The 71,128-nt window shown below is 42.2% G+C and overlaps 4 protein-coding genes across 7 annotated transcripts in view; all 4 read left to right on the forward strand.

Annotated features, from left to right (window-relative positions):
• The first annotated feature begins 176 nt into the window (after positions 1–176).
• On the forward strand, positions 177–15,699 carry MS4A14 (membrane spanning 4-domains A14). 3 transcript variants are annotated; one of them, XM_084772279.1, is made up of 6 exons: positions 177–451; positions 2,395–2,523; positions 4,409–4,462; positions 7,455–7,604; positions 9,608–9,706; positions 12,837–15,699. In XM_084772279.1, exons 1-6 carry the CDS (start codon positions 314–316, stop codon positions 15,450–15,452), a joined length of 3,186 nt encoding a protein of 1,061 aa, XP_084628405.1. In that variant the 5' UTR covers positions 177–313; the 3' UTR covers positions 15,453–15,699. The 3 variants fall into 3 exon arrangements, with proteins under 3 accessions (XP_084628405.1, XP_084628406.1, XP_084628407.1); XM_084772280.1 differs by lacking the exons at positions 177–451; positions 2,395–2,523 and having other exon boundaries at positions 9,608–9,717; XM_084772281.1 differs by lacking the exons at positions 177–451; positions 2,395–2,523; positions 4,409–4,462; positions 7,455–7,604 and adding an exon at positions 9,855–9,948.
• A 6,853-nt stretch (positions 15,700–22,552) lies between these two features.
• LOC311592210 (membrane-spanning 4-domains subfamily A member 5-like) lies at positions 22,553–35,595 on the forward strand. Of its 2 annotated transcripts, XM_084772293.1 has the most exons (5): positions 22,553–22,842; positions 26,952–27,080; positions 28,507–28,563; positions 29,533–29,685; positions 34,352–34,563. In XM_084772293.1, the coding sequence occupies exons 1-5, from the start codon at positions 22,684–22,686 to the stop codon at positions 34,454–34,456; spliced, it is 603 nt and encodes a 200-aa protein (XP_084628419.1). In that variant the 5' UTR covers positions 22,553–22,683; the 3' UTR covers positions 34,457–34,563. The 2 variants fall into 2 exon arrangements, with proteins under 2 accessions (XP_084628419.1, XP_084628420.1); XM_084772294.1 differs by lacking the exon at positions 26,952–27,080 and having other exon boundaries at positions 34,352–35,595.
• Positions 35,596–40,403: 4,808 nt separating this feature from the next.
• MS4A1 (membrane spanning 4-domains A1) lies at positions 40,404–55,277 on the forward strand. Its single transcript, XM_084772299.1, has 7 exons — positions 40,404–40,557; positions 45,638–45,811; positions 46,218–46,337; positions 47,790–47,849; positions 49,668–49,904; positions 50,933–51,034; positions 53,353–55,277. The coding sequence occupies exons 2-7, from the start codon at positions 45,653–45,655 to the stop codon at positions 53,569–53,571; spliced, it is 897 nt and encodes a 298-aa protein (XP_084628425.1). The 5' UTR covers positions 40,404–40,557; positions 45,638–45,652; the 3' UTR covers positions 53,572–55,277.
• Positions 55,278–71,023: 15,746 nt separating this feature from the next.
• Positions 71,024–71,128, forward strand: part of LOC311609525 (membrane-spanning 4-domains subfamily A member 12-like) — a gene marked incomplete at both ends in the record, with an annotated part of 7,452 nt that continues 7,347 nt past the window's right edge. The window contains one exon of the mRNA XM_084802700.1: positions 71,024–71,128. This exon is cut by the window's right edge and continues 162 nt beyond it. Within this exon, the coding sequence (XP_084658826.1) occupies positions 71,024–71,128 (105 nt within the window).

Consider the following 71,128-nt stretch of genomic DNA (forward strand, 5'->3'; position numbering starts at 1 on the left):
GGAATATGTTAATACAAGGCCTTGTTCTGCATGTGCCATCTATCTAACTTTGTGTTCGTTATACTCGTTTAAACCAAGCTGATAATAGAATGCGTTTCACAGGTTTCCCCTGTAAGAATCGGGAGGGTTGTTGGCACATTCTAGAATCCTCAGATTCTATGACTCAATGCCTGGGATTCTGTGGTTCTAGTGCTGTGTGATTGCCGTGGGATCATTGAGGGGGACTCCATGTGGCCCTAAGGGAGAAATACATCATGGTTATGGCTGTAATATCTGTTCACCCCTTCTCCTAACAGAGCTCTGCCGCTGAATCATGGAGTCACCATCTGAGGACGAAAAGGGGACCCATGCCATCACCATAGACCCAGATGAAACTGTCTTGACTGCCTTTCCCTACCGACCCCATAACTCTCTGCTGGACTTCCTGAAGGGAGAGCCAAAGGTTTTGGGAGTGAGTTCTGCCTTATCATGGGTCATCCCAGAGGGGAGAGGAAGGAGGTTGTATCTCCATGCTTGTGACAGATGTGGTTTTGTGCAATGATATTCAGGGAATAAGCTGCTCTCCCTTCCTCCCTGGCCTTTCATCTGCCGTGTATCTTACAGTAGAGGAAGCTCAGGAGCCTCCACCCTTCCCTGAGGAGCTATCAACAGCTATGGTTGCCCGGTATAGGGAGGGAAGGGATCAGTAATTATCTTCAGGAGTGTAGCTACTGGTAAGTTTTGCCCGTCTCCAATAATTAACCCTATATCGATGCTTATGTAAGCAGTTCTAATTAAACTCTATGAGTCACCAAACAACGAAGGACTAGTTGGAAAGAAGAAAGGGTCGGGATGAAAGGGGGAGGGACAAAAGAAGGCAATGGGATAAGTACATTGTACGCGTATATGAAGCTTTCAGGAAATAAAGCAGCACATATAAGTCATTTGCTTGTGGAAAAAAAAATAGATCCTACAGAGAAGTGTCATTGTGTGCTGTCTCCCCAGGTGTTGGTTAAGAGAGAGGAACAAAAGATCTCTTTAGAAGTGCAGTGCACAGTTTGCCTTGGATCTGGGTTCTACCTTAGTTCTCAGCTGTCAATGCAGAAATGTGTCTGAGGTGATGGATTAAGTCATTCTCAGGAGTGAGTAGCCTAATGGCTCACCTAACTCCAGGGATGGCCTGGGCGTCCTTCACGAGGAGCTGGTTCTTATTGTTGATTTCCAACACAGGAGAAGCAGGAAACTATGCAATTTGTTCAAATATCTTCTTGAGGGAGTGGCCCCAGGGCGTGGAAGGAGTCCCCCGGTGCAGTCCATGTCTGTAGGATGCATAACCACAGGCTCAACCAACATGGAATGAAAACCTTCCCTGTACTAAACATGTAGTTAGTCTTTTTGTACCCATCCTCTGGACAGTACAAAAACCAGCCACATCCTGTTAAGTGTCTTGTTCACTCCTGGGTAGATTGATGCTTAAAAGTTTCTGGTACTCGTGTGTGTATGGTACATTGTAGACTACCATCCTAGGAGAGATGGTCTAAAGGATACAGGAGGAGTGCAATGTGGTGACACTAGTCTGTCGTCCAGCTTTGGGAGGTGGACGCAGGAAAGTCAGGTGACATAGTGAGTTTGAGGACAGTTTGTAATACAGAAGGCTCTGTCCGGGGAACAACTGCACAAAGTAGAGAATATGTATAGGTTATCTAGAAATATTGTCATATTTTTAATATAAGAGACTTAAGCACCCTTAGAACCTCATCCTAGAACAAAGCCTCCCATCCACTTTCCTATACAGTTAATGTTGAAAATGTGGAGGCTAACCGTGAGGGTAATCATGTCAGTGGGTCAGATGTAGGACAGAAGAGGAAAGAGTATAAAGGGTAGTTTGTGGGGCCTGTGCGCAGGAATTTTACAATCTAGGTTTAATCACACATGAATTCAAGTATTTCTGCTGCAAAATATACTAGTGATTCTGGGAAATGGTAAAGGACAACAGTGAAGAATTAAAATTTGGAGGGACTCAAGCCTGATGGAGACATGGAAGATATTTAGACCGGGGTCCTATGCAGTCAGGGGTGTGTCTGGGGCAGGGGTGTGTCTGGGGCCAGAGGGCTCTCTGGGGCAGGGGTGTGTCTAGGTCAAGGTTGTGTCTGGGTTAGGGATGTGCCTGGGGCAGGAGTGTGTCTGGGGCAGGGGTGTGTCTGGACCAGGGGTGTGTCTGGGCCAGGGGTGTGTCTGGGGCCAGGGGTGTGTCTGGGGCCAGGGGATGTCTGTGGCAAGTGTGTGTCTGGGACCAAGTGTGTGTCTGGGGCAGGGGTGTGTCTGAAGCCAGGGGGGTGTCTGGGGCAAAAGTGTGTCTGGGGCAGCCCACAAGCCTGGGCTCTGGTCACCTCATGTTCATTTTTTTCCTTCCAGGCTATCCAGATTGTTCTTTCTCTGGTCATTGTGGGCCTTGGAATTATATTCGGATTTAATTTCATCTTTTTCTCCAGAAAGCTTCCTCTTGTGGTCCTCACTGGATATCCATACTGGGGAGCATTTATTGTAAGTACCAACTGCCGACGACTTGTCAGCAACTGCTGTAAAGACTGATGTGAACTGGACTCAGCTCTATGACAATATATTTTATAACTGTGTCCCTTGCAGGATACCGAGCAGGCAGACTGCTCCGTAGCAAAAGAAATTGTTCCCCATTATTCCATTGGCCGTTGTCTAACACCCTCATAGCAACAGCCGTGCCTAGGCACATGGCAGTTTCCCAAAGCCCATAGGCACAGTACATCCTGCAGTACTTTAACCTCTGCAGACAAGTCAGTCTGAAAACAGGTGAGGGGGACGCATGCAGATGCCACTCGCGTGAGTAGGAAAATGTTAGGCTCACTGTAGGCCACCACCCGTCTTAGCCCAGAGCGGTTTATGACTGTAACGCGCAGGTGACCACGGAGCCATCAGCATTGTTCTTACTTCCGTCCTAGTTTCCACCGAACCCCACAGCCTGGGTCCCGAATCCTGAACTGAATGTTTAGGAGAAACTCATTAGAACATCTCAAATCAAAGCATACAAGAGGACAAGAATGGCGTCTGTTTTACTTACCTTTGCATTCTCAGGAATTACTCATGCTTGAGAGATGCGATGTGTGACTGAATGCGTGAGTCAGTCAGTCAATAAACAAATAACTGAAATAAGAAATTAATGAGACCACTGTCTCTAGTAAAACCAGTACTGTGCTTTGATAAGCATCCCACACCTTGTCTATACTTTGCATTTTTCAATTGAAATTTTAAGCCAACTGGTAACATTTCCACTTTCCCAACAAAATAATATAATGGTGGTTTCTAATCTACACTCACTCTAAAGAACTAAATGGACCTAGTCCTCACCTCCCCATTCACCAGCTGAATTCCCCCAGGATAATCTGTGAGATCCACAGGTGGAATTTTTAATTAGGTTTGATTTACTGGTTTTTGAAAACCCACTCTTCATGGGAAAGACTCATTGAACACATAACTATATCTTCTTGGTGATGGCCCTGGTCTGTAAGTACTGTTGAACAAAACCCTCTCTGAGAAACGTGAGCGATGCTTTACACTTACACTAAGTGCTCCAAGGAACTGTATGAGGTTTTAGTGGAGGACCCACCTGGCCCCAGGGACAGAGGAGTGCTTCAGACATGAGTTCTAATTAGCTGGAGTAAAAGGAACGTATGCATTCTCAAGGCTGTGACAGAAAGTACAAGCTAAGGGGGTGTCATGGTAAAGACCAACTGAGAAAAGTGCGTGGTTGTGGCATACAATGGAACCACCCATTCACTGTCTGTTAACTAATGGGCATCTAAGCTGATTCTGGTTCCTAACTGTTGTGAAGAGGGTAACAACAATTGTGGACAAGTGTAACTTCAATAGAAGAGCAAGTGGACCCATTGGTGGTTTTTAAGGAAAGTACTTTGTTGGAAGGTGTGTTCTTGCTGGAGGGCATTTTGGGTTTTTTGGTTTTTTTTTTTAATTTTTTTTAGCAGAAAATTAATTCAAGGATGACAGCCGTCCTGGGAAAAATAAACTGGGAAGAAGTTGCAATTACCCAGGTGAGGAAGGTGATACCGTGAGGCTGGGGAAAAGAAACGCTTTGAGACTGATTAGGAGGCCAGGTGAAGTAGAGGAAGGTCCCAGCGGTGACTTCCCAGTCTCTGTTCTGCAGCAGAAGGATTTTTAGACTCTAAGACTCAAATGTCTCAGGGCACCAATACCAACTCCTATAGTTGGAATTAAAACAAGGACCTTCCTCCCTAACACTCAGGTTTGAAAGACTAGATGCTCTGTAGGGTGGAGGTGGGGGGAGGTATTACTGAGAGTTTGAAAACCCAAAGGATAGTGTGTTGTTTTCAGGTTGAATGTACCACCTGTTGACTTTTGCTTCTTGTTTTCTGAACAGTTTTTTCTGACAGGATTTGTCACAATGTTCCATAATAAATCAAGACAAATTCTGGTAAGTCACTTTTTCAAAATTTATTTGCTTTGTTATAGCTTTGGCCTTGAGTTCTAGTGTTTCTCAGGAAGATCTTTATGTATCAAATTTGTGGCTTAAACCCAACCTGTAGATGATTTAGGCCTGCATTCTTTCCCTTGATCCTACTTCCCTGGTCAGGCAAAATGAAAGTTACTCATTGGGAACCATCCTATATTGCTGTAATTAAATGGTTGTTAATTGGGTGTAGATTTTTGCTCCTTCTCTTTCCCCAGGGAAATACTTCATGATATCCAAAGACACTTTTTAATTGTCACAACTAGATAACATGTACTATCTAGCATGGCAGCTACTGGGTAAGAGCCAGGGTTGTCAGTTGTCTGTAAGCATCCATTTTCTTTTTAGATTTATTTTTATTTTTATGTGTAGGAGTGTTTTACCTGTTTTTATGTATGTGTCCAGTGTGTATGCCTGGTGTCCACGGAGGCCAGAAGATGGGATCAGATCCCCTAGAACTCGAGCCACAGTATTTGTGGGCCACCATGTGGAACTGAAACTGGGACCTTTGAAAGAACAGCCAGTGCTATTAACCACTGAGCTACCTCTTCCACCTCCTCTAAACTTTAAAACAAAGGAAGCACAAGAAGGCCTCCTATGACAATAGAAAAGCCATCTGACCTAAATGTCTACAGTCTCAAGGCTGAGAAGCCCTTCCTCAATCAAAACCCATCCACAAGCCCAGTGACCCCCACTCTCTTTCCCCAGCCCCACCCCCAACACCACCAGCAGCTACATTTCCCAGGCCTGTCTGAGGACCAGACAAAAAGTGTGGCATCGATGTCACATGATTGCACCAATGTCACATGGTTGCAGGATCCAGTCAGAGCCGACTAGCTTTTGTTGCTCTGTCAAGCTGAAGGGAGATTACCTATTTTTAAGAGGTGTTTAAGATATTACTTACAGAAGATATGGTCATGTTTAAGTGTTCCTAGTCTCATCTGATCATTGTTGAAAACTCTCGAGCTGTGGACTCCTTCTCAAAGTAACTGGATCTGGTTTTCATGGCCCTCTGTTAGTTTCATCAGCGGGAGTTACAAACCCTAGTGAGGTCCTAGGGAGTGGGATGAATAGCCCCATGTGCCACTCTAGAGAGAAATGCTGACAGTCTCTATATTGTCTTACTCCAGTGCTGAGACACATTCAATGGTCATCCGTGCCTCATGGAGGACTTTACAGTTGACCAAAGGCTTGGCATGACTCACTGGGGTAGGATTGCAGAAGACCTGGTTTCCACCACAGCTTTTCCACCAAACATGGAACGGCTCATGGTCACTTGATTTCTAAATTCTATTCATCTCTAAAAACTGGACAGCAAGTGTCTTACTGACATCACAAGCATGTAATAAGGACCAGGTTAGACTAGGGCAGGGTGTGCTCCTTGTAAGGTACGATCTTCCGTGAGGATGGTATTCCCAAAGACCCTAGTCTGTTAATGCTACCTGTGGATGCCAAAACCAAGACTGGAAAGATCAAAGGGCTTAATATGGAGAGAGCTTGACAGATTTTCATGCCCCCCTTTTTTTTTTCAAAAACAACTTGTTTCAGTAAAGATCTCAGCTTAGGATAAACAGTCAGTGTGGCACCAGGCCACACACAACTCTGGAAAAGATGGGCATGGTTTCGTTTCCAACCTTAGCAGACATAATGCAGCCAACCAAGAAACAATAGTTATACTGCAAATTAATGCTATCTTTTTTTAAAAGTAAGAATAAATATGAAGAAAATAATGACCGCCCCCCCCCCACATGCAAATCTTTCTTATAAGAAACTCAGACACATATACATCTCCCTTCAAATATACTGGGAATGGATTAAAGGAATTAAGTAGAAGCTGCCCAACATCAACTGACACATCTACAATATAACCCTACACTGATGGTTCAGGGAACATCTTGGAAGCTCGGGCAGAAAGACTATAAGAGCCGGACTAGGGCATCTACTGAAAGATTGAAACTTCTACATATGAGAAGGAATCTGTACCCATGATCTCAACAATATGGTTGCCTAAATAAGACCTGAAAAACATGATGTCAACTGACATGCCAACATGAATGAAAAAACTTCAACCCCCGCCCCAATCCCAAGTGTTTAGCACTAAAGAAACATACAAATGGGCAACACTAAATTAACTCAGTAGGTAGTATTTATAAACTTATATGTAAAAAATAATAATTAAATAATAAGAGGCCATGCATTTGAGGAGTGAGAGGGGGAACACAGGAGAAGTTGGGGTGAGGAAGTAAATGGTGTAAACACAATACTCACATAGGAAATTATTTTTTTTTAAGTATTTTTAAAAGTTAAAAGAAATTGAGTGGAGCAATCAACTTTGTTTGCCTCCCATGTGGAAGCACTGAGATTAATGAGGGCATCTCTAACACCTAATCCAAGCATTACCATCTTTACCCATATTGATGATTTTGTTAATCATCATCTGACTCTACCTGGGTTATGATGAGCCCTGTGATGGTGAGCTGTCAGTTCCCGCACGAGGCTTTACATGTCTGGGGCCTAAGGTGGTGATGATACATACTCACTATACAGTAAACCTTTAGGAAATAAATGAACACTACACTAAAGTCTTCATCATTTTTTAAGGTAGAAGTTGAGATTCAGACAAATTAAGTAGTTGGCACACATTCTAATAAAAGCAGGACACAAAGCAAATTCAAGTCTGGTTTCCAATTTGAGATACTGTCCAGCACACTAGATCCTTCCAGGTTATGAAAGATGGTTTAGGGTTGATGTCGGTAGCATTAACTGCGGGCATTGTGGGTCCATTCTACTGTTTGCTTTGCCTTCTGACTTTGACAGGTCAGAACTGAACTTGTCAAGCCTTGCAATTGCATGGGCCTTATGAGGCCTCTAGGACTAGAAGAGTTGAGAGTTTCCTACAAGGCGTTTTTATCATTCATTGATATTTGCTTTATCATGCTTTAAATCTACTTTCCAGAGACATGAAGTCCTGACCATGAATGTTCTCAGCTCCCTGGCTGCCTTGGTTGGGATTGCTTTGATCCTCGTCAGCTTTACACAGATGCACAAATTCTGCCAGATGCCCACCCTTGAAGGAACATGTGCTGTAGGCAGAACACTTCTTCTTGTGAGTGACCTGATTCTGGATTCAGAGCCTGAGTAACCTTAGCCAAGCCGTGTCCATGGCATTCAGTTTTCCTCCCCACATAGCATACTGTGGAATGATAGGGGGATTCTAGGAACATAGCTTGCCAATTTTCAGTCCTACACTCAGCTTCTGGGAGTGTGTGCCCTTGGCCTAACATTATAGGCTCTCCATATCTTGGTTTTCCTCGTGTAAAAATTTAAAATTAATAAAATTGCTGCCTCACTGATCTATGCTAAGGATTACTTCAGATAATACCTGGCAAAGTATAAATATTCAATAGCTTTAGCTATTTCAATAATTATTACATTAATTGTACTAAATTTTACCTTTCTGATGATCAAAAAATTGCTCTATTGGCATGAAACCAAATACAGTGGAATAATATACTTAAGAGCAGTGTTTCTATATTTTAAACACAAACCATTTTTATACAGTTTTAACTCAGTAGGGTAAGTGATATATTCCTTTTCCAAGAAATATAATTTTACATAAAGTTTTTTATTTTATTTGCCTATTTTTATATATGTGGTGTTTTGCCTGAGTGCGGGACTGTGCACCACATGCATGCATGGTGTTATCTGATGCTGTATGATACCAATGAATGCTCTGGGTCTAGAGTTACAGATATTTATGAGCCACCATGTGAGTTCTGGCAGTTGAACCCAGGTCCTCCAGGAGAGAGCCACTGCTCAAAATTGTTGAGTCATTTCTTTTGCTCCTAATTATAGTTTTAAAGAAAGTATTGTACAAGCAATACATGACAATGTAATTATTTTTATTACTTTTCACACTTATTTACTTGAGGAGTGTGTGGTTCACAATGCCATAGCGTACATGTGAACATCAAAGAAAAACTTGCAAGAATTAGTTCTCTTCTTCAGACATGTGGATCCTGGAGCTCAGCCTCGTGCTGGCATGCTTGGGAGTAAATGCTTATACCTGCTGGGTCATTGTGCCATCCCTGACGTCATTTTCAATCATGTCAAAGATTCCAGTGGGCCTTCTCCTTTTCATCCCAAAGCAAACTTTGGACTTTTAATCTATTTCTGATAGTGACATCTTAAAGACTTGGGTCCTAGAATTTTAAATTTTGGACCAATAAGGACAAAAGGGAAGGAGACTCGTGGGAGGCGATTGCCCATGATTCCATTCCTGTAATTACCTCTAGAAGTGATTGAAAGGACCTTCTTGTGTGGCTGAGATGAATTCCAGGACTAGACTTGAGTTCCTGTCAGAAAGTCAGAAAGCAGTGGCAGGGGAATAAAGCTCTGTCTTACTTTGTCCAAGCATCTGATGAGTGTTTCACAAGCACGGAGCCAGTTCTCTCCTGCTGAGAGGCAGAAGCCAGGGAACCTCAGTAGCGTGTGTGTGGATACACATCAGCTTTAGCAACAAGGAAACTTCTACATGTGTCCAGAGGAAACTGAGATTTAGAGCTTTAATCACTTTCCCAGTAAAGGTGTGACCTTGGGCCCAATTGTACCCAGCTTTTACCATCTCCAGTATTTAAATTTTTTTTTTAATACCACACTGTACCATCCTGCCTCTCAATCAGAACTTTACCTTAAAGTAGAGACTGTAAAATGCCATTAGGTTTGTTTTTATTTGACTCACACAGGTGAAGATACTAGCTGAAACCTTCACTTTAAAAATGTGCATATCCAGCTTCGTTAAGGAAGAAAAAGCAGGCATTGGATTACTATATTCCCACACAGAACAATTCGTTGCAATGAAATAGCAGATGCTTATAGAAATGCTATTACTCTCTACTTCCCCCTTTTTGTTTCACTCCAGAGGCTATCTCAGCCCTTCTGACATTGAAGTTTGTTACCCACTTCTTACTAGAAAGATACAAAAATATACAGGTTTAGTAGATGAATATGAGTTTTCACAAACTCAGTCACAGTATATAAAGTGTTCTCAGCTTTAAAGGGATATTGCTTTTGTCCTAAATATGATTTCTTTCTCTTCCTTATTTTCAGGGGATTTTGTCAGTCTTATTAATCATCACCATAGCAGAGTTCAGCATCTCTGTGACTATCGCATCCTTGAGAAGCAGGCGCTGGACCAGTCCAAGAGAGGTACGCCCAAGGTTGTCATGAGAACTGAGTCTGTGTGTCCGTGTTGGGGTTGGGGGGGAGCAGGCATGCTCATGCCACAGGGTCAGTGTGGAGGCCAGAGGACAACCTCAGGTGTTGGTCCTCAGCTTCTACTTTATTTTGAGAAAAGGTCTCTCCTGATGTTCACTACTGCATACTCCAGGCCAGCTTGCCCACAAGCTTCCAGGGATCCTGATTTTCTTGTCTCCTCCCATCACCTGCCTGTAAGTGTACAAGCAGCAGAGGTTGGTACTACTGTGTACACGCTGAGATCATCACTGCACATAGACTTCTATTAGTGTGCAGAAGCAACACACTCAAACTCCTAAATTTAGGAAGGTCAGAAGGGGCTGACCTTAAGGTTGATGCTCACTCTACTCTTTAAGATAACTTACTTTCCTTTCCTGTCCTATCTATTGTCCTCAGTCATCTCTGTTTATATGTAATTCTTTTTTCCCCTTTGTTTTTAAATTTATTTTTTTATTACTTAATTTATTCAGATTACAACTCAATTGTTATCCCATCACTTGTATCCTCCTGTTCCTCCCTCCCTCCCGCTTTCACCCTATTCCCCTCCCCTAGGTCTAAGAACGAGGGGGACCTCCTCCCCCACTATATAGTCATAAGCTATCAAGTCTCATCTTGGTAGCCCGCTTATTCTTTCTTTGAGTGCCATCAGGCCTCCTACCCAAGAGGAGGTGGTCAAATACGGGATTCTTTATCTTCCTTAAAAAGGGGGCGTACAGGACTTTGTGGAAAGCCTATAGTACTGTCACATGAGGAACTCATACCTTTACTGATTGTTTATAATGTTACACATTATTCTAATCACTGGCTATCAACTTAATTAGAACCATGTTAATACTATATCAAGACCCCCTGTTTTTATCCAAATGAACTAAGGCTTAACGGGTCAATTAACATCTCCAGTGGTCACATGACATGGGGATTATGAAGCTCCTGACCTTGCTTTCCAGGTTACAACACCTGGCAGACTGTGCTAGGTGGAGTGTTTGCTTGCTTGCTTCCTAGCTTGCTTTTAACTTTAAACAATCCAATGCACCCATTATAAGTACGTCATGCAAAAAGCCTTGACAAATTATAAACATCTATTTATCTATCATTACAATCAAGACATAGTTCATTCCCATCACCCCAAAGGCCAATTAGCATTTTCCTGATGGTGATGCGCCTATTTGCTGGGATAGATTTTCTTTGAGCAAGAGATTTTCATAGGCCCATGCCTATTTCTCAATTAGGTTGTTCATTTACTGTTGTTTTTGTTCTTGAATTGTAGAGTTTTCATATACACAGTTTGGTGATTTTTTTTTATTAGACATTTGCTCTGACCATTCAGAGTAGTTTTGTTTTATTTTGTTTACATTCTGGGCAGTATCTTCAATGTACAGAAGTCATGATTTTTTTTTTAAATTCAAATCTGATTTATGTGTTGTTTTCTTTCTTTTGTTATTACATGCTACATTATATGTATGATATTGTGTATGTGATCTGTGCACATGTAGGGTATGTTCATGTGTATGTGCATGTGCACATATGTACACCATGTATGCCCAAGGTCAACATAGTGTGTCTTTCCTCAATTGGGACAGTCTTTATTTCTTTTGAGACAGGGTCTCTTATTGATCCTCAGGTTCATGGATCTGGCTATCCCATTTCCATGCTCCCAGGGTTGAGGTAACAAGAATGTGCTTTCATGCTTTGCCTTTTACATGGCTTCTGACCATCTGGCCTCAGGTCCGTGTACTTGTGCAGCAGGTACTTTACCAAATGACCCGTCTCCCCTACCCTCTTTTGTTGTCTTACTCATGAAGTCATCACTAAATCCAACTGTGGCAGTTGATATTGATTGACATGGTGACTGGATTATGAAAGGCCTAGGTGACTAAATTAGGCCTCTGAGTTTGTCTGTGAGGAAATCTCCAGAAAGGAAAGAATAGGTAAGATGTGTCCTGAATGTGAGTAGCGCCATTCCAAGACAATGGAATGGAAGAGGGAAAGGGCCCACACCAAATTGCACACTTTGGGCTTTTAAGTTTGACCCACTGATGTTTGTCTATACTAGGTAAGAGTTCAGTCCATTTTTCCATGTAGCTATCCAGTTTTTCTAGTCCTGTTTAAAAAAAGACTGTTTTTCCCCCACAGAATGGTCCAGACATCGCTTTTGAAACTCAGTGAACTATATAGGTGGCGGTTAGCTTCCTGGCCCTCTCTTCTATCTACCTGTCAATCTTAACACAACTTTATAGAAGTTTCAGAATTGGGGACTATTATTTTGCTAAGTATTATTCTTATGTTTAAGTAATTTTGCCTATTCTGAACCCCTTAATAATTCATATAAACTTGAAATTAGTTTTCTGAGTAACTGAAAAAGGTTATTTGTATTTTGACATAAATAGCATTGAATTCATATACTTTTGCATGGTGTTGATTTTTTTAATGTTTAAGCCTTATTATAAACAAACATGGAGAAAGTCTCCATTTGTCTAGTTCTTCTTATAGATATTCTCAGCAATATTTTGGAGGTTTTAGCAGAGAGGTCTTTAATCTCTTTGGGTAGATATTTTTCTTTGAATATGTCATTCTTTTAAATGATACTGTAAATTAACTTCCTCCTCAGAACCTCATACCTATTTCAATAATAGGCACTGTGCTGTGTGATGTTATCATTATCTACTCATATGTTTATCTGATTATAATTGTGAGCCCAATAAGGGTAAATTCTGTTTATCTTTGATCACCAACATTCAGTTCATCTAGATGATTAGTAAGTCAAATATTAGACTTTTGTGTGAATATTAACTGGATACTTTAAACGTCTTAGAAATTTTAGTGTTATTCAGGATGGGAGAAACACTGAGGCAATTGTGATCAAGTTCCTCTGTTCAGTATTTAGGATATAAGAATAGTGACTCACACAAATTAATGCTGATGGGCAGACGGGAAAGACAGGAGAGCTCTTTGCTGTTTTACTCTTCATCTTCCTTCTACCTACATGTACACACAAGAGAGGAAAGATAATCTGAATACAGTAAGAAAATTACGTGAGACAGTTCTGGCCTATTAATGCTCTCTTTTCCCCTTTATATTATAGGCTGTGTTCTTCTTTCCCTCAGAAGTTGCTCAAAATGCTGAACAGCCTGCCCCAGAAGAAAGCAACACATTACGATTTGAGTTTCAAGAAAAATCTTCTGAAGATAATACGGCTTCAGACATAAAAACTGTTTTCTTAGGAGGTTATGCTTTCTTCAAGCTAAAACTGTCAAGAAATCCTTCAGCTCCCAAAACTATCCCACAGAAAAGTGATAAAGGCACATCTTCTATGTGTGTTCCAGATGGGCAGGAGACTATTATTCCATGCTTTCCAGAGCAAGAAATCAAAGTGAATGTTATACCTCCTCCATTAACACCAAAGTCTTCAGGAAATATTTCTTCTCAGAAAGAGTCTAGAACGGATCATCTGAATGAAGAGGATGTAGCATCTATTATGTATCAAACCTCTGATGTGCAACTCAAATCACTTGCCTATGAAAATTCATCACTTAAAATTCTTAAAACTCCATCTTCACAAAATTTCCTCCGTTTACCAGAGGACAATTTGTCAACCCAAACACTACTTGAAGCTCTCTCAACACAAGATTTACAATCTAAAGCCCCATCAATCCACATTTCAAAGGCTCACGATCTCGGATATGAATATCTGCCCTCTGAAGATGTACATTCTCAAGAAAACCCACCCCAAGTCATGCAATACCAAGATATACTAACACAAGACATACCATCCCAAAAGACTCTGTCTCAACTGATTCCATACCAAGGGACTCCATTCCAAGAACTATCATTCCAAGATATATTAACTAAAAATGCACCATCCCAAGGGCCACCATCCCAAAAAACTCCATCCCAAGGGACTCAATCCCATAAAACTCCATCCCAAGGAACTTCACACCAAGAGCTATCATACCAAGATATACTAACTAAAAATACATCATCCCAAGGGACTCCATCCCAAAAAACTCTATCCCAAGAGCTAGCGTTCCAAGATATACTAACCAAAAATACATCTCCCCAAGAGACTTCATATCCAGATACACCAACCCAGGACATAGCATCACAAGAGACTCCATCCCAAGGGACTTCAAACCAAGATAAACTGACCCAAGACATACCATCCAAAGAGACTCTATCCCAAGAGACTCCATCCCAAGGGACTCCAAACCAAGATAAACTGACACAAGACATACCATCCAAAGAGACTCTATCCCAAGAAACTCCAGACCAATATATACTAACTCAAGACATGCCATTCCAAGAAACCCAATCTAAAGAGACTCCATCACAAGAGATTCCCTCTCAAAATTCTCCATCCCAGAGTGTTCAATACCAAGATACACTATCTCAAGACAAAATATCCCAAAGCACACAAACCCAAGACACAGTACCCCAAGACATGACACTCTCAGATCTTCAAACACTAAACACTCAAGTTCAAATCCAGAAGTATCCAGAAGTATTTTATAGGGACATTCGAACAGAAGTCATGGAGCTGACTCAGGAATGGGAGTATAATACAGGAAAGAAAACTACAAGAAGACTTTCCTTATCCTTGCCAGGAAAACATAGGCAACTCTATCCCAAGAGACATTCCTTGGACCTACAAATGAAAGCGGAGAAGCCAAGAAGACACTCTTTAGACTTACAAAGGAAAACTTCAAGACGGAAATCCATAGATCAGCAAATCAAAGCCTGGCTATCCCCAAAGAAGCATACCAAAGAGAGACACGATGTGTATACTCAAACCTCAGAGCAAGTCCTACATCAGCAATCTGATGACCAGCAGGCCAAAGAGGAGGAGGTCCCACTACAAGAATCCCAAAGTGAGAAAATCAAAGACCAAACATCTGTAGGGGAGCTACTCCCAGAAGAACAGCCTAAAGACAGAGAGAATGAAGATCTGCAGTCTGATAAAGAACAGCACACAGAAGAAGCAGCTCAGGTTCAACCATCTGAAGACCAGCAGCCTCAAGAGCAGCATGCCCCAGAGACCCAGCTCTCAAACTGGCAAGAAAGACCACAACTCCTAGTAAAGAGAGCGCCAAAGCAGTTGTGTGATGACTGGGACTCCCAAAGCTTTCAGTTCACGGAAAAGTCATGTTCATACTGGCCCACTCCATCCTGGCAGACTTTTTGCCGGGGATCCGAAGACTGGAGAAGTCAAGGCTGGAGAAACAAAGATTGGAAAGCACAAGAATGGCAGCATTCTGTAGAATGGGAATCCCAGGAGCTATTAGAGAGGGAATCCTTAAGGCAAAGGGCACTGTACCAACAAATCCAACCCCACAGCACTATAGTCCAACAGACCCCAGATCGCCATTTGCAAGACTTTATATTTCAAGTAGGCCTGTGTCAAGGGAATGACAAACAAGACTCTGAATCCAGTGTTTTAAGAGAAGATATGTACACAGACAACGTACAAGCAAGAGGCAGAGAACCAGAAGACACAGAAGATACATGTCAGAATCCAAAAGGCCAGCAGCCAGAAGACAGGAGGCCAGATAATTATCCTGCTGCTTGTCAAAGCTTGGTTCCATATACATATGTAACCTGTTCACCCAACGTAACTTCAGAGCGAGAGGCGCAGAACGATACACCTTGTCCAAATTCATCCAAAGATCAGAGAGATCAACAGCAATCTGAAGATTCAGCCTAACATGCACATCTAACCAAAAACCACAAGTGCCAAGTGATGGAACCAGCTGAGGAGAAAGCAGTTGACTGTTCCCTACCATGTGTTCTTGCCTGTGTCCACTGTCTAATTTATACACCACAGATGAATGACATGCAGGACCTTTAAAGAACTCGTACCTTATTGAAATAAAATGACAACAAGCTGAATGTTAACACTATCAGAACCTTCTGGGGGGTGAAAAAATAAATCTCATGAAAACTGTAAAATTTTATCACCAATTTTAGTATTTTAATCTGTGATTGTCAGTTCATCTCACAGTTTACTACTGAATGGATCTATTTTCCCATAATGCTACTTTTTTTCTCCCCATATTTGTGTTGAGGATGTGTGCACTGCATTTGTCCAATACTTGGTGAAGTAGGAAATATAGCTATGGACAGAAGAGTAGAAGTCAGAGAAGGGTGGCCATGTGCATGTTATAATAGAAAATATGAGGAACTAGCCTATATTGAAAGGAGTACCAGCTCTCTCTCACACGTGCTTGCACTCACTGCTTTGTCAGTCTTGAGAGCCAAGTTTACCTTCTGTAGTCAGAGGAATTGTGTTAGAAACTGTCTTCCAAGACAACCAGAGTTTTCCAATCCTCTCTATTGTTCATGTGTTTATAAAATTGTGTGTTTCTGTCAGCTCCAAAGCTTTGCATTTATTCTTTTTTTTTTTTTTTTGGTTTTTCGAGACAGGGTCTCTCTGTGTAGCCTTGGCTGTCCTGGACTCAACTTTGTAGACCAGGCTGGCCTCGAACTCACAGCAATCCGCCTGCCTCTGCCTCCCGAGTGCTAGGATTAAAGGCGTGCACCACCACGCCCGGCTTTGCATTTACTCTTCTACAGTGGTTTCTTTGCCCTGGAATTAGGTCTCTTTGCTTTCTTACTTGCTTTTCAACTCCAAACTTCCTACCATTTTCCAAAGTTTGCTCAATGCATCGTTTCCTGTGCTGAGTCCTGTCAATATCTCTCTTTGAGGGAGCCTCTACTGGAGCTGCCAAAGCTCTCAAACTCCATCACTGTCACTCAGCTTCCATCCTGGATCTACTGTCCATCATCCTAAGTGTCCATAGGAGTCACTTCCTGATTTATACTTGTGAGCACAGCACTGCCCTCACAACTGTATCACCGTATGATACAGGTGTGTCCTTGGAATGCCCCATGTTGAGTGAATAGGCCTTGACAAACATGTATCATGTCAAAAGCTTTGAATCCTTCCCTGACATTAAAGCAAGCCAGGTCTGGCTTTTTAATTTACTCACATGAACTATATTTTTTATCTAAATTTCAACAAGTGGGAACTCTTTTTAACTCTTCACGCCATGACATTAAACACCGAATTCCTGCTTGATGAGCCTATATCAATAAATTCACCCAGATCCAACATTTTGTACCTCCAAAGTTACCCCTTGACCTTGATATCTATTTATATGGGTATTCACTAGACTTCTGTATTTACAGATTAAAAGCTCACACAATTTTTATGTGATCTAACAAGTCTCCTGGGTGACATTTTCTATCATAAAGTTGGGGCCTGAAGCCAGTTTAGTCCAGTTATAGTACAGAAACAATGATGGTGGGTAGAGGTATGTCATTAAATGAAACAGTATTATCAGACACAGCAGCTCCTTCAGAGGAGGCCATTGTAGTCTTTTCTGGTAACAGGGATTACTCACAGATAGCCAGGCTGTACTGGAGACAGATCTACCTCTTCTCCTGAGATTAGTAGATTTATCAGAATTCAGGGTGCAATGTTTTTGGATCTGTAAAGTCTTACCATCCTTATCCATTTTAACTTTAGGATCCCATTTGTCCTTACCAATGTTCTGCCTTTAGTAGTGGTGTCCCATGAGGTCGGAAACTTCAGTTTGCATTGTAATCCAGCTGGTTACTAAATGAGATCCTGCACCTGCTGTTTGGCAATGTTATCTCTGCAGCTACAGAAGAGAAGAAGATCCTTCAGAACACATAGCAGTGGGCTTGATCTGGGAATTCAAATCCCTCTCTCTCCTTATTCTGCCCAGAAAAAAAAATAACAGCAATCAACCTTGCTACATTTATGCACTTTGAAAAATGTTTTCAAGTATTATGAGAAATGTCACCCAGTCTATCGTCTATAAATGCTTAATTAGGAGCAGTAGGTGGGGAAATTTTGTAAGATTCTGAAGACATGCCATGCCATGGACTAACAGTGCTCTGTGATTGAAATTAGACTCATTAGCATCTTAATATTTGCTGAGATGGAAGAGCTTAATTGGAAACTCCAGAATGAATGTGTAAGAGTCACTCCTTTTTAGATAGTGAATATAAGGAAAGGGAGGTTATTCTGTTTCACATAAGCTTTTCTTAGACCAAAAATTATATTAATCATAGATGTCTGGATGAACAAATTATAATTAGATAGATGGATACATACATATATACACAGATGACAAATAGGTGATAGACATTGCTTTATGGTATTAATCAAATTATCTTTGCTTTGGACTGAAATATCCTACCTCAATTCTAATTTAGAAGTCCTAAGTCCTAATGTGATAACACTGGGGATAGAGCTTTTAAAGATACTAGGTTCAGATGAAAACACAAGAGTGAGACCCTCATGGTAGGAGTAGTGCCCTCCTTCAGCGGCACATGCCTATAATTCCAGCACTGAAGAATCTGAAGAATCGTGAGTTCAGAGCCAGCCTGGGCTAGCAAGCTTGAAGCCAACTTGGACTACATTGTGAAACTCTGAGAGAGAGGAGATAGAGAAGGAGAGAGAGACAGAGACAGAGACAGAGACAGAGAGACAGACAGAGACACAGAGAGAGAGAGACAGAGAAAGAGACAGAGAGAGAAAGAGAGAGAGACAGACAGACAGAGACAGAGAGACAGAGAGAGACAGAAAGACAGAGAGAGAGAGAGAGAGAGAGAGAGAGAGACTATACATAAAGACACTAGAGATTTGAGGAAATGTCATATAAAGACATCAGAAAAAATCAGAAATCAGTCACTAGAAAGCCAAGAAGAGAACCATTATTAATCAACTAAGTTTGTACATATAAGAACAAGTGTTTATAGATCGTTGTTAGGGGTTACGGTGGTTTAGTAAACTAGAGGTTGTAGATTGTCCTCCAATAACCATTATTTCACTGAAAGTTAGATTTCCAGATCCAGGAATAACAGTTTCCCTCCTGTGAAATGGGTCTTACACATAATTATAGAGATTTTGGGTCCCACCAAGATTTGTGAGCTATGATTTCGCCCTTAGGGTTATCTTGTCATGCTGGTTGTTGATATGGTTCATTAGCATCATAGATGGGTAGGACTGTTGGTTGCCTCCTCCTTTTGGAAGCTCACATGATGCCTTCTGGGTAGGGTAGGGGATATTCAAGTCAGTTCCAGATTACAGACAAGTGTAGTCGTCACTCACATCAAGAAAACTTCTCTTTGCAACGGACAGAGACCACTACAGAAAACCATGATGACACCAGCATGTAGTGAGAATTTTGGAACTTTGTTTTCTTAAAAAAACAGAAACAAAAACCGGAGGGTGGGAACAGGAAGATACAAGTGAGTGGATAATAACCAGGGTGTAATCTGAATAAATTACAATAAATTAAAAATACACAGAAATAAAAAAAATATGTTTTGTTTTAATCCTAGGTGTGGGGTTTGGGGCTGCTTCACAGCAAGTGACTAATTTGCCCCATGCTCTCACAGGGGTGTGATTTTGCCAGATACAGATAGTTTCTGCGAGTGTGTGATGTTTGGAATTCTTGGAACTCTCCAGAGGGTATATAAATGCTGGATCCCCATGGGGTGGGTTGATGGTTGGTGGTTGGATGCCTTTGGTTCTAGTTTCTAAGCAGTCTTGCTCAAAGAAGAAACAAGAAATTAGGTATCTTGATAGCGAGGATCAAACTTGGAAGCAGTCTAAAGAGAACGATGCCCCTTTCTTTTCTGTCCTTTCTTTCTCTCCCATATAGAGCTAGGAGACTAAAGGGTAGAAAGGCAGGAGAAAAAAAAAGAACACACAAAGTAGCAAATGCCAGCTACAAAATGCAGATTTGTGGAGCATGGTCTCAGTGGAAACATATGAAACAGAACCACATCTAAGGCTCAGGAAAGGCTGTGGAAGAGGGAGGTATAAAGATTGTAAGAGCCACACAATCAAGGAGCTGGCTGTGAGACTGTATCTTGTGGTTACATCAGAAGCTATATCCATAAGGTCCTACCAACGTGATTGCCCAAACACGAGATGAATGACGATGACACCAATTGACATGCATGACTGTCTAAGGAAAACCCCATGATTCCTCAACCTTAAACAAAGAACCAAAGACAGCCAAGGAAAGCTGGGAATAGGAATAGGTCTTTCCTGGAGAAGGGCACACCAAATGGTTGTCCAGTGACAAATGGTTAGCCCTAAAAACATACAAGTAGCGCTATATAGTCTGAACAGATTATATTTAGAAATATACATATATGTATATATATATATATTCATAATGAAAAAGGAGGCTATTAATTTGAAGGCAAGCAAAGAGAGGTATATGGGAGAGATTGGAGGGAATAAAGGGAAGGGAGACATGTAATTATAATGTTTAAAAATTTAAAAATCTTAGATTTCTGGAACCCATATTTTGTATTTTCTGTTCTCTAAAATTATAAATAAAATTGTGTTGCTTAAATCACTCAGTCTCAGGTACTCGGTTACAACAACCCAAATATGCTAACACAAACCTTTTTCCTCCTTAGATGGTAGAAAGTGTAAGGGCATTAAAAAAATCTGGCCTCCTAATTCAAATACCATTTTGTCTTTGACAACAAAAATCCTCAGTAGTTACACAGGAAACACTATACAGAGAGAGGTTATAGGGATATACCGATAAGCCAATGAATAGGCATTAGAAAGTATATGTCAGAAGAAACATCCAGGGGGAACTCCCTGCTTTTGTGGGTTCTATAGAAATGTTTGCTGTTTTTATTCTAAAACAATCTACACAGCTTGAGATGCTACGTCATTACATCTTAAAGGTAATAAGGACTCAGGACAAAAACCAGCAGGACCATGTGGTAAGGAAGAGTCTCCACCCGTAAAAGCTGAGGCAGTAGCCCAAGACAGCTCAGCAAAGCAGAAACCAAGTTCCTTCCTTCTTCTCATGTCTCCTTGTGATGCTCCTCAAATAGCTGAAAACACTGGGAGAAGTAATGGGCTTTCCACAGTCCTTCATGGGATAACATGAAAGTAAGAGTCACTGTTTGTGATTTAAAGAGCAAATGTCACCCAGAGGATTTGGTGACCTCCTGGCAGAGGACACTTGCCAGGTTGGATATGGGTCTTTGGAAAGAGGGCGTTTTTTTTAATAGAAAGACAAAAAAAATTAAAAACAAAGAAAATTGAGCATCATCTACAGCATGACGTAAATGAAAGAACACGGAAGCCTTTCTTACAACCACCCAGCAAGGACATCAGAGAAGAGGCCTTGGGCTCAGTCTGACCACTGGCATCACCCACCATAATAGTTAGCAACAAGAAAAAGGTTTGATTGGAGAGCATTAAAGCTTAACATATAGTATCCAATCATTCATAAACCATTTATAGATTAGAGGTCCCCTCATGAAAGGAGATTTTGTAATGTAGGAAATTAGGAATGTGAGGATATAGGAAGCTTTGGCAGCTGAGATCGGATGCCCCATCCATGTGATGTCTATCAGCAAGCAACCACCTGTGGTAGAGAAGACAGGACAATCACATTTGTAACACCTCAGTGTGATGCTGTCAAAGTTCTTACATTAAGCTAATAGATACATAGTCAGCCAAACAGCCAATATTAATTATGGAAATAAATCAAGACAAAATATTAAACTGCCATAGTTAGAACATAAATAAGAAATAATGCTGACTGATAGCATTTTTTTATTATTACTAAAATTGACTTATAGACCAAGAATGTTATAACTCACTCAAAATATCCTTATTATATCATTACTCCAGATAGGACATTATATTTCAATACATATATAAACTGACATGAACATGGAAGTTAATGGACACCTTTACCTTGAGCCTAGAACTAGTAAATAAACCAACCTGAGAATGGCTTAGAGACGGGCCGGTGGATACATGTGTGAAATTCTCAAAGAATAAACAGCTCTAACTTTTATTTATTTTTTTTTGTGTGTGTGTGCGCTCAATTTTATTAGAACTATATCATAAATTAATAATTTAAAAAGCCAACTTTGGAACCAGGAAAAAAGTAGTAATATTTGGTTGGTTAACTCTTTTTTTTTCTTTTTTTTTTTTCTCCTTTATTAATTTATTCTTGTTACATCTCAACTTTTAAAAAGGGTTTCGGAGAATGAGCCGTCCATTGGTGCCTACGATTTGATCACTGTCCCTTGGTAATATGACCTTTTGGGCACACAGACGAAGGGGATGCAGGTTATCCTGATGAGACCTAATATGCTGTGGCCAGACGGTGGGGGAGGAGGGCTCCCCCCCACCCCCGGTCAGAGGCCTAGGGGAGGAGAATAGGGCAGAAAAGAGACGAAGGGTAGGAATGGAAAGATAAGAGCAAGGGAATAACAATCAGGATGTAATGCAAATAAATTAAAATAAATAAAATATACATTAAAAAGGAAAACAAGGGTTTTGGGTTAAGTCTGGATTTTCATGTTTCGAGGACTAAACCCTGTGGTGGATCATGAGAAGTTGCGTGAATGAGTTAAAACATGGCAAACAACGTTGGCATGTAAAATACATCTTCTAAAATGAGGAAGCAAAAAATAACAATAAAGCGAGAGGCAAGGTGAGTATGGTTTGTCACTAGTTAATTCTAAGGTCTGAGAGGTTATGTCCTCACTAGATCTGAAATAGAAAAATTAGAAGTTTGGCAACTGAAAGGCTTCACAGGCTAATATACATATGAGGAAGAGAGGAGTTTATCAATGGCTTAAAGACACAGTGTTTCTGACCAAACCAAGGCCACTAGTCAGCTGCTCCAATCCAATACACAGACAGGGGCACTTTAATTCATATCTCTGGGCTCTTCGCCATTCCTGAGATTCTATGACTCTGTGACTTTGTGGTTCTACAATTCTAAGCCAAAGTACACCAGTGCCAGTGCTCTAGGCAGCCTCAGGCCAGGAAACAAACATGGTCTAAGTGGGAGCACCAGATACATCCTTTTCTTCCTCTTGAGAAGACCAACTGTACCATCATGGATTCAAACAATACGGATTCACACAGTCCCTTGTTTTTGGTGTTTCCTCGAGAAGTCACCACTCCAGAATACCAAACAACAGGACTTACAGCCACGGCCTACAATTCCCAAAATCGAGTACAGAAAATCCTTATTAGAAAATTGAAGATCTTAGGGGTAAGCAAAGTGTGTTCCTATGCTCATCTACAGGGAGTGGGGCAGGGGCCAGCAAGAAACTATCTGCTAGAACACGTTCTTCAATAGGAACCAACTGCACACTTCATTTCCACGCAATTCAGAAAGTATGGGTTGTACTTCTATATGGATTATGCACAAGACTCTGTGAACAGGAAAGTACAAGACATTCAGTGTTCTTTGACAGCCTCTAAACTGATCGTCTTTGAGATTTTTCTGGTCAGTCTAAGAAAGCAGAAGGAAAAATGACAAGCAAATAGAAGTTAGGCCAGATTCCCTGTCTTAGCAAACTGCTACATATTGTATATCTTCCCAAGCAGAGCTTATAGCTCATAGTTTTATACAGCACACACACACACACACATACACACACACAGAGAGAGAGGGGGGAGGGAGGGAGGGAGAGAGAGAGAGAGAGGGAGAGAGAGAGAGAGAGAGAGAGAGAGAGAGAGAGAGAGGGAGGGAGGGAGGGAGAGAGAGAGAGAGAGAGATTTTCAGAATAGCCTCTTCTTAATCTTTTCTGGGTTTTTTTGTTTTGTTTTGTTTTTTGTTTTTTGTTTTCTGAGACAGGGTTTCTCTGTGTAGCCTTGGCTGTCCTGGACTCACTTTGTAGACCAGGCTGGCCTCGAACTCACAGTGATCCGCCTGCCTCTGCCTCCCGAGAGCTGGGACTAAAGGTGTGTGCCAGCACCGCCCGGCTTTTTAATTTTTTTAATTAAAAATATAAGTACATCATCTTCCTCCAACCTCCCCCATGGCACCATTTTGATGTAATTGCTATTGTTTTCAGATAGATAAATAGATAGATAGATAGATAGATAGATAGATAGATAGATATGTACAAATGTATAAATACAATCTGCTGAGTCTGATTAGTGTTGCTGACCACTTGTACTTGGATAATCAATTAGCAGGGGTGGGGGTTATCTCTAGACCAGATCAATTCTCCCTAATCTCAGTGGAGATAGTGGTCCCCCCTCAGAAGCCAGAGCAGCCCACCCTTCCAAGTGGAGGCGGCCTGCTGCCAACTACCTTTCCCCCACTTAGGTCAGAGCCCCAGTGCACCCCTCCCCAAGACCTGTCTCAGCCCCTGAGCAGAAGGCACTAAGGCTCTAAGTGGTAAACTGTCATCCCCTTCTTCCCACCTCAGGGCTGCCAGCCCCTCCTTCCCTCCCTGGGTCTCTAGAGACAGAAGGCGACTAAATGGTTGCTCCTGTCAGCTCTTCAGTGGGACTGTCTGTGGTGACTTTTTTTCCCTCAGCCTGCTATGATGGGAGCAAACACCTTTCCTGCCTCGAAATGTCCACTGTCACCATGGGAGCTGTCCGTGATGACAACCTTTCTTGCTTCAGCCTACTGCCTTCACGGGCAAGAGCAGCACCTCCTCTTCAGTCTCTGTCAGCTACTCATACTGAAAAGGCTTCCCTGTCATGGGCTCTGTAAATTTTGTAAACTGTATAACTCCTCCAGGGATAAAGTGGCCAGACCCCTGCCTAAGAAAGCTCCAGCAGCCCAACTGACTCCCACCACCACCAGCAGCACCTCTATAACTGTCATCTCCAGTCCCTCAATAGGATTGATCTCAGATTATGCTAATTTGAGGTCTGAACAAAAACCCACCAATCCCTGAGCAGGAGAACCAACCAATCCCTGAGTAGGAAAACTCACCAATCCCTGAGCTCCCCAAGCTCAGGACTTAAAATCCCACCAATCCTCGCTCTGAAAATCCCTGCCCTAGAAAGCTCTGCCCCCTAAGAAATCCTATATAAAGGCTGTGTCTGCCCAGTTCCCTGTAGCCCTCTCGTGGGAGCAGAGGCAGCTGCTTCCTGTATTCATCCCTCCTCTTCTGGATTTGTCCCTCCAATGAATCTCCTTTAAGAGATTTGCTGCGTGGTATAACTATCTCATTGGAAGAAGCAATGAAGAAGAAGAGAAGAAAGAAGAACTGAAGGAGTGGAGCTCAGGCTCCTAAGCTCCTCAGCTCAGCTAGGGTTGGGGAAACCCTCCCTCGGGAACTGCATTGGCTGGAGAAGGAGCAGAGTTCAGGCGTCTAAACTTCTCAGCTCATCAGGGGTTGAGGTAACCCACCTCTAGGACCTGCAGAGGAGGTATCCTTTCAGAGCCGTGTGGTTCCTGGGCTCTTGTGTCTCAGGATACTCTTGGAACACTGTCTCATCTCAGAGCTAGGATACCTTCCCAGGCCTTGGAGTTGTGGCTTTCCTGAAAACCATCCCACCCAATCAGGAAGGCCAGCAAACAACATCTTTCCTAGAAGTCACTAGTTGCCTGTAGTTTTTCTGTCTCAGGGTGGAGCCCTGGCAAACATTTATTTCTCTGCCTATCAACCCATTCATTCCACAAAAACTAATTTTATTTATGAAACCTTTTTTAGGATGATGGGCAGATGGAAAGTAGTCAGTTATGTTTGAGGTATGGTGGTAGTGAGAGTGGGAGCCCCACAGTTACAACACTTATTTCCAGTTAAAAGGAGTAAGCACCTTTCACAATGAAATGGACATTTAATATGAACTCTGAAGAAATTATGGAATTTCAACCAGTAGAAATGAAATGAAAGCACACAAGCATAATAGATGCAGAAAGCATTGGAAGCTAAGTATGGGAAGAATAGGGAGGGGACAGTAACGGAGAACTGGGAGAGGTCAATCCAGGCTTAGAAGGTTTAAGAAGACTGAAAAAGAGTCAACCTGCTTGATAAATTATTTCTGGCATAGCCACACAACAGAATAGTGTTCTGTGGTACAAGAAATGAGCTAAGAAGCCAAGAGGAAATATGAGGAGTCTCATTTGCATATTGGTACATGAAAGAAGCCAGTGAGAGCTCTGGGTGATGATGGATGATGGAGGGATGTCTCTACACAGCCATCAATATGTGGGGGAAACATAAAAGTCATGAAATAAGCATCCCAACATTGTATGCAACAGGAAAAGAGATAAAAATCAAATGTGTTTTTAATTTCTCTGTCAGATTGCCATTTATATTTTTACATGTATTCATTTGTTTGTGTGTATGTATGTGGTCGTGCACACGCCACAGCACGTGTATGGAGACAGAGAACAACTTGTGGGAGTCTGTTCTACCCTTCCACCATGTGGGTTCCAGGGACTGAACTCAGTTTGCCAGCCTTGGTGGCAGGCACCTTTACCTGCTAAGCCATCCTGCTGGCTGAGGTATGCATGATTTTACAAGGAGAGATAACAGAAAAGTTAGCTACTCTGGGATTATTGCAATCAAGGAACTTGAAGAGAACATATGACCTGAAAACCCTAGACCTAAAATGATGGCAGCATCAACAACAGAGAAGAAGAAGAAGTCAGGAAATCAGGCTTAAAGGGAGAAAGTAGACCCATTTTAAGATATAAGGAATATAAGTTGGTAGTGGGACATTCAAGAGGGATAGTCTGCCAGATGTGATAAAAAATGCATACAATACAATTAGGACTCAGCCACTAAATGTTGGTACTGTAGCAAAAGATCTCACCCAGACTGAGGAAGTATATTGAAACCATTGCAGAGGACATAACCCCTGGACCAGAAGCTTTCTGCTCTTTTTGTCATCCTCGGCAAGACTTCTCTAGTACCCATCAACCCCTTGCCTAATGTTAACTGTGTGGAGAATATGCCTCACAAGCATGGGGCAGGGAGGATAAAGAACAGCCCACGAGGAGTGCTCTGGGCCTGGGAATACAGCCCTGCTTCAGAGGGTGCAGAGTGCTGTTCACGTTCAAGTGGATTTCCCTGAGTGTCCAGTGAGGCCAGGCTGGTTCAGTAATTTAAAAGTCAGCGTTTACACGTGTGTGCCGAAGAGCTGGGGATTTTAGTGAGATGAGAAGAGGACCTGACAGCTTCTACTCGTGGCACAGCTGATGCTGAGGTCAGGACCCCTGGGTTAGAGTCATTTTCCTTCCTAGTAATTATCACATGGTGTGGGGGAGATTAAGAAAACCTCAAGGGGCATCCGTTATGCTTCCCTTGGCTGTAAAGAGGCTGCTAAATCCTTGGACTAAAATTCAAGTAGAGTGGGTCCCACCCCCATCCTTTTTCCTAAGCCGACTTTTCCCTCTATTTTCAGACCACGCAGATCTTGTTTGGAATCATGAACTTCTCGTTCGGAGTTGTTTTCCTTTTCATGTTGGTAAACCCATACCCAAGGTTTCCCTTTATACTCCTCTCAGGGTACCCATTCTGGGGCTCTGCTTTGGTGAGTATCGTGCATCTCACTCAATTTAAAGGCATGCCAACCGGGAAAGGTGTTAATGAATGAATTCTTAGTTATGAAGCAAGATAGATTTGTGCGTGTGATTCTGCAGAAAATGCCACAAAGACATTAACCTCATTGCAAATAGAGCAACCTCTCTACTCTACTGATTCACCAGAGTTGATGGTAGCTCATCTTTGAGTCTTGAAATTTGGAGGGAATATTCCATTGTGGTTTATGGTTGTTCAATGGTCCATTAATTCATCCAAAATGACTTGCAACATATGATAAACTGTATTCACAGAGCAAGACAATGAGCATCCAAATTTTAGCACAATGATTATCCTCCAGTGGACATTCAATCTAATAAGAAAAAAACACATGCCAAGAGATCAACATACTTCTTGCACCTGTGGGTGTTACTTCTGATGCTAATAAGCAAGCAGTTTACTCTGCAGAAAGGGAAGAAGCTGAACCAGGGACAGCTCCCAAGTGCGCCTTCTGAGCACGGAGAGATGCTCAGTTAATTGCATGCAATCTATATTGACTTAGTGCCTACTGAGCATCAAAGAATGGGCAGGGTGTGAGGATTCAGTAGAAGCCAGTCCCTGGTGGCAAATCCTCAGATCATAGTGTGTGAGAAGTACTGATGGAGGACACAGAACCTGCTTCCAGATGAAAAGACCCTGTCCAGAGTCGTTTCCAGCTGAACCAAGGCTTAAAAGATAAGGAGTTGTCTAATCAGGTGAAAAGAATATACAAAAGATGGAAACAGGAGGGTGTTGGTATAAAGGGAGTGGTTTCGATGTCTGTTGGAAGGACTTGGAGAGCATTCGCATGTGTCTAGAGGACAAGTTGGAAATTTAAATACAGCTAGACTGAACTCAAACTTTAAGTTCCCTATGGACAGTGAGGCTGCCATATTTGACCCACCTCCATAAGAACTAGTTTCTCTCTCTCTCTGTCTCTCTGTCTTTGTCTGTCTGTCTCCCTCCCCCCCCCCTCTCTGCCTCTCTCTTTTGTGCCATGGTCTGTTGGGTGAAATTGTACTTCGTGTTTCCACCCCAACAAAACACATTGGTTAAACTATAATGACTATATGGCTTAGCACTCATAAACTTATGACACTGGTGTCATTTGGAAGTTGAGTCATGATACAAATAACAGATCAATAACAGGAAAATGGATGAGGAAATGAAAGGTCAGTACTGTAGAAACATCCTCTTGTTCAAACAGGTGGCTCAGACTAAAGCAGATCCAGTCTTTTGTCCACTGTTCTGTGGACAGCCGTGTGAGATGCCTTACCCTCCTCACTCCCCTGGGGTTTCTGTGAACTTAGAAGAAAGGCATAAGGAAGAAATGGGCAGAGACCTGACCTGAGAGAGTCTCAGCATCATCTTACCATGTTTATTCCTTACTTTTTCTGTAGTTCATCAACTCTGGAGCCTTTCTGATTGCTCTGAAAAGAAAAACTACAGACACTCTGGTGAGTCCTATTTCTACCTTACTAAAAATTATAATTGTTAAGTAATTTTCCTAACTTTTAAAATCATCACAGAATCAGAAGCCATTAGTATAGGGACTCTTTTCTGGGTTGTCTATTTAAGTCTCATGTTCTACATGATGATACCGAGACACAGAAAAGGTCGGTGACTCCATCCATGGTCCCCAGCTGCTAATGCAGACTGGGTCTCAGCAGTCCAGTCATCCCCTCATTTGTTCTTTCCATGAGTAGTGTTTGTGCCTCCTGGATACCAGATGCTTTAAACAGGCTGTAGTTTGCCTCACAGGAAAAGCACAGTGTACACAACCTAATTAAATCACAAGCAGACTTCAGAGGTAAAGAATACATTGCTGATCTATGTAAATTTGTAGTAGTCTTTTTTTACTCAAAGAAACAAAGACATTATAGTAATAAGTCAGTAAACTACTTGCATCAAGGACCATTCTAAAATGTTGTAGTTTTAAAATGTGTGTGGATTGGGGGGATGGGGGTCCATTTCTATGCCACAGTGTGACTGTGGAGATCAGAAGATAGCTTGTAGGAGTTGGTCCTCTCCTGCCATGTGGGCCCCAGGGATGGAACTCAGGTTGTCAGTAATCAAGCACCTTTATCTGCTGAGCCATCTCATAGCCCTAAAAGTCTGTAGTTTTAGGAAGATGTAAATGTGACTTATAGACGCAGCATTTAGTTAAACAGTCTTTAAATGAGCATTTAAATAGGGCCATAGCTACCCCAATTTGAATGCAAGTCGACGCAGGCACTGAATGTGGAGAGGGTTCCCTATGGGCGGCTGCCTGAAGACACAGGTATGACTTGTATATATGGTAAAGAAATACGTGGCTGTTTCTTGACGTTGGGAAAATCCACCTCTCCGGTCACCCGCCCCCTATCGTTCTATCTGTAGACCACGGCGGGCCTGAGTTTTGTCTTTATGTTCTGATTCTGTTGCAGATAAAATTGAGCCAGGTGATGAATTTACTTAGTGCCTTGGGAGCGGCAGCTGGGATTATTCTCCTCATCTTTGGTTTCCTTCTAGATGGAGAGTTCATCTGTGGCTATTCTCCACGTGGTTCTCAGTGTGGTGTCATCACCATTCTATTCATTGTAAGTACTGAGGGCCACTTCTAGAGTGAGAAGCAGATGGTTTAAACAAAAAGGTTAGCGCTCAGTCAGCACTATTCAGATGGTATTATAGACATGTGTATATTTCCTTTTGCTCATTCAAGAGCCCGTTGTATTAAGCCAACATTATACCAGGTGTTGTGGAATAGAGCAAGAAACACTCAAAGATTATAAAAGGTATAAAACATGCAAGAAAGATAATACAAATATAAAATTATTCTAAAAAACAGGGACGTGGCAGTGTTTTCATGGTTCATAGTTCCTGGTATACATTAAAACTGTGACTGTCTATGGTTTTTATTTGGTTTTAATATTTAGGTTAGATTTCTGATAAAGCACGGTAGATTGAGAACAGGCATTTCTTTTCGGCCCAAGCAGTATGATAATTGGTGAAAAATAATGTAAAAGGTACAATGAAGTCTATATAGAGATAAAAATGACAATAAAATAAGCACATTAAAGATTACCAACTGACCATGTCCCCTGGATGGGGAGACCTGGTGGCACTCAGAGGAAGGACAGCAAGTTACCAAGAAGAGACTTGATACCCTATGAGCATATACAGGGGGAGGTAATCCCCCTCAGGAACAGTCATAGGGGAGGGGAATAAGGGGAAAATGGGAGGGAGGGAAGAATGGGAGGATACAAGGGATGGGATAACCATTGAGATGTAACAAGAATAAATTAATAAAGGAGAAAAAAATAGAAAAAAAGGAAAAACATAAAAAAAAAAAAGATTACCAACTGGCTGTTAACAGTGGTACAGTGCATGCTTTGTCAATATGAGGCAATAGTTTGGATCCCAGTGCCCTCCAGAATTACTGGAGAAGCTGAAAACTACCTAAGAGAATGGGAGTCATGTAAAAAGGACATGTTCTAAGAGAGTGTATGTTGTGGTTAGATGCAGTAGCCCCGCCTCAAATTTGGGGAGGGGAGCAGAAAGGAGAATCTGGGTCATCCTGAGCTGAACTTCCAAATGAGCCCTTCTCTGAAAACAAAGTGCTATGTGTAAAACAGAAATAAAACTCCCTCTAAGACATTTTCAAAACCTTAAAAGTCTGATATAACTACTATTAGTTTGTAAAATAAAAGCTTAGCACTTGGACTTTTGAAAGAGAAAGTTAAAGGACAGTGAGGCAGCTTCTGTGTCTCAGCTGTGTCAGTGTTGGCCTTCTGAAATCTGATCATGAGAGAGAAATGGAGGGTCAGCATCCACTCAAGGTAAGTCTTCAGTGATCTGGACCCTCAATAGGCTTTTTATCCTTCAGGTAAGGACATAACAAAGTGCCCTGTCCCAAAGTAGTACAGAATCCTGGCTGAGCAAAGTAAATAAAGAAAAAAGACACTCAAACTTTAACCAGAAACCAAACTTCTGATTCCCCCCCCCCCATCTCCTCAGCCCCAACACCATGACCCTGTGACTTCAGTCACCAGTAGACACCAACAATATGATCCAAGAATGGACAAGAATTGAATTGAGTCTTGCTAATGCTAAAGGATATCTGGGGACAAATGACCAATAGCTTTTAGAATCCCCTATAACTTTTCCCAACTCAAATGAGACAAAAAGAAATGACTCTATGTTTAATGGCTAATAGAAACAAGATACGTCATGTCCCTTTGTCAGTAATCCAATCTCATCATTTGTTGGGGTAACCATTTTTACATTGTGTGAGGTGTGCCTTTGTATTTTCAAATTGTTAATTCTGCACCAGCAGAGAACTAAATGCCAGCAGGATATTGGTGGTGTCCTGTCTATGGTCCATCACCTGCTCAGATACTTGCGGTCATACAGCTCTCTATGCCTAGAGCCAATCTAGAATTGTATCAGAGGTTGTTTTGTTGTCGGTTGGTTATATTAAAGAGCTGATGGCCAATATCTTGTCAGTAAATAGGGGGCAGAACTTGGGGCGGGGGGGCGGTCCAGCTAGGAGGTGATTCAGGAGCAGACATGGAGAGGAACAGATGGACCGCAGTGGAGCAGAGAGATATAGAGCTAGCCACGTGATTGGTCATAGGCAAGATAGGTTAAGCTAGATGAGCTAGCTGAGGGACTGCCCTAGTGAAAGGCCTGAGCTTTAAGCTATGCAGAAGACTCCATGTTGTTATTTATACTCCTGGTAAGTTCAAGAAAGCCCCACTAAAATCACTCTTTGTGATTTTTCAGCAAGAGATTATATACCTATAATATATATTACACAACATTCTCTCTCTCTCTCTCTCTCTCTCTCTCTCTCTCTCTCTCTCTCTCTCTCTCTCTCTCTCTCTCTCTCTCTCTGTGTGTGTGTGTGTGTGTGTGTGTGTGTGTGTGTGTGTGTGTGTTCAGAGAAGATGTATACTGGAACACTGGTAGTAGAGAAAATCTTACTAAAACCACCACCTGCTGCCACTTGTGTACCTCATGTAGACTCAAGTATCCCTTAAGAAATTCCAAAGCAGTTGTAAGAGCTGCTCTTTAGGGATTACCTTTTAAACACCCTGAGTGGGGAACAGGGTTCTTCTCAACCACCTCAACCAAGGTCATAGAAAAGAGGTCCTATCTTCCTGCTGCTTCACAGCTCAGAACATGTATTGAATAGGATATGTTTTTAAGAGAATAAAGTCTATTTTTTGTATTTTAAAGACTGAGAGGGCTAGGAATAAAGATAGCCCTTAAGTAAACTTACACATGATAGGTCCTTTGCTGGGGCCTCAGCTCTGTTGGTCCACATTACTTGCCCAGGCAGGTGGCTCTGGCTTCATCTCCACCCCTTGGAGTGTAGGTGCAGCGGCTTCCACATTCCTGCTCCAAGCACAGGAACAAAGAGGCCAGAACCTGCCTATAGAAAGCAGGGCACAGACGCAGGCAGTGGCTCATGGCTCCTTGGGTGCATGGGTATAGCTGAAGCTGCCTGTCTGCATGTATCCTTTGGCTGTAATGCTCTCAGTTGGCTGCACAGCACAATATTTAACCAATAAAGCTCCCTTAGTTCCATAAAAAAAAGAAATTCCAAAGCAGATGTCTACAAGATGGGGCAGCTCAGACTCTTTAAGATCAGCAACTATCTTATCCATTCTAGACTATTGGAGCAAAAGCATCTCCTTCAAAGAGCCATGAGCCATTGATTGTGACTTTCTTGTCTGCTTGAGTATTTTTCTCCGGCTAGTTCAAGGATCAAGATGACTGATAGACAATCTTACTAACATGGCATCATTGTGACAGTGTCAGGCTGTTTTTTAAGGTTGAAGTTAACCAGACCCAAACACCAAAAAACCCACGAAGATAACTACAGGCCGATATTTCCTATACATACAGATGTAGACATCCTCAGTCAGATACAGGCATGTTGAATCTAGTGATGGGTGCAAAAGGTCACCAACTACAACCAAATATCATGTGTCTCAGGTATGCAAAGTATGTTCAGGAAGCCTACGCATTTACTATACCATAGCAACAAAACACAAGATGAAACCCACATGGTATTTGAGTGGACATAAAAAGAAAACCATTTGACTAAATTCATCATTGAATGATAAAAAAACACTGAATGATCCATGAATAGAGGAAGTGCTTCCTCGGTTTAAATTCATCTATAAAGCCCTTCAACTTGATTTCTCTCTATCAAAAGTCTGGTATTTATTAATCAATGTGATTGGTGTCCACTAAAATTCAATCAAGAATGCACTTCAGCTTCCAGGCTGTAATCAATGATTAATGAGAAAAATAGGATGGCAGGAAGGGACATGGTAAAAATGCATCATCATCTAAGAGGGCACAGCAAGGAGACAGCAGCCACTTACATAAAAGGTACACAGAGCTCTCAGCCAAGTATCTATCCACACTGCAAATAAATCACACATGTATTATGAGAGCACTGCTGCAGCATTGTTCAGAGCAAAACAAATAAACGAGAAAGAAAACCACAGAAAGAAGAAGAAACTATCAGCTCCTGTGACAGAAGTGCAGAGTATTGAAATAGTTCATGCTATGACATATTAGATTGCTGTTATAAACCAGGTGGTCTCAAATAGTCATTCAACCTATCATTAAGATACAATACACAAATACTGCATAGAACAGACAGTTAATCACATGAACCTTCGCAACGGCAATAGAAGGAGCTACTCTTGGAAGAGGGCAAGCCTCAACGGGGTCTGTGCCAAGGTCCAGCCTCTGGACTCCGGGACAGGTGTATATGGCTATGTGTGCTCTTAGCTACCATGGTGCAACCTACTTTAAAAGCCCTCTGCAGCAATTAGAACTGAGTGGTGCCTTTAGCCTAGGTTTCTATCCATGTCTCTTTTTCTCTGTGTTTCTTTTTCTGTCTTCTCTGTCCCCCATTTTTTTCCATTTTGTCTCTACTGTTTTCCTATCTATTGCCTTTCTTCTCTTTGTCCTTCAAGAGGCCACTTTTTCTGATACGCATCCCTCTGTGTATTCTGTGCCTATGATATTGAGAACTTCCTGAATATAATGTAGCAAATATCCTGTTTAATTTTTCTTAAAAAATATTATCCTATGCTGCTACACTGGTATCACTTATATTCCCATTATCTTTCACTGATTTGAGAGGTGAAGGTTTATTATGTGGTAATGGCTACTTCATTGTGATCAGAAAACCCATCACATGTCCTAATGTCATGACTCCATTGTTTCTTTCTGTTGCAGGGGATTTTGATTATGTTGATGATCTTCAGCATTGCTGAATTGTTCATTTCCCTCTTTTCCTCAATTTTGGGAGGCTCCTCAGAAGAATGTGGGCAATGCTGTTGAATAGCACTGTGCAAGTAAAGATGCCAAATGATACCATTTAGAGGCTGTACTGCTTGTGAGAAAGAGTCAACACACTTACACACATAAAGGTCACAATTTTTGAAGCAAAGGGGTGGGTTGGGGGTGATTCAAAGGGGATCATTTTGGCTGGTGAAACCCATCCTGCCCCCGTGGCAATGGCATTTCCTCCTCAAATAGAATGATTACCTTGGTGTAATCACTCCTCTTCTTCACTGTGGCATGGCTACTCTATAATCAAAGATACGGACCAAAGCTCAGAGTCAAGGGTGACCAATTCATATGACTTCCCTACTCAAGACAGTCTCCTGATATGTTGTCCCCTAAGAGACTCCACACAAAAGCTTCTGCTCCATGAAGCTGGAAGAAGAATTGGAAGGAAGAATGGTTTGGTCAGCAGATTTTACCTTCAAGCCACAAGATTGTTAGTTGTTAAGATCCATCCATATTTACCAGATTGCACCATGCTTGCTGGTCTTTATTTTTAACTTGATACTAACTAGAATCACCTGAGAAGAGGAATTGCCTGCATAAAATGATCTGTGATCATGTTTGTGGGGCACTGTAATGCTTGATGTGGGAGGGTCCATGTCACTGTGGGTGGTGTCATCCCCCAGCAGGTGGGGAGTGCTGTATTTTTTAAAGAAGGCTAGCTGGTTATGTGGGTGTATTTATTTGGGGTTTCTATTACGGTGAAATAGATATCATGACCCCAGCAACTCTTACAAAGAAAAACATTTCATTGGGGCTGGCTTACAGCTTCAGAGGTTTAGACCATTATCGTCATGGCAGGAAGCATGGCAGCATGGAGGCAGACGTGATGCTGGAGAAGGAGATTTACTTCTGGATTTACAGGCAACAAGAAGGAAGGCTGAGACACTTCCTTCAAAATGGCTACATTTACTCCAGTAAGGCCACACCTCCTAGACATGCCACTCCCTATGGGTCTATAGGGAGACATTTTTATTCAAACTACCACAATGGGTAAGAGACAAGAGTAAGCGATATTCCTTCATGGTCTCTGCTCCAAATTCCTGCTTTGAGTCTCTGACCTGACTTTCCTTTGTGATACTGTTACCTGAAACTATAAGCCAAATCCCCCTTTCCTTCCCCAAGTTTCTTTTGGCTGTAGTATGTACCATAGCAACAGAGAAGCAAAACTAGGACAAATGCTCAAATAAACAACCAATGATGAAAATATTGGCAGAACCACTATGTCCTAAACTTTGTGCCAAATGATATAGTTGATGCTCATTTAACTTCACAAATATCCTGAGGGAAATCTTATTGTTGTGCCCAGACAAGGAAGATGACGTGCAAAAATGGTAAGATTTGCTCAGGGTCCCAAGGCTTGCAGTGGTAGGTCCACGACAACATGCAGTCTGGCTCCACAGCCTGAGAGGTCTCACTCATGTATCTATCTATCTATCTATCTATCTATCTATCTATCTATCTCAATCTTTTTTTGAGTTTCTGAATGAACCCCTTTACACATTTCAAAATTAAGAGTCATCACATATTGACAGAAATAACTTTTTCCCCAAAACAACTTTATTTTCCAAAATAGTGTGGGTACCGAACGGCATTGGTTTTATTTCCAAAACCTCGTAAATGGGTCACAGACTTGATTGCGCATTCACATCATCCAAGGAACTTCCAGAATCCCCAGTGCACCATGGGCACATATCATTGACATCAGAGTGTAGATGGAGCCCCCACACTTGATCAGTTTTTAAAGATTTACAGGAGATTCCAACACATACATGAATTAAATTGGTGTGTGGTGGGAGCCACACACTTGATCAGTTTTTGGAGATTCACAGAGGATTCCAATGCAGAGGGTTATCTGGAAAAGACTGCCTTAAGACAGCACCATGGGGAATGGAGTGACTAAATACTCCGGATGAGTCTTGCCTGCAGTCTGTCATGTCTCATGCTCTGTCACCTGCGGAATGCACCAGTATGACCTAGCGAATGAGCTAAATAAGATCTTAATGTGGGAGCTGTAGAGATGGTTCAAGTTAAGATTATTTGCTGTTCTTCCATAGTTTGCTTCCCAGCATTCACATTGGCCAGAACACAATTGCCTGTAACTCCAGTTTCAGAGTCTCTTATGGCCTCTTCAGGCTTCCGTGGACCTGGACACCTGCATATTTATGGTACACGTACACCCATGCAGGCACACATACATAAAATAAATTTTTAAAAACTTTTTAAGTTTTCGTGTTATTTTGAAAACACTTTTGAACCCATGGATCCAAAAAAATGGTCTTGAGTACCTCAAAAGATTAGCAATCCTCACCCTAAGAGCCACCACATTGTGCTACATTTCATTGACTCTGAGAGCCACTGCATGGTACTGCATTGCACTGGCTCTGAGACCCACTACATGGTGCTGCATTGAACTGACTCTGAGAGCCATTACATTGTACTGACTGGCTATTACTAACCGCTGAGACACTTCCTGTGTCATTTCAACTGTCATAGCTGCCCACTGAGGGAGGTGTGCCTTTGGTCACAGATATGAAAGTGAAACTCGGAGCAGTGGGTTTTTCTGAGAGCACAAAGGGCACCTCATTTAAAACCAGGATTTGAATTAAGATCCCCAACTGCAAATCTCATGTTTCATGTTGCCTTAGGCAACACTTAGGAAGAAGTGTAGCCTGTTCAAATGAATAAACTAACTTCCTTAGATTTCTGCTATATGGTGGAAGGAGACAATGTGTGTTCTAAGCTGAGGGTGCATGGAGGAAGGTGAGGGGCAGGAGCCATGAGTTTTTATTTCCCATGGAGTGAGGTTCTGGTGATTGAGTGAGGGATTGGGAATTGAGTGAGTGGTGTTAGATATATGAGGCTTTAGGAGTATTTAAAGGTGAAAACCTGTCACATGATGGTAAGGACTTGTAATTTAGATTGATTGTTGAATGTTATTTTATCATGCGCAGTCACATAACTTGAACATAATTAACCCTACAGGCTTTAAATCCCTAGGCTAAAACTCAGTAACACTTACCTAGTGCTGTGCTGTGAGCCTTCAGCACTTGGGACTTTAAAGTCACTGGGTAAATAGTGTAGGGACTTATAATTAAGATTTTCTTACTTCTAAAGCATCATTTTATCGAATTCTAGCAGTGTGATTGAGGGCCAGTGCCTCCACTTCTTGAGCGTTGGTTTCTCTAATAATAAAACAACCAACTGATACTGTGTGTGTCTTCACACTTTCTACACAGGCAGTGCTTAGCATGTTTGTGGGCATTTGATGAATGTTACTTTCCTGTTGAAAATGTGAAGTATTCCTTCAGCACACAACTATAAAAATGTTAAATATTTAAGCTTGCATTATAAATATAATGTTGGGGTCTTTAGGCCTATAGCCAGATTCGATTTTACCTCAATACTGAGCCTCAGGTCTGAGGGGCTTGCTTCTCCCTTACCAATACACTGAAACAAACCCCTTGGGGAAGATGATTCTGGGTGCCAGGGCTTTGCTGAGCAGTTGACAGCATACCATCACTTTACTTCCTATTTCTGAGCAGCTTGCCAGTCCCCAGCTCCATGGGAGAAAGAGCCAAGCAGAACCTTTAGGGCCCATAACATTGCAAAAAGCACAAGACACAGAAAAGCTGAGCCCTGCTTTTAAGGAACATGGAGAGCAAAGGCTTCATAAGGAAAGGACACAATCATGATGTAGAATGTATTCTTCAAAATAGGGAAACACAAGACTGAGAGATGGTGGGGGTGGTATGTGTTGATCTGCAAATGCTAACTGGATAAAAGTTGTTAGACTTTTGTATATGCTGCCAGGCAGCATCTTTTCAAAATTGGAGCCACGCAATAATGAAGAATGTGTACTTCAAAGGAAAAAAGTGTTAAGTGTGTTATAGCATCAACAAAATGTCAAACATAAACCAGGAGAAAGCAGAGAATCAAAGGCAGCACAGTTGACGAGTCCTGGTTGTGGTGGGCATTTGAGCACACTCAGTCCAAATCAGCACAGACAAGTTAAGTTGACCATGTAAATGGAATCCAAGTCAATTTGGGAGGGATTCACATTGAGCTAAGGCCATCTCATTGGCTAGAAACATTAGAAGAACAAACAGCCCAACACCGAAAGACAGTGAAAGTTAGATATGAAGGTCAGGTCATGTATTGCCTACATTTGCAAGGCCACATCCTGCTCCCACACGCCGTGTATTGAAAGGTACATATCTCCAGCCAACCCATCGTACCTGGATATGAGAGCTTCAGAGCTCACAGTCACCTACAGCCTGGGCCTGGAGAGTGCTGGTTTGGATACATTCCTAAAGATTTTCAATTAGAAAAACTAATTTCCAATGTCAGTGCTGAGAAGTGGGTCTTAAGTGGTGACTGGTTGTAAGGACTCTACCCTTATAAATGCTGACACCATTGCCATGGAAACTAGCTAGTGCACACACCCAATTCCCTCCATGAATGTATGTTCGCTTGCTTTTCTGCCTTTCTCCCTGGGATATCAAAGGATGGAAGCCCTGTCAGATGTGGGACCCTTGACCTTGGACTCGCCAGACTCCTGAGCTGTTATAAAGAAGTCTTTGCTCTTTGTAAGTTTATAAAAGCCTTCAGATATTCTCCTGGAGCAGCACAAAACAGACTAAGGCAGTATGTCATTCTATCCAATGCATTGCCACAGATATGCAGAGACTCACAACTAGAGTCCTGGATGGGTGGCGGACCTGTCACTTTCACACACACCCCCTTCTCACTACAGCATCTCTGGCAGCTGACTGAAAGTCTATGGCCTGAGCTTTCTGAATGGCAGTATGTTCTCTACCTAAATATCAGCTCGTCCCATTAACCAATTACCTCAGCGGCAGAGAGTTCACGTTTTTGTTTGTGTCCCACAAAAACCAGCCTCCTCAGAAATACTTCTACTTAGTGGTGCTAATTTTATGTTCTCTAACCCATCTTAAATGAGAGAGAGAGAGAGAGAGAGAGAGAGAGAGAGAGAGAGAGAGAGAGAGAGAGAGAGAGAGAGAGAGAGAGAGGAAAAAGGAGAGACAGGGTGAAATAGCCTCATATTAGCTAATATAATTAACTGTGTTTCAGTGCTTTAGGTAAAATGGACAAAATTGCCTATCTACATGTCTGTGTCTCTAATGAAATAAAGCAATTGACAATAACATTAAAATTAATTTTTTAAAAACCTAACATATGTGCCTAGAGGTTGTACATGGAGAGAGGATAATATTCTTGACAAAAATCTTTTATTCACTTCCCAAATGTTTAGACTTTGCCATGCCACCCGCTTCCTCCACTTACCTACTTGATCTGGCACTGAACTGGGCCATGCAGCTAGCTCCAAGCAACACTGCAAAGAGAGGGAAGCAGGAAGGGGAAGAAGGGTGGGCTCACAGATATGTAAAAGTGCTGTTCCGATTCATAGCACCCCAAATGGGAGCTGAGCCTTGCCTCGGGCTTCTGGGCACATGTTCTAAGGAAACAAGTATTTCAGGCCATTTCTGCTAAATTTGACATAAGATTTACATGGCCCTCTAAATTTCAAGTATGAGCAAATGATGGTACTATTTGAAAACCAGCAGGTACGACACTCCCAAGGCTACCTGCTCAGGCATCCTGAGGCTTTGCATGGGTGCCTCCCCCACCTACTCAGCCCTGAAAGTGAGGCATGAAGGCAAAGTCAGTCCCTAACAGCCAGTCTTTATAGAGTTTCTAGCACCCTTCTAGCCCTTAGGGACCCACCATCCACACCTGCTTACAGGGCGGGGGCTGCAGAAGTTCTTCTAATTAAGGTAGCATGAAGCGCACCAGGCAGTCCCCAGGGCATTTTTCACGAAGTGAAACCTCCTGGTAAGGCAGAAACTTTTTTGTATATCCTTTATATCGAAGCAAAGCGATTGGAGCAAATCTCAAGGTAGCAGAAGCTGCTGGTTTCCTGTCACCTGGTGTTAATCAGAGGTACCACCCGACGCCTGCTCTGTCTCGCTCATCTTCAAGTGCTCTCAGGTACGAGAAGAGGCCTGCTGATCACAGCGGTGAGTGGCGGAAATTGGTGGTCCCTGAGCCTCGAAGCCTTAGAGACTCCGGTAAGGAATGGGTTTGCTCTGTTTTAATGACTGAAAATGAGAGGCTGGGTGAGGAGAGGAATGTTTTAGAGACTAGAGAGTCGGCTTTCAGTCTGCGGTGTCCCTGGTGAGACTTTCAAATTGGCGGCATGATTTAAACGGTGGCGATTTTAAGGCTGGATGTGCCACACTCCTCCTAGCTGCTCCCCCTCTCAAAGATGATCCTGGGCAGTGGGAGGTCCAAGGATTCTACATGGAGATAAAGTTTCTAGAATGTTGGGCTCAAGCTGGGGCTCCACTAGATAGATGGTGCATAACTTCGGGTGAGTTGCCAAACCTCTCCAGGCCTCAATTTCCTCATCCATAAAATGGGAGCGACAGCAAGGTCCTCAGCATCATAAGTCTAAATCTAAAATACAGAATCTTTTTAGGACTGCCTGAGACCAAACTAGAACATAATCCCAGGCATATGAATCCAACCCCGTTCCTCTTGCTTCGGCTGACTTCGTTTCCAAAGATAAATTTCGATGTAAACACACAGAGCTGGTGGTAAACCTTAGCATCTAGCATTTTCTACATGGCATTGCTGCACTGAGCACAAATCCTGCTCTCTGTCTATAATCTAAGAAGCCAGGAGTGAGAGAGGGCACTGGAAACAGGATAGAGGGGTTGACTTTGACCAGGTTCTAGTGTAAAGTGTGTGTGTGTGTGTGTGTGTGTGTGTGTGTGTGTGTGTGTGCATCCATACACACACATGTGGAAGACAGAGGTTAACATCAGATGCTGCCTTCAGTCACAAGACTAGGTTTCTCACCCAATCTGAAACTTACAAATTTGGCTAGACTGTCTGGCCAGCAAGCCCCAGGGATCTCAGCACTGAAGTTACGAGTGTATGCTACCACATCTGTCACTTACTGTAGATGCTGAAACCCATACTCAGGTTCTCAGGCTTGTGAAACATGACCTGAGCCATCTCACAAGCCCCTTGTTCCAAGGTCTTAAGTCTGAGCAGTGGGCAAAACAAAGTGACCTGAGGCACTGTGCCTAAAAAGGGCTACAAGACTACAGCACCTTTGTAGAGGGAGGTTTTGGTTGAGTGGCCGGAACTAGTTGAAGAGTACTGAGGACTATGTGAGTGAGAAGGAAGTTGGGGAAAGGGTAGAAGGCAAAATGTGCAGACGCTGAAGTGAAGAAAGGAAGAAATGGGATTGTAATGGGAGAGCATTGCTATATTTTAAAATGAGAGTTTGGAGACTGGAGCACATTTTTGTTATAGTAAGGGCCAGTAATAATTATTCCTTGAATATTTATTGTCTTATCAATCACAGCACATCTTTGCCTAATTTTACAGAAATCACAAATGTAGAAAGAGCTAGAACCCTTTCTCTTACACAATGCCACACAAACAGTGAGAGTAGGTCCCAGGAAAGAGGGATTTCTGGGAAGAGCAAGCATCTGGTGGAAGAAAATGGAGTGGAAAAAGTTGAGAAGGAAAGAATGTAAGATGATTCACCCAACAGCCAAAAGCACAGGAAGAAGGGAAGAATAAATGCAAAGCTATTTTGAGTGGCAAAGGGGGAAGTTGAGGTTAGGGGCCTCAAGCATCTCAGTAGATGATGGAGTTATTGGATCTAAAAGTCATTATTTAAACCAAAGCCACAGAAGATGCTGTGAAATCTTCAGAGGATGGACCAAAAAAAAAAATGATGATGCCTCTAGAAGTCAAAGGGCTCATGGAAGTCATTTCAGTCTCAGTGTTGATTTTGACCAGTGTGGTCAGTAACCCTACTCATCAGACGATCTTTGCTGTGAGCTGGAGGCCCTTGAAGTAATTTTGTCTAACTTTTTAATTATTATAAGGCAAGGCTGCAAAAATCTATATTTTTGTGGGTGAGAAAGAGAGGGAGGTAAGGAAGATGATTAGCAGAAGATGGCATATAAAAGTAATATTTTATAGTAATATTTATTCAATACCTTGTATAAATATAGTTATTACAAAGATAATATTTAACAGAAAGATAAAATGTTCTTCTCTCCACATTATTACTGCCAGTCATCCATACAGACAGCCCCACCAGAATTTGCCTAAATAAAAGGTTTATCTCAGAAACAACACAGACCCGAGACTTAATGAGCAGTTGGTAACGACAGGAGAATTATAGTAATGGTAGCCCAATCATTTCCTTCACCCTGAACAATTAGTGACCTTGCACTTTAAGTCGCCATCACTAAAATTAGTTCCCTGGAATGGAGTGAAGTGACTTCTAGCTCATTCCCTAGTTGCCAAAAGATCTTGGGAAAATTAACTTATGTGAACTTCTATTTACACATCCACTAAAAGAAGATACACTGACTGCTGAGAGAAGGAGGTATGAGAAAAACCGGAAATAGCGCAGGTAGTATACCTGGGATGCAATTTGTGTTCAAGTAAACATCTGTGGTCATACAGTCTAGCCTCAGGGTCCACAGAATGAGCATCAGTGTCAGGGCCTTCAAGTTCGGCTCCCTTGGTAAGTATACGGTCTTTGGGAAAGTATGCCCCATGTGCAGGGGCAAGGTCCTTATTTCTGACATGAGCAAACTGGCTTCTGAGATTTCTCTGGTGCTAGACCAGAATTCATTTGCAAACTCCTTGGTTGGCTATGTAAATAAGGGTTTTTTTTTTGGGGGGGGGGGTTGGTGGTCTCGTGGGATGGTTTGTGGCATGAAACAGATTCCCTTGGGCCAAGTGACAGCTGCTAATTTAGAACATGGGGGAAATCAAGTGAGAAGCTTGTCCCTGAAGCCCATGTTGGGGAACAGATCATTTCTGTACTGCTTAAGTGATGCAGTATTGCATAGTTTAAAGGGAAAGGAAGAGAAATTGAACTGCTGCCCACAGGAGTGACAGCAGTGAGTCACGGACACTGCAGTTGACGGGCAAAGGCTTCTTCTCAGATCATCGGTAATTACATAACTTCCAGTGAGTTGCCTAGCTTGTCTGTCCTTGTCTCCTCCTCATCCCTTGTGTCCTCTACTGGGCTCAGAAGAAACAACCCAGATGGGATTGCTTTGTAATTATAAAATAGGCAGACGTAAGAGATTCCGCTGCCCAGCCCTCCCTGACTTTAGTAAGACTCAGCAACCTCGGTCACCAGTCTTAATTCCACAGCTTACAATCAGTAAAGACGAGGCCAGATGTGTAGCCCTAGATACGGATATCCAGGGCACAGACAATATCAATGGACGTCATTGGTTGATACAACCAATGGGTAAATACCCCCAACACAAGACACGTGAAGAAGGCTGAATGGCCTTACCCTGTCAGAGCTGGAAAGCATGTGGCCCATCATCTCATCTCTTCGAAAACAACTCCTGGGCACTAACAGATGGCACTCCCTGCCCTCCTCCCTGTCCTCAGCACACATGCCCACACGTTTCTGATGCTAATTCTATGAGAAGGGCACTGTTCTCGCTCAAGCTGGATAAAAGTGGAAACCACAGCTCAGAAGTGTGTAAACAGTAAGAATCGCAACAAAGCAGCTAACGTGTATTCCTTTGTGGGCGCTTTGCATAAACCTTGCATTCCTTTGATGTTTATTAAGAAGCTTCATGAGCATCATTTTAGATACTGCTTAAGAAGCAACAACATTGTTTGTTTCTTTAGAGAGAGAGCTGTAATAAACAAGTATATAAGGCATCTTACCATGGAGAGATTTGAAGTGAGGGGAATAGAGCAGGGTGTGTTGGGACAGAGAGCATAAGCAAAGGCATGCGTGATAGGTTCCTGACTCTATGTAAGAGCATGCGTGATAGGTTCCTGACTCTATGTAAGAGCATGCGTGATAGGTTCCTGACTCTATGTAAGAGCATGCGTGATAGGTTCCTGACTCTATGTAAGAGCATGCGTGATAGGTTCCTGACTCTATGTAAGAGCATGTGTGATAGGAACCTAGAAGGCCTTTGGGGAGAGCTGGTGTTTAAGCTATGCCAGGGTGAAAAAAGTGAAAACACAGGAACACAAACCATCATCATCTGTCTCTCGTAAGGAGCTGTGAAACAGGGATTATTACTATTCTGAACCTGAGCCCCAGAGAACTTATACTTCACCTCAGAGGAATTAGAGTTATTGCTAGAACCAGCCAGTCTCACTCAGAGGCTGTGAACTCACCTGTAACATCAGAGAGTGTGGAGAGCCACAGATAGCAGTGACCCCTGCTGCTTCCCTGGCGCAAATGCGCCCCTTATGCGCATGCGCAGTGCGCCCCTTTGAGCAAGCCCCTTATGCACATGCCTGAAGGCATAGCATGAGGTGGCGTGATTCGAACAAGGCATAGCGTGAGGTGGCGTGATCCGAATGCACCAACCAAGAGCGACAACGTGGCAGTCTCTGATAGGACCAGGCACACTATAAAGGTTCTGTGGGAGCTTTTCCCGTAGTCCAGGATCCTGAATAAACTGCGGCAAGAAGAGTTCCCGGTGTTGGTGTCTTTCCTGCTGGTCGGGAGCAGCATCAACAAGAGAGTACTCTTGATGTGGCCTGCTCAAAGTTAGAGTCAGAGGGAGAGGCCAAGACCATTTCTCCTGATTTTAAGGACAGTCCTTGCCTTAATTGGGAATGGCACCTCCTGGCCTCCACACTCTTCAGGGACAGATGACCGAGCCAATACAAAATGTTGTTTGCAACATTAAATCATAAGAACACCACCCAAAGAAGGACCAGCTAGATGAATGCATAGAGCAGGGGTGAAGCTCAGTGGCATTTTCCTAACTCTCACAAGGCCTTGGGTCCAAACCCCAGCACAGACAAAAATGCATATGGGCATTCATTCATGGTATGTTCTAGAGGTATAGCTCTCTGGGTAATTGACTTCTCAGTGTTTTCTTGAGCGTTAATGTGTGTCCAAACATGATTAGCAGGCATTCTAGCTCAGGATCCTGGGCCTGCATGTCCTTGCCTGAGATTGCCCCTCCTGACCCTTTCCTATACCATAATGGTAGACCTTGCCTCACATCTGAAACTAGCAGGAAAAGGGCACGCTTCAGTTGGCACCACTGAGGGCACACTAAGAGCAGTATTATTAGATGGTGCTAGAAGGTCACCTTACTGTTTTACTTTCAGGAGCCTGAGAACAGAATGACAACACCCAGAAACTCAGTGAGTGGAACCTACCCAACAGAGCTTACAAGAGGCCCTCTCGCCATGCAGCAAGCTCAAAAAGTAAACCTCAGGAGGACACCTTCACTGGTGGGCCCCACGCAAAGCTTCTTCATGAGGGAATCAAAGGCTTTGGGGGTAAGGCTGTCCTCATCCATTCTGCATTCTGCAAATGCCCTGGCCTGCACACGCTGATGCTTCAGACTGTCCATGGGACTCAGTGTATGTTACACAGACAGATCTCAGTGGGTGATTCTTCATATCTCACACAGTGGGCGGGGCCAAAAGGCACCAGTTCCCACCTGGACCACTGCACTGTGAGCTTACATTATCTCTTGGTTTGGAGGTTAAAGGATCTTCCATCCTGGTCCATTGTTCAGATTCCAGGCATATGTATTCCTTGAAAATGCCCTGTGTGGTGGAAGAGAAAGATCTGAGGGAGAAGGGGGCAAAGTTCTCGGCAGCCCTACCACTCCTCTTAGGATCTTTGCGTGGTCTCTGTCCACCAGGGACTTCATCACCAGTGCCTTTCTTCTCTCCTCAGGCTGTCCAGATCATGAATGGCCTCTTCCATATTTCCCTGGGCGGGCTGCTGATGATCCCCACGGGGGTCTTTGCACCAATCTGTGTGAGTGTATGGTACCCTCTCTGGGGAGGCATCATGGTAAGTTAAAATAAACAGCAACCATTTGTGAGATGCTGAAGGGGGAGCAAAGGGCAAAAAAGAAAAAAGATCTGGATTGTTTCTGCTGACAAAAGCAATATGGGCAGGAAGAAGCTTATTGGGTCAGCATAGTTAGTAGGAAGAAGGGTAGACTACACCAACTTGGCTCTTGTGACTGCTCATGGCTGTGTTCTAAGTGGGGTCACAGAAAAGGGCACATGGACAGGTGTCTTCAGGGAAGGAAGACTGTACAAAGCAGGGTCTCTCCATAGCCGGCTAGTGCAGGCCATGAGATGCCAGATATTTGGCGCTTTGGAAGAAAAGGAGAAATGAGAAATCCCAAGCCCTCCCACGCCCCTACAAATTTGTTAACCTGATGAAATTATTCCCATCCCAGAAAGTCTTTTGTACTTCTGAGTTCAGCAACACTCTTTGGGGCTACTTAATGTGCATGTTTCCCAAACGTATAATTCTGTGGATGACATGAGGCTAGGTAGTGTTTGTTTTGCCAGGATACTTTTCGTGACTGTGTCCCTCTAAGGGTGAGTCCAGAACTGAAGTGTCCAGAACCAAAGTAGAGGTCATAAGGCTTTCCTGCACTTTAGAGCTTGAACCTTAGAAAGAAAGTTGAGAAATAATCACTATTACTTCCTGAGGCAACCAATGTTTTGGTGAAGTGTATCATATTCAAGGCAAGCACTGCCTTCTACACTATCTCTCAGGGGCATCGAAGCTATTAAATCACTGTGACACCACAAGAACATTTTCACTAACTTCAATCAGAGAGATGGGCTGGAAAGATGGCTCAGTGGTTAAGAACACTGGCTGCTCTTCCAGAGGACTCAGGTTCAAATTCCCTGTGCACCCACATGGCAGCTCACAGCCATCTGTAACTCCAGTTCCAGGGGAATCCAACACTTGTTGGCCAGGCATGCTCATGGTGCACAGACATGCAGACAAGACACTCACACACATAAAATAAATCAATTTAAATGTTTCGTTTTAAAAAGGGGAGAAAATTAAGTGTTATAATTCACACTGATACTCTCTCCCACCTATCCCTCCTAAACAAGTGCCTAAATCTAACTGCAGCCTGTGTAGATAAGGAGTAATTCATGTCATTGGTGGTGATTTCTTATGTTTCTGTTTGATGGTATGGGCCCAGAGGGTTCTCACTGGCAAGGAAGTATGACTTCTGCCTCTCTTTTCTTATTCTGTTTCTAGCTTAGGGTCCCCAGAATTTGAACAGGACAGGCTGAGTGTATGAATCTGAGTAACAAAGAAACATAGATACCAAGAAAAAAATGTGATGAAAATGTGGTGCATATTTAACAAAAGACACTAAAAAATATAGGTGGCTCCTTCCTAGTCAGTTATCAGTGACAGTGACCTGTGGTGTTTCTCCCCCTTCTGCCCTTTTTCCTTCCCCCCCCCTTCCCCCTCTCTTCACAGTATATTATTTCCGGGTCACTCCTGGCAGCTGCAGCAGAAAAAAACTCCAAGAAGACTTTGGCAAGTAATCCCACATCCTTTCCCACACATGAGACACACAGCTACTTTCTCAGTTGAAAACAAGCTCTGGGGCCCCTTAAAGAGCTTTGCAATCACAGACTCTTTCTGAGCAAAGGATCCTGTATCATCCTGGTTGTAATGTGATTTTACTTCATGAAAAATCCAAAACTGGCATCTGCCTTAAGTCTGTCCATGATGAGGGAATCAAAGGTAGAGCTTGGAAGACCGGATTTAAGGTCTTTCAACCCTAAGTTTGCCGTGGAGGTGACAGACCTGACATATTTTTGAAAGAATGTCATCTGGGAAATGACACACCATTTAGAAAAAAATTTTGATCCCTACACTTGGGTTCTAGCTAAGTCAGAACCCCGAGTGGATACAGAGTGTCCCCTGAATCTTACCCCTGTCAACAGCTATGCTAACCCTGACATAGGAAATCAATATAAAAATGAAGTAGGAAATTGCATGAGATAGTGTAGTGGAAGCCATAGGCCTACAGCAGCCTGCCCACAGAATTCATTTCTATCCCTTTTAAGGAGGTAACTACAGAATTCTCCCATCTAGATGGGTGACCAGCACTTACTACTGCATTTCTTGTCAGAAAACCTCTTAGCAATACTTTGACTTACTGACCTAAGTCACTTGGAGCTGTGCATTGATATGGTTCCTCTCTGTGAGTGGCCTGAAAAAAGATTCAATATAGAGGAAGCAATAAATTGTTTACAAATGTGAAGTATAACCCCAACTACCAAATTGCCATTAGTAGTCCACATAGCCGGGAGTTAATGCGTGTTTCATGAAACATTTGTCAATAATGCCACACCATCATGGCACTTGGCCTATGATATGCCAAGCTTTTACCACCTGTGAACGACATAGTAGTCACTGCCATGTCCTGTAGCCTATGCTACCAAGAGACATCTACCCTTAATAGTACTGGGGAAGACAGCTGATGGGGATGATGTCACTAGGGAACCGTGGTATCATTGTTATGGCTGATGCATTTTATTTGGTGGTGGTCTTAGTTAGAGTTTCTATTGCTGTGATGAAATGCCATGACCAAAAAGCATTTGCAGTGGCCATGGAGGGGTACTTGCTTCCCCTGGCTTGCTCAGCCTGCTTTCTTTCTTTCTTTCTTTCTTTCTTTTTTTTTTTTTTTTTAAGAACTCACTACCACCAGCCCATTGATGAAACCACCCACAATGGGCTGGGCTCTCCCCTATCAATCACTAATTAAGAAAATGCCCTACATCTGGCTCTTATGGTCGCATTTTCTCAATTAAGGTTCCTTCCATTCAGAGAGCTCCAGTTTGTGTGTCAAGTTGACACAAGACCGGCCAGCACAATGGTACAGACCTAGAAAGTTCTACCTATACCTTCATCATCAATATGTAGTCATGCTATGCAGCCTTCTGCATATGTCCCTCTGCTCACTCCTTATTATGCAAGGAGATAACACTCTGGATGCCGTTAGTCCTCACTCGCTAAGGGTTACTGCACTCTGGGAGGGTGGTGGCAATGAAAAAAGTTCAGGGGTACAAAATGTGGATAATTTTGGTTACCCAAAATTGACCACTGGAATGCTGGTTTCATAATGGTGATTGCTTAAGATGGGAAGAGTGGAAAAGAAGGGAGAAGGAGGCTAAAAGTTGTGCTTTACAGTGGCAACGAGGCTGAAGCCCATAGCAAGAACTGAGCTAGGATCAGGTGTGGCATCTTCATGAGTCAGGGGGATGGATGACAGCTGGAATCCCATCTCCTACTTTATGGTTCCCAGATAGAAATCAAATCTAATTTGTTAACCTGTCTCTGTTTCAGGTCAAAGCGAAAATGGTAATGAGCTCCCTGAGCCTCTTTACTGCCATTGCGGGAATAATTATTTCAGTCATGGACATACTTACCATCACGGTTTCTCATTATTTAAAAATGGAGAGTCTGAATTTTAGTAAAACTCCCAAGCTCTATGTTGATATCTACAACTGTGAACCGTCTAATTCCTCAGAGGAAAACTCCCCGTCTACACAGTACTGTCACAGCGTGCAGTCCATGTTCTTGGTGAGTGGGAAAGTGGTGCATCTCCAGAGAAGAAGTGTGTTGTGCCTTATTATGAACATCAGCCCCAGGTCCAGGGAGTCTGTGGCTGCTACTTTTTCCGTACCGTGGCTTAGGACAGGAACCCTCTTCATACACTGCCTCCATTTCCTGGCCATAGGTAACATGTTATTAATCACAGAATTTAGAACGCAGAGTTTGAAGGGGAAAGAGGAGTAGATCTCCCAGGTGCTGTGGAGTTTCCTTGCTGTGACATCACATCCTGTGAAACCGATACTATTTCTTTTGAGACAGGGTCTCATGTAGTCCAGGCTGGCCTTCACTTTATTATGTATTCAAGGATGACCTTGAACTTCTGAAACGCCTGCCTCCACCTCCGCTAGTGCTGGGCTTTACAGGGATGTGCCACACTATGCCTCCTCTACATAGTGAGTCTGGAACTCAAGACTTCGAGTGTGCTAGGGGAGCACCCTACCAATTAAGCTACAATCCCACACCAAGCTGGCGGAATGAATGTAAGACTCTTTCTTACAAAGAATTGATTGTTTAGCTTACTATCCCCACATCACTTTCTTGTGCCTGAAAATGCTATCTCCTTCTTTCTTTCTTTTTTTCTTTCTTTCTTTCTTTCTTTCTTTTTTTTTTCTTGTTGTTGTTTTTGGGGATTATTTTTGTTGTTGTTTTGTTTTGTTTTGTTTTGCTTTTGTGGGTTTTTTTGTTTTTCAAGACAGGGTTTCTCTGTGTTGCCCTGGCTGTCCTAGACTTACTTTGTAGACCAGGCTGGCCTCGAACTCACAGTGACCCACCTGCCCCTGCCTCTCCGGTGCTGGGATTAAAGGCGTGCGCCACCACGCCCAGCAAAATGCTGTCTCTTACAACAGCCGTTCCCCCCAGTAGCTCAGTTTACTAACCTAAAGAACTGAGTTGATTTTTTTGCTCATTGAGTTTTAGTCATCTGTCATCACTGTGCATGCACTCGGCACGTCCATCAGCCATTATCTCATCTTTGCCTTTGTTCTGTTGGTTTCCAGGGCATTCTGTCCTTGATGCTGATCTTTGCGTTCTTCCAGAACCTTGTGACAGCTGGCATTGTGGAGAATGAGTGGAAAGGAATGTGCTCCAGAACCAAATCTGTAAGTTGGAGTTGTCCGTTCATAACCACCTAGGAAATTAATATCTGCAGAGAATTGTTATATAGATTATGATCTGGTGAAATTCTGAAACTAGGAGCTTCATTAGAAAAAGTGGTTTTTCTATATTTTAGGAAAACAGAAAACACCAGTCGTAACAGCTTAAAAAGAATTTTCATTTGCCTATTTCAGTGGCCGTCTTGGAGGCTTACTTCTCTGTCTGCTAACCTAGGCCTAGTCCTGGAAGCTTCTAGCCTCCTTATAATCTAACCTAAGCCTAAAATGTTTTCAGCCTCTGAGATTTACTCCTTAATGAGCTCACTCTTTCTTACCCTTTCTGAGCTCTGGGCTGGCTAGTTCAACACAGCTGTTCTGGCTCAAACTCCTCTCCCAGCTGACTTACTCAATATGGTTTTTCTCTTAGTCTTTGAATTGCTTGGCCTCAAACTAACTCCAGCAGTATGTTCTATTCTTCTGGCTCCTTCTCACTCTCTGGTTCATTTGATCTTCACCTGAGTGTTCTCTCTCTCTCTCTCTCTCTCTCTCTCTCTCTCTCTCTCTCTCTCTCTCTCTCTCTCTCTCCCTGTCTCGTCTCTCTATTACTCTCTTGGTAAAACTGCCTCCTCCCTCTCTCTCTGCTCTGCCCCTTAAATAGTTCCCTTTCCTCTCTCTTTTCATGAGAGCTGGGAATATCCTATTCTGTCAAATCTTTCTCAGATTTGTCACTTTCTTTTTCTGCAACTCAATTAGATATCACTTTCTAACACAGATGCTTCCTTCTACAAACTAACTTTATTTTCATTATTTGGGATTAAAGGCATATACCGCCATGCCTGGACCAAAGCTTTTCTTTTTTTTTTTTTTCATTTTTCTCTCCTTTATTAATTTATTCTTGTTACATCTCAATGGTTATCCCATCCCTTGTATCCTCCCATTCTTCCCTCCCTCCCATTTTCCCCTTATTCCCCTCCCCTATGACTGTTCCTGAGGGGGATTACCTCCCCCTGTATATGTCCAAAGCTTTTCTTTACCTGGTACTTGCTCTATACCAGGCTGGCCTTGAACTAAGATCTGCTTGCCTCTGTCTCCTGGATTAAAGGTGTGTTTGTATTCCAATCAGATCAGAGAGACCTCGAAGATCTTTGGATGTGATCTCTTGCCAGAGCATCTATGTTCTAAATTAAAAATTCTCCTACAGCCAGCAAATGTTTTGAAGTGTCAGTGGGCCTGTGCTTAGACAGAAGCCACAGTTCCACATGTGCACAGGTGTGCCTGCCAACCAGCCTTCTCTCTCCTTCAGACTCCCACTCCCACCCTGCCTTAGCTACTGTTCTACTCCAGTGATAAGACAGCATGGCCAAGGCAACTTATAAGAGAAAGCATTTATTTGGGGCTTACAGTTCCAGGGGATTAGTCAGGGTCCCTAACCATCATGGAGAAGAACGTGGCAGTGAGCAAGCAACCATGGCTCTGGAGCAGTAGCGGACAGCTTACCTCTGATCCATAGCATGAGGCAAGGAGAGCTAAGTGAGAATGGCCTTGCCTTTTAAAACCTCAAAGCCCACCACCAGTGACACACTTCCTCCCACAAGGCCGCACTGCCCAGTCATTCCCAAACAGTTCTACCAACTGCAGAACAAGTATTCAAAAGTTTGAGGCCGCGGAGGCCGTTCTTATTCGTGCCTTGATTGCATGCCCCCTCCAGTCTTAATGTGGCATAGGAGAGTGGAAGGCTGAAGGCTGATGCTAGTCACTGGTTCTTGGATTTTTCAGTATTCCCCTCTCCTCCCACTCTCTTCACCTCATTCCACCCCCAAAACAATAGTGTTTCAAAGAGTCTCCAAAGCTGGGAAATATGAATGTCCCGAGAGTACCTCTGTTACAAACAACCCCAGAACGTCAGATTATGAGATTTATCTTGTAGTTTAGAAGCCATTGCTGATTCCTTCATCAAACAGATGGGATGGGATTACATCACACTGACAGGGCGGGATGAGAGTAACTTCCGGAGGTTATAATCACTAAAGGCAAACAGTTCTAGAATCTAAACACCTCCATTTTTGCTGTGTTGTTATTCCATGTGGTATGATTATTCCAGGAAAAATGGCAAATGCCTGAAGTCATTAATGATTTTCTTGGACTGGAGATTTAATAAGTAGGTGATTTGGTAAGAATCAGAGCATCCAGGTAGCCAATCCTGGTATTTATAGAATATGGTTGATTAAATAAAAAGCTTGAGAATAAGTTGGTAATTGGATATATTTAGATTGCTAGGAGGTGTGTCAAAGGTAAAGGTCAAGAGGTATTTTGTTATGTTCTAGAATGTGGTTCTGCTGTCAGCCGGAGAAAAAAAAGAGCAGACAATTAAATTGAAAGAAGAAATCATTGAGCTAAGTGGAGTACCTTCCCAGCCAAAGAACGAAGAGGAGATTGAAATCATTCCAGTGCAAGAAGAGGAGGAAGAGGAAACAGAAATAAACTTTCCAGAGCCTCCCCAGGAGCAGGAATCCTTGCCAGTGGAAAATGAGATCTCTCCTTAAACTCTTTTCTTGTATGCACATTATTGTTTTTTATTGTTTAGTTACTCCCATTTCTTGTGGTCTTCCATGTCTATTCTCCATATTTTCACAGCTTATTTTTGCATAGAGAAGCCACAGTTAGCTCTCCTTCACATTGGAGAATGTAGCAATTATAGCAGATTGTGTTGTCCCTTGCTTGGGGAATCTTACGTTGGCAGAAATGCAGAGAACCCAATACTCATTCACCTTTTTCTTGGATGGGTGTTTTAGTAGTGGCAATGCTTTCCCCCTATTTCTTTCACCAGCAATTGCAGCTGAGGGAAAAGACACATGACTGTTCCATCTGTCTCTGAACTCTCTGACTCCTACATTTAAATTTTTAGAAGAGTCTCTTTTGCACTATTGTTTTAAGGAAAATAGAAATAATAATGGGAGGAAATGGGATACGTATTTTCCCACAGGGAAGAACACTGGCATGTTCTTCAAGCTTCTGTATCCCATTTGGGAAGCTGTGAAAAACTCTGTACAAACAGTATAGCTTACAACTTAGGCAAGTCTCCTTGTCTTAATTTTGCCAAACTGCTGTTTCTTGGCTTTTGGTTGCATCGTTTATGTACTTGTATTCTTTAGTCAAGAGAAGAAAGAACGGTGTGACAGAAATGTCTTAATGGGTACCAACTCTCAAATCATAAGCAACACCTATGCTTACAGGATGCTTTCCAGATGGCCAAGTGGTTTATGAAATAGTTTCATTTGATCTTTCATCACCATGAAAGAATCCCTGTCACTATTTTGCAATTCAATTGAAAGTAGGAAGCAAGCCAAGATATCCTGGGACCATCACAGCTAATAATTATAAGGACTTGACTCAGACCCAGCTCTTCAAATCCTGGTTTGAAATGTTTGAAATAACAAAATTATCTATACCCAGTGTCTGCATAAGCTATATTAAAAGGCATACTCTATGAGCAAAGTTTTGAGTCACAGAAGAGTCTGAATTGGATTTGACACCATATAAATTAAAATGCCCAGAAACTTACAACATTCAGAAAGCTAGTCGTGACATTAGTATGCAATTAGCTGGTAAGTTATAAGGTGGAGAAACTAAGCATAAACCATCTCAAAAAGAAGATCATGCTTAGAAACAGCATGGTTAAAATACCAAATCTCAGGCCACCCTACTTTCCCACTCCTGTTCGTGTGCGTAAATGCTAGCACTTGGCCTAGAAACACTTGAGTCTGAGAAGAGTTCACCCATAACCTACTGGTCAGATACTACGATCAGTCAGCGTCTTGTCATGACAGGCATATGGACAACTTAAGTCACACTCCTTGGAACATTTCTATTTTATTAGAAGTTACTGGTAGAAGGAATTTCCTGTAATTACACACAAAAAAATATGAAAGTAGAACTTTTTCCCTGTGTGGTCTTCAAAACAAGCTCTAAATAAATAAAACTTCGTGTTCGTGCCTGCAATGGATGATTCCACTTTGGGTGTTTCCTCCTCCTTCCTAACATCAAACAGTGGGATGCTCCGGTGGCCTCAGTTCATAGTCACATAATACCAACCTGCCTTTGAACACCGACACATTCAGCCATTTTGAGCTATTCCTACATACCTTACACATGCTCCTAAGGAGACTGTTCATCCAGTAGACCGTTGCTAATTGCTGCTCACTCTTGCAAGACACAGCATGATTCTCCACATCCAACACATGGAAGGTGCCCTCTGAAAGTAAAGAAGAGCATCGCAGAAGCTGGAGAAGGTGTGCACAGGGGAGGGAAAGCATCAAGCTGAAAAATCCTTAACTGCAGTATTCACTTTCTAAACTTTTCCCTCTCAGAAATTTATCATTTCCTTAAGTTTTTGGTTTTTTTTTTTTACTGTATCCATTGTTAGGTTCTCAATTAGTCTTTACCAAATTATCATGAGCTTTATGAGATGACTTTAACATATATTTAAAAGGAAAGAAAATTCTTGCCAACCTTCCCTAAGAATCCTCTGTCAATGTAGAATAAAATCACATTCTCCAGCGGCAGACATGTTTATCAAAGTAGAAGGTATTTCTCTAGCTTTGAGTTAGATATTCCTCTCAATTTTTATTTTTGTAAAATCTATTTTGTAACCATAAGGAACATTAAACTTTAAAACAAATCGGTTGCATCCACTGACTAGATACCCACCAATAGCAAGGTTGATTGGCTCCATTGTTTAGGGACCAATAATGAGGCAGAAGAACATCAAGGAAGGAGGCATGTGGTGGCACAAAGCTGCTCACCCTTTGACAGCTGGGAAGCTAAAAGAGAGAGCTGCAAATGCTTGGGTTCCAGTAGCCCTTCCAGGTCATTTCTAGCTTGAACAATAGATATTTACAGGGTATTTAAGATCCAAACCACAACATATGATAAGGCTGCTGTTAAGAAAGGTACAGTTAAAGATAAGACAGAGGCTCTAACTTTAAAAATGTTAGTGCCTGACTGAAGATAATAAAAATGTGCTCAAAGATAAAGAGTTGGACTCAAAGAAAACGCAGTGAGAAAGGGATAACCATTTCAACAAGCTCGTGGGATTCATGATAACTACTCAAAAAAATTAATTAAGTTTACCTCATAGTATAAAAGACTAACTAACTCAAAATGGTTCTGAAGCATAAATGTACAATGTAAAAAGCTAGCAAAATACTTAGAAGAAAAATACAGATTTAAAATTTGTGACCTTCTGACTTTCACACGAACTCTGGTGCCCCATATTTGACCACGTCCCCTGGATGGGGAGACCTGGTGGCACTCAGAGGAAGGATAGCAGGCTACCAAGAAGAGACTTGATACCCTATGAGCATATACAGGGGGAGGAGGTCCCCCTCAGTCACAGTCTTAGGGAAGGGGAGTAAGGGGAAAATGGGAGGGAGGGAGGAATGGGAGGATACAAGGGATGGGATAACTATTGATATGTAATAAGAATAAATTAATAATAAAATAAAATAAAATTTGTGACCTTTAATTAGACAATAGTTTCATAAATATGCTACCAAAAGAATAGGTAACCAAAAAAATTGAATGTCATCAAAATTTTAAATTTTTAATGAATTTTAAAAAATTTTAAAATCATTTTATTTATGTGTATTTATGAGGGCCTGCATGAGTTTATTTGTATCACATGTATACTAGAGCCTGCAGAGGTCAGAGGGAGGGATGTTAAATCCCTTGGAACCAGAGATACAAGTGGCTTTGAGCTGCCATATGGTGCTAGGAGCTAAACCCAGGTCCTCTACAAAAACAGTAAACACTCTTAACCATTGAGCCATCTCTCTAGGCCCTAAAAGATTTATGATGCATAGGACTCAAATATTAAAAGTGTACATACAACTCACATAAGGGAAAACATTTACAAATCCTAAACGTGACAGAGGTGATGTCACCAGAATCCACAGAGAAAGATAAAATTACATAATAGAGAGCCAACTAGTCTACATTTTTTAATTAGCAGGTGTTTTGAGCATATATTGCTCCAAACAAATTCTACAAATGGCCAATAAGCAAATAAATTGTTCAGCATCATAACACACTAGGAAAATATGAATAAACCCCTCAATGAGAAGCACAGCTTCGGGCTGGAGAGATGGCTCAGTGGTTAAGAGCCCTGTCTGCTCTTCCAAAGGTCCTGAGTTCAATTCCCAGCAACCACATGGTGGCTCACAACCATCTATAATGTGATCTGACACCCTCTTCTGGTATGCAAGCTAACATGCAGGCAGAGCACTGTATACATAATAAATAAATAAATCTTAAAAAAAAAAAAAGAGAAGCACAGCTTCACATTCATGAGATTGGCTATCAACAATAAGAAAGCAGCAAGTATCAGTAAGGATCTAGAGGAATTAAATGCTCATAAAATACTGATAGACAAATGAATGTAATCTCTTTGGAAAATTATCCATAGACAAGATAATTCAAAATTGGAAGCAACTGAAATATTTATTAACAACGAATGAACAGGGAAAACTCTAGCACATCTGCATCTACTAAAAGAATGCACTCCTCAGGACCTTAAAAGACATCATGTTAAGGAACAGGAAGCCAGCTACAAAGGCTCGTGTGTTGTTTGAGTCCATTTACTTGCCATGCCCGGAATGGTTTCCTGAGACCGAAGGTAGAAAAAATAATCATGCCTGGGTACAAACTGTTTGAGGAATTATAGAGTGCCGATGTTCCCTCAATCCTGTGAATCAAATGTTTAAAATACCTAAAGAGGTGTATTTTTAGGGTATTTGAATCTTACATTGATAAAAGTGCCTTTAAAAGATATGATGATGGGAGCCAGAACTGACTAGCCAGCATAATAAGCCCCGTTGCTCAGTATCAAGTAATTGTTAATGATACAGCACAGGAGGGGACTCAGCTAAGGTGAATTACGTACGACAAGAACACTTCATGAAGCAGCAAGTATTTTAATTGAGTCTTAGCGAATAGGTGTAAATACACAGAAAGCAAAGAGAAAAGACTATCATACATAAAAGGAAAATGAAAGTACGTGAATTAGTCACTGAAAATCAATAGACTGAAAGTGATGGGGAGATGAGAGTCCCCAGAAGACAGTGGCACTTCGTTAGGAATGCCCGCATTTACCTGTCAGCAGAAAGGCAGCTCATGAGGGTGAGATTGAGGACATCTAAGAAAGTAAAGCAACGGTTTTTGGTCCTATTTTGGAAGTGTCTTAGTTACTTCTCAGTTGCTGCAATAAAACATCATAACCGAAGCAATTTATAAAATAGAGAGTTTGGGCCGGGCGGTGGCGGCACACCCCTTTAATTCTGGCACTTGGGAGGCAGAGGCAGGTGGATCACTGTGAGTCCGAGGCCAGCCTGGTCGACAAAGCGAGTCCAGGACAGCCAAAGCTACACAGAGACCCTTTCTTGGATAACAAAAAAAAAAAAAAGAAAAAGAAAAAAGAAAGAAAGAAAAGAAAATAGAGTTTAATTGGGCACATGATTCCAGAGAGAGTTGGTGATGGTAGAGTGAAGGCATGGTGGCAGGAAGCTGAAACATGAACAGGCAGTTCATAGCTCATCTACAAGCAGGAGGCAGAGAGCACACTGGGAATGGATTGGGTCTTGTGAAACAGCAAAGCCTGTCCCCAATCCTCCAACAAGGCCACACTTGCTAATCCTTCGCAAAGAATTCCACTGGGGAGAAAGTATCCAAACATCTGAGTTTATGGTGTCCATTCTATTCAAACCAGCACAGGAAGTTAAGAAGAAAAAGCCTCAAGGGGCAAGAAAGAAGCACAACACTGCTGTGGAGAAATTCTCAAGAATGACAGCTGAGCAGAGGCTGCCCGACTCAGGGTTAGGGGAAGCAAGCTTAGGGGAGCAGTAACAGGAAAAGACAGAATGCAGTTCACTGGAAATCACACTGAGAGCTGACACTGCTTTTGAGACGTCTTTACTGTAAAGGAGAAAGATGAGCAGTGGTTTGCCTAAGAATCAGGGTTTAAAACCACAGCATTAAGCAAAATAAACTAAATGTATTGTCTGCTACTATTGCCTGCTAGCTAGTGTCATTCTGAGGGCAGAGACTAGCTGTCCATTGGATTGACAGAATTCAGGTGACTTATTCTGCATCTTCCAAACAGTTGTAAAGCAAAGGATGTACTCCATAGCTGGCACTAAGATCACTCTTGCCCCTTCCAGTTTACTGTTACCCTAAAGACATTTTGAGAGTAGTGTGTGGCATTCACCGTGTTCCTGATCCTCGGCTTTGACAGGAATAAATTTTCAAGCCACAGCATCACCATGGACCAGCTGTAAAGAGTCCGAAAGCTCTTGTCATGTAACAGCTCAGGCACAACTCTTCACCAGCTCCCACAGTAAGGGGCCACCAGCAGCTAGCTACCCACAGCTCTGCTCTCGTCTTTGTAGGAAATGAAACTTGTTAAAAATTAGCTTTTACATTTTACAGGAAACAGCTGCGATGAATCTTAGCATATGACAGGAAAAGTGTGTGTGTTGCAATATGGTAGAAAACTTCTTAAATCACACAACACAAAAATTTTCTTTTAAATATTTGATTCAGGTGCTTGACAAAAATAATAAGTAAAGCTCACTCTAGGGTGTATTTATAGACCCTTCACCTACGCAGGGCTGCAAGAGAGTCATTTGAACATCTTTTTCCTATACACACTGTATTGCATTAATTCTTTACTTTTTCCCACACTGTAACATGTTTGAAATTTTACTATATAGTAGGTAAAATAGAATTTTTCTTTCTTAGAGTTTAACAAAATAATGATGTCTTACCAAACTTTTATGTAAGATTCAATGAAGTATTTAGACACATGACTAACTCTTAAGAAAAATGATAGAAGTTGTCTTTAAATGATATGATGATGATGACGACTGTTGATGTTGTTAATGATAGCAATAACTTAGAGCCAGATATTCACTTTGATGACAAGCCATACCAGAAAAAGTCCCTAAGAGGTGACTTGGTTTGGCTTTAAGTTTCTCACACTTAACTTTGGCAGTACTTCATTCCAAAATAGTCACTGGCCAGAACAATATAAATGTCATTATTCACTTTCCTGGTTAGTTTCTTGTCAACTTGACACAGGCTAGAGTGTTCTGGGAAGAGGAACATCAATTGAGAAAAATGCTCCATCAGATTTCCTGTAGGCAACGCTTGAGAGCGTTTTCCTGATTAATGACTGGTATTGGAGGGCCTAAAAAACCAGGGGCAGTGCCACTCCTGGGCAGGTGGTCCTGGGTTGTAGTGAAAGTGGGCCAAGCATGCCATGGAGAACAAGCCAGTGAGCAGCACTCTTCCACGGTCTCTGCTTCAGTTTCTACTCCCAGATTCCTGCCTTGACTCCTTTCTCGGTGAACTATAACCTGTAAGATGAAATAAACCCTTTCCTCCCCTTGGTGCTTTTGGTCATGGTGTTTATCACAGCAACAAAAACCTAAGTAGGACATTCAAATAAGTTCTTTTGCTTTGCTTACTTTGACTTTTTTTTTAAGAGATAGACTGTACCTATGAAAAGAAACTTTTGTTAACAACGCAAAAGCTAAGATGCTGTTAGGCACCCTGTAAAATCAGAGAAGGATCAAGAGGCAGAAAAGATGGCCCTCAAGACATTATACCCTCATTGTGTCTTCTTTGCCTCTTCTTCAATGAGCAGTGCGTGGTAGAGGGAGTGGAAAAAAGCGTTTGATGATGCAGGTCAAAGATGCCTTGTGTCCAGTCCCTCACCTCTATTCTCTGACAGGGAAGAATGGGGCTCTGTTCCTTCCCTCCAAATCACAAAGAAGAAGAAGAAAGGTGACACACACACACACACACATGACACTGGACTCTCATTCTTTTCAATAAATGAGGCTCAGAACTGGAGAATAATCTATGAGTGTGGAAGTTTGAATGAGAATGACCCCTTCCTCCTCGCCCCCCCCCCACCCTGCACCAAAGACTTATATATTTGAATGTTTGGTCCACAGTTGGTGGAACTGTTTGGAAAAGATTAGGAGGTATGGCCTCGTTGGAAGCGGTGTGTCACTGGGAGCAGGTTTTGAGGTTTCGGAAGCCCACACCATTCCCAATTATGTCTCTGCCTCATGGTTGTGTCTAAGATGTGAGCTTTCAAGCTCCTGCACCAATACCATGCCTGCCTGCCTGCCTGCCGCCATGCCGCCATACGACAATGGTCATGGACTCACCCTCTGAAACTGTCAGCCCCAATAAACTCTTTCTTCTGTAAGTCGTGTTGGTCATGGTGTCTTATCACAACAATAGAAACATAACTAAGACCGTGGGAGAGTACAAAGACCACATTCATGGCCAAGGATGTATGGAACAAAATTAAATTCTGCTTTTAAACCAAGGCTAGCTCCTGTGCCGCAGAGACTCCAGAGGCCCTGTGCCTCACAGCAAGGCCTGTGCCTATGCAGGTTGCAGGCCAACTGCCTCCCTGAAGACTCAATATGCTTTTCCTGTGGAGAGGCTAGATTTCAGAACTCGGCATTGCCATGGAATCCTAGTCAGTGCTCTATTGCTGGAAACAAACACCATGATCAAAGCAACTCATACAGTGGAAAGCATTTAACTGGGAGCTTGCTTGCAGTTTTGGAGGATTATTCCATTATTGTCACAGCAGGGAGCATGGTTGTGCGTACTGCACTGGAGCGATAGCTGAGACCTGCATCCTGATCCACAGCCTGGGGGTTTGGAGTGGCTGGCCTGTCATAGGCTTTTAAAACCTCAAAGCCCAAGTGACACACTTGCTCCAACAAGGCCACACCTCCTCATCCTTTCAAGTAGTGCCACTCCCCGATGACTAAGCATCCAAATATATGAGCCTATGGGGACCATTCTCAATCAAACCACCATACTTAGGTCAGCACCCCCCCCCCAATTAGGAAGGAAGCTTCTAGAGAGCAAAACCATTTATTACTAACCTAAACCCTCTGAGCACCTGCTCAGCCAATAGTCTTTAAACGTCTACATCAGATTCTGTTCTTCAAGAACCTGGGGAAATTGCCTCACTACAGTTTCCTTCAGCAACACTAACTCCTCAAATTCAAACACAGACTTATGCAAACTTCTCTACAGAGGAGAGGTATGTGAGGGAACAGCTGTGCTAATGAAGTTGACTTAATCACTTCACCAGGCAAGCATACGTAAAAACACCATATTGTACATCATGAACAGATGCAATTTTTCATTCAGCAATTAAAATAATTAATACATTAATTCAGATATCAATTCTAAGCACATTGGATTTTAGTTCTCTGGGGTCCAACATTTTGAGAGGAAAATATTTCAGATCAAATATATGTGATCCTCTTATCTGACTAGGCACAAAGCCCTGTGACCTCAAACAGGCAGACCCCATAGCTAGGCTCCTCGCAGCAGGCTGCTTTCCTGACCTCTCTCCTGTCCTCTGTGACAAGTCTGTCACTCCTCCTCTGGGATCTCCCATTGCCTTTGCTCCCTACAGGCATTTCAACTCAAGCTTTAGGGGGTCTTTTCTCCTGTCTCTAAGACAATAATGGAGCCATCTTGGCAGCCTCTCTAGGCAGCAAGCTCACTGAGTGGGTTATAGTCTCACCCTTATTTCACCCTCACAACCACCCTTTAAGGATGACATTGGTGCTGATCTATTTCCTGGAAGTTAGCCAGCCTGCTCTGGAAGATGAGGAAGCAGGGGGGAAACAGAACCCAGAAACAAAATGTCTGCATTCGATTCCATAGTGTTTCTCAGTGTCCTGGGCACTTCCTTCTCTTTTCAAGCATTATTTTCAATCTTCCCATGTATGGCCTCACATCTTTCTAGGTTTTCCACTATTGTTGCTTTTATTTTATATTTAGATTCATATATGGTAGTTCTAAAATAATATAAGAAGTTCCTGGACACCCTTCTGCTTTTCCTAGGCTCAGGGAAGCAGCACTCATAAGAACTAAGCTTGGGTGTAACCTGGGTGTTCATCACCAGATAAATATGTGAGATAAACCTGATTCAGAAAGAAAAACATTGTGTTTTTCTCATTTGTGAACCCTAGATTTTATATAGATACACAAAGTCATACGTGCAGAGAGAGACAGACAGACAGATAGACAGACAGACAGACAGACAGACAGAGACAGAGAGTCTGTCTAGTAGAAAGTGGAAGAGGGTAAAAGAATTAGGGCAGGAGTAGGGATGAATATCATCTAAGTAGGCGATCAGCTTAAAAGAAATCATCTTTATGAAACCCATACTATGTACAAAGAATGTGCAGAAGTGAGTAACTGGAGTGTCCTATCCCTTGCTGTCTCGCTAGCTCTGTTGAGTAGGTGTGGGGCTGCCTTGATGGCACTCTCAGACTTCCACTCTCCTGCTCTTCATCTGTCAGAATAGTCTGGTGATTCTGAAGATGTAAGGCTTTTCCTGAACGAGGAATGAAGTTTCAGGACTCAGAATTCTGGCTCTCACTTTGTATCCACTTAATCTGAATATGTGCATGAAGACTGGTGTTAAGAATATCTGCAGTTAAAGTGCTTAAATGTACACAGTGCTAATGTTGATTCCTTTCTGACTAGCTACCATTTTCATCAGGAAGACAGATGGTTAAATAGCCATCCGGCCATGAATCACATTCTCCAGAGGCTGGTACCAAGCAATATCAGACTCCTTTGTACTTAAATAATAAATGTCAGATTTTTTTAAAACAGCCATATTACAAGTAAAATGAAAGGTGTTAGCATGTTAGAAATACCCCCCACACACCATAAACACAACAATGGCAGCTGTAGCTGTGGCCCTCCTGTGCTAGATCTGCTGCTCACCAGTGAACTAGAAGAACTCTAATGATGAGATTCTAAATCTCTGCACAGTTAAATGCTTCAGATAGACAAGAGGAGGGGAAGGATGAGGAGGAGGAGGAGGAGGAAGAGGAGGAGGAGGAGGAGGAGGAGGAGGAGGACGGCCTATAAAGGAAATAGCTTAGAAGGCTGTCAATCATGTCCTCCTGTGTTCAGTTACCAAAGTCTGACTATGACCACCACAGAGCTGGGCCTCAGCAAATATTTAGCGAGTGTGCAAGTGTGCTCTGCTCTTTAATATCTTCCCAGTGCTAGATACATGACCAGATAACCCTTAACCATTGGGATTCAAGCTCTTCAGCAGGATCACACTTTAAGGCCATTTTTTTTTGTTCCAAATAGACACACAAGTATTATAGAGTTCTCAGTCACCTATCACATTCTGAAGTTGCACAGTGTCAGAGAGGAGACACTTCCCTGCCTCGCCAAGGTTCCAAGTTAACGTTCCTGATAGTGCAAAAGGAAAGAAAGCAATCCAGGTAATAACCATACAAAATGGAGGTGCAGGGCAAAGATTAAGCATCAAACACCTGGTGGTAGAATCTGTCACCAATAAAAACATTGTTTTCTGTACATGGCACGGTCGTTGCACAGAATAGCTCACAGCAGCTGTGACAACCTGCAGACATGTGCAAGATCAAGCCAGTGGGGGGCGGGATAATCCCAGCATGGCTGGGGAAGGACTCCCAAACCCCCACCCTTAGCTGATGAGGCTTCTGGGGGAGGAGGGCTCAGTTGTCTTCAGGCATGCAGCCCCTGAGAGGCTCCAGTGGACACCGCTGCTGGCAACACTGAGTAGGCTAGGTGGGTTTGAGAAGAGCACATGGCCTTGAGAAGGGACCGTGCCAGGAGGCATGAATGTGGAAAACACAGGTAGATTTAATCAAAACACATTATATGCATGTATGAAATTCTCAGACAGGAGGAGTTATCTAACTTTAGAAAGACACAAATGTTAAAAATCAACCTTTGTTGAATCACCCTTTTGAGGAAAAGCAAGAACTTTAATCTATACCTTTACAGATGAAGTTTTGTAACTGGCCAACAATGGATGGACAATTCTTTTAATTAGATGTTCTAATTTTTGAGAATTTCATACTTGACTACTGTATTCATATTATTTCCACCCTTTTTTCTCCCCTTTCAATTCCTCCCCAGTGCCCTCCACTCCCTCTCAAATATGTGACTTCTTCATTACTGTTATATACATGTATATACCTGTGTGTGTGTGTGTGTGTGTGTTGAGTCCATTTTGTGTTGCTCATTTGTATATGTGTTTAGGGCTGCCAACCACTTAGAATTGTATAACTTATCAGGAAGCCATCGTGCCTCCCCTGGATAATTTACTTTTAATTGTGAGTCAACATCACAAAATCAGATATAATGCTATCTATGTTTTTAGAAAAATGGGGTGGGGGGTGGACTACTTGGAGCTGACCAAGAAATTAGCATAGTTCTTAGTAGTTATAGTAAAATACTTGGAATCTCACTGAAAACTCATAGGAAAACAAGGGTATTTTCTTGTTAGTTAAAAGGGGAAAAAAGAATGCACACATCAGCATCTTACTTATTAAGAGATGACCATTTCTAGCCAAAACAAACCTGGAGAGGAAAGTGTTTGTTTGGTTTACAGGTTGCAGTCCATCGCTCAGGAAAGTCAGGACAGGAACTCAAAGCAGAAACCTGTACACAAGAACTAAAGCAGAGACCATAAAGAAGCATTGCTTCCTGGCTTGCTCCCTGGCTCCTGTTCAGCTGCCTTTCTCATACAGCCCAGGCCCGCTCTGTGCTGCCCAGAGTGGGTTGGGCCCTCCTATCAATTAGCAACAAGAAAATACCCGGCAGGGCTGGGCAGGTGGCTCAGTGGTTAAGAGCACTGGCTGTTCTTCCAGAGGACATGGGTTCAATTTCCACCACCCACAAAACAGCTGAAAACTCCAGACCTAGGGTATCTAATGCCTTCTTCTGACCCCTGCAAGCACTCATGTATGTGATGTACAAACATCCACGCAGGCAAAACATTCATACACCTAAAATTAAAATCTAAAAACAGAGAGGTGAGGGAGAATGTTCACAGACGTGGTCATCGGCCACTCTGACCAAGGCAATTCCCTAGCTAAGGTGTCAAAATACCAAAAGAAAAATATCTGCATGCCTGCAGAAGTTACACTGGTCAGAGAGCAGCCACCGAGTATTTGGAAGAAGTAGCCATGAGACCATACCTCCAGCACGTACCCACTGTCGGCCCCTGAGACTGTTACCTTCCGGTGACTCACTTCTAGAAAGTAAATCTACAATAGTCTTTGAGCCAGTCCTGTCTGCTGGTAGACAGGGGTGGTTTGTGTCTTTTTCATCAAGCCATGACAGGAGTGGACAGCCTGCTTTTCTCCCTGGAATCCCTTCACCAATAGGCAGCGACAGTTTCTTCACATATAATCTATATCATCCATGTTCATGTCATAGCTTTCTATGAGGTTTATTAAATGAGCCTGAGGAGAGGAGGAGCGGGAGAGGGGTACCCCAGAGAGAGACAGAGTCAGAGACAGAGGAAGAGAGAGGGCGTGAGAGTAAGAGTAAGAGAGAGAGAGAGCTCATGACATATCTTATAACTATTCTTTTGAACAATCTTTTTTATTTATATTTTATTTTTTATTTTTATTTTCTTTTTTAAAAAATTTTTTATTAATTTATTCTTGTTACATCTCAATGGTTATCTCATCCCTTGTAATCTCCCCTTCTTCCCTCCCTCACATTTTCCCCTTATTCCCCTCCCCTATGACTGTTCCTGAGGGGGATTTCCTCCCCCTGTATATGCTCAAAAGGTATCAAGTCTCTTCTTGGTAGCCTGCTGTCCTTCCTCTGAGTGCCACCAGGTCTCCCCCTCCAGGGGACAAGGTCAAATGTAAGGCACCAGAGTACATGTGAAAGTCATATCCCAGCCTCCACTCAACTGTGGAGAATGTTCTGACCATTGGCTAGATCTGGGTAGGGGTTTAAAGTTTACAGCCTGTATTGTCCTTGGCTGGTGCCTTAGTTTGAGCAGGACCCCTGGGCCCAAATCTGCCTATCATAATGTTCTTCTTGTAGGCTTCTAGGACCCTCTGGACCCTTCTACTTTGCTATTCTCCCATGCTTCTCTCATCCAGAGTCTCAATGGGATGTCCTCCCCTCTGTCCCAGTTTCCTGGTAAGTGAAGGCTTTCGTGGGACATGCCCCTTGGGCTTGTATGCAGATATAAGTGAGTATATACCATTTAAGTCTTTCTGCTTCTGGGTTAACTCACTCATTATGATCATTTCTAGCTCAATCCATTTGTCCACAAATTTCAGGAATTCCTTCTTTATAAGAGCTGAGTAGTATTCCATAGTGTATATGTACCACAGTTTCTTTATCCATTCTTCTAACCCAATTGAGAAATGGGGCTTGGAACTAAACAGAGAATTCTCAACAGAGGAATATCAAATGGCTGAGAAACACTTAAAGAAATGCTCAACCTCCTTAGTCATCAGGGAAATGCAAATCAAAACAACTCTGAGATTCCATCTTACATCCTTCACAATGGCTAAGATAAAAAAATTCAAGCGAAACCACATGCTGGAGAGGATGTGGGGAGAGAGGAACACTCCTTCATTGCTGGTGGGAATGCAAACTAGTACAGCCACTTTGGAAATCTATCTAGTGCTATCTCAGAAAACTGGAAATAGGGCTTCCTCAAGACCCAGCTATTCCACTCCTTGGGATATACCCAGAAGATGCTCCAGCACACAACAAGAAAATTTGCTCAACCATGTTCATAGCAGCCTTATTCATAATAGCCAGAACATGGAAACAGCCTAAAACCACTTTTTAAAAATCATTCTTTCTTAAAGTTTCGTGTGTGTGTGTGTGTGTGTGTGTGTGTGTGTGTGTGTGTGTAAGTGTGAAAGAATTGGCACTGACCCCACTTGCTCTTTCAACAAACACTAAATAGATTTCACCACATATAAAACTTTCCATCCATGGAGCTTTTGGAGGCAAGAATATGCATTGGATTTCTAGTCTTAGAACACTTGTTTGCACCCGTGAGATGCAATTGAAAATTAAGTTAGAATGCCTCCAAAATCATAATAACATGCCAGTATTGATCATTATAATAAGGGTTGATTGACATGTAAAGGTGCTTACAAAAGAGTAAGTTTAAAAGGTGGATTACAGAAAACTATACAATCTGACCTTAATTTGGTGAGTTTTACAAAATCATGTTAATCTGTGCATAAAATGAGTCTTGACATACACAAGTTTGCAAACCCTGATGAATTATCTTCAGATGTATATGCTGCGTGGCTCTGCAGAAGAGCTTATGAGTCACTGTGATGTTCCGTTATATGCTCTAGTGAGTTCTGAATGAGAGTACCATCTTTCTTCTGTTCAAAGTCAGGTGGAAAGGAGGTAGAAAGAAATTACAATAATTATTTTTCCCATCGTCATTTGAAATTAGCTTACTGGCTCGTTTTCTCCTGTTTAGATTTAGATTTTTTCATTTTTCTCCATTTAAATTTAGATTTCATTAGGATTTTGCTGTTTTTATGTGTTGATGTACTTTAAAATTGGTTGTGGTAGTTCTCGGTTTTTGTTTTTGTTTTTTGTTGGTGGTGGGTTTTTGTTTTGTTTTGTTTTGTTTTGTTTTGTTTTTAGAAAAAAAGACAATTGGTGATAAATAGCTTATCAGTTGCTAAGAGAAAAAAAAACTACTAACTCCATAAAATAAAATTTAAAGACTATGAAACTGATTCACTGGCTTCCCCTTCTGGGATCCTCATTTTGGTTGGAGAATCAGTTAACCCTGGCACCCTGGCAGCTCTTTCCCACGTACTCACTACATCACTTTGGTATGAGCCAAAAAGTATAGAGTTGAGTCATTTCCCACCCATTTTCTAAAGCTACAGCCTGATTTGGCACAAATACATATGGGACTAGCATGGGTTTCATAAAGTCAGATATTAATAGTCCATGTTCCATGTGAAACTTCCATGTCCAGAAACTAGATATCAGAAATTGATGATAAATAAAAGTCTTGAAATTTCCCTAAAAAATTTACCAAAGACAAAAATATGTAATCTGCGTGCATGCGCATGCGTGTGTGTGTGTGTGTGTGTGTGTGTGTGTGTGTGTGTGTGTGTGTGTTAGGACAATTATTTCATTGTATGCTTGTTTAAAGCCCAGGAAAATCCTTTTTTTTTTTAAAGAGTAACTTATTTATTTATTTATTATTACATACACAGTGCTCTGTAGTGCTCTGTCTTCATGTACACCTGCAGGCCAGAAGAGGGCATCAGATCACACTACAGATGGTGGTGAGCCACCAGGTGGTTGCTGGGAATTGAACTCAGGACTTTTGGTAGAGCAGCCAGTGCTCTTCACCTCTGAGCCATCTCTCTAGCCCCCTCCAGGAAAATTCTTGTTCTGACTTACCATTATATCCCCATCTCCTGTCTCCTTGTTCTTGGCATTGATCTTTTGAAGTTCAACCCTTTTTTACCAAATAGACACACTTCTACTTGAAATAAGGCAGAAGGCTTTGGGTTCTAATAACACAGTAGCCACTGCTGTTCACCAATCTCTTGTTCTACACTGGGAACTCTTTCTACAGCTTTATGAAAATTGTCATCAGTCAACCTTTGTGCCAACCATCTAAATGGTGACATCTGCCGTTTTACAGCTTAGATGCAGGAACTCACAAGTATTTGATTGAGAAAGCTGCTCGACAGGCTACCAAGAAGAGACTTGATACCCTATGAGCATATACAGGGGGAGGAAGTCCCCCTCAGTCACAGTCATAGGGGAGGGGAGTAAGGGGAAAATGGGAGGGAAAGAAGGAATGGGAGGATACAAGGGATAGGATCACCACTGAGATGTAATATGAATAAACTAATTTTAAAAAAGAGAGAGAGAGAGAGAGAAAGCTGCTCGAGACACCACAGTCAGTGAAGTATCAGGTTGGAGACTAAGAACATCTGGGATAATAGTCTCAGAAACTGGATCTACAGAACGCAGGGCTCCTGTTTCAATAGGTGTTTGCATGTTATGAGGAGTCACTCCTTGTAGCCCTAGAAGGAAGGTTTTTATCTTATCATTTTTAACACTGTATTGCAGACAAATAACAGCAAAGAAAGTTCAACAAACTTCCTAAGCACACAGCTAGTGTCAGAGCCAGATTTCTAACCCCAGACTGATGCTTACAATGCAGCACAATGCGCAACCCCTGTGGTGTTTAATGGCTGTTATCCTAAAGAGCTCATCTGACACCTGCTGGGGAGAAGCCTCGCTAACTGTCTTATTGTTAATCTGTTATGGCAAGGAAGGTGGCCCAAGATTAAGGGATTTATTAAGGGAAAGTTGCTAGCTCACATATGGCCATTCCTGTTAGGTTTCCCTATTTCTGTTTAAATAAATTACTCTTGAGGATTCTTTTTTCTTCCTATCATTCATGTGACCAAGGGGATTCCGTTGGAAATAAATCTCTATGATTAAATGTGGACAAAAATCACTGGCAATCCTTAGAAGAAAGGAAAAAACTGCACACCAAAAACATTGAACTCAGTATCCTTAGATTCACTTTTGAGATTTTCTCTGCAAGCCATCTTCTTGTACCCCACGGATGTCCAAAGACATCTGGAGAAGAGAGGACTTTACCCTTTCTCCGAGGCATGAATTATATAAGCAACTTACTGGTGCATCAGACCACTGGCATTTTAATGCGGGGCACTTACTCAGACTATGCAATCACAGAATCCTGACATTTGGGGCCACTTCTGCCTTTCTGTTGACCTTCAAAATCAATTAACTTAAGAAACACACACACACACACACACACACACACACACACACACACACACACACTACAAAACTAAATATGAAGAACTGAAAACTAAATGTATTCCCATCATTGCCTCCTTTACTTCTTTATGGGATTCCAAGGTCAAATGAGCATCATATTTCTAGTGCTTGTCACTAGCCAATATCTGTTCACTTGCCCTCTCTAATTTGTATGGAAAATTAGCACTTGACAAGACGTCCTCTAATTTCTTTTCTTGGTAAATGCATTACTTTTGTATGTTTTGTGCTGCGTCGGACATACTGATGTCTTCCCAGACCACTACCTACCCTGGAATGCATGGCACCATTCCCAATCCTTTCCCACCAATGAGTTCCATGGATCTTCATCCTCAACAACCTCTAGGTTTT

The sequence above is a fragment of the Acomys minous genome, assembly GCF_964271855.1.
Source record: "Acomys minous genome assembly, chromosome: 2".
In the NCBI taxonomy this organism is placed as follows: Eukaryota; Metazoa; Chordata; class Mammalia; order Rodentia; family Muridae; genus Acomys; species Acomys minous.

What these genes read in the sequence shown, in the direction of transcription:
- MS4A14 (XM_084772279.1), top strand. Translation starts at nt 314, where the DNA reads ATGGAGTCACCATCTGAGGACGAAAAGGGGACCCATGCCATCACCATA. An exon ending in CATACTGGGGAGCATTTATT is followed by an intron (nt 2,524 to 4,408) that starts GTAAGTACCAAC and finishes TTTTCTGAACAG; the next exon opens with TTTTTTCTGACAGGATTTGT. An exon ending in GCTGGACCAGTCCAAGAGAG is followed by an intron (nt 9,707 to 12,836) that starts GTACGCCCAAGG and finishes TTTATATTATAG; the next exon opens with GCTGTGTTCTTCTTTCCCTC.
- LOC311592210 (XM_084772293.1), top strand. Translation starts at nt 22,684, where the DNA reads ATGGATTCAAACAATACGGATTCACACAGTCCCTTGTTTTTGGTGTTT. An exon ending in GAAAAACTACAGACACTCTG is followed by an intron (nt 28,564 to 29,532) that starts GTGAGTCCTATT and finishes ATTCTGTTGCAG; the next exon opens with ATAAAATTGAGCCAGGTGAT. An exon ending in TCATCACCATTCTATTCATT is followed by an intron (nt 29,686 to 34,351) that starts GTAAGTACTGAG and finishes TTTCTGTTGCAG; the next exon opens with GGGATTTTGATTATGTTGAT.
- MS4A1 (XM_084772299.1), top strand. Translation starts at nt 45,653, where the DNA reads ATGACAACACCCAGAAACTCAGTGAGTGGAACCTACCCAACAGAGCTT. An exon ending in CTCTCTGGGGAGGCATCATG is followed by an intron (nt 46,338 to 47,789) that starts GTAAGTTAAAAT and finishes CTCTCTTCACAG; the next exon opens with TATATTATTTCCGGGTCACT. An exon ending in GCGTGCAGTCCATGTTCTTG is followed by an intron (nt 49,905 to 50,932) that starts GTGAGTGGGAAA and finishes GTTGGTTTCCAG; the next exon opens with GGCATTCTGTCCTTGATGCT.